The sequence below is a fragment of the Phacochoerus africanus genome, chromosome 10 (assembly GCF_016906955.1).
Source record: "Phacochoerus africanus isolate WHEZ1 chromosome 10, ROS_Pafr_v1, whole genome shotgun sequence".
NCBI lineage: Eukaryota > Metazoa > Chordata > Mammalia > Artiodactyla > Suidae > Phacochoerus > Phacochoerus africanus.
Window position 1 is genome coordinate 84,080,914 of NC_062553.1, and position 69,499 is coordinate 84,150,412.

At 41.6% G+C, this 69,499-nt stretch overlaps 1 protein-coding gene across 1 annotated transcript; it reads left to right on the plus strand.

The window, feature by feature from the left end:
* Positions 1-18,444: 18,444 nt before the first annotated feature.
* Positions 18,445-60,616, plus strand: FREM3 (FRAS1 related extracellular matrix 3). The gene is given in 8 exon segments (XM_047798133.1): positions 18,445-21,223; positions 21,226-23,730; positions 26,410-26,499; positions 46,807-46,953; positions 50,758-50,988; positions 52,907-53,032; positions 60,277-60,528; positions 60,591-60,616. Coding segments are annotated over 8 exon segments (6,018 nt in total). The 5' UTR covers positions 18,445-18,582.
* Positions 60,617-69,499: the final 8,883 nt, after the last annotated feature.

Sequence of the window (69,499 nt, forward strand, 5' to 3'; positions counted from 1 at the left end):
TTTTTAACTGAACCGGTAGATTTCAAAATTTTCTCTCAGGTTATATTTTGTTTATCTTTCCATCTCTCCCTTCTGCAATTTGATTCCCAAATCCCTGTGTCCCATAGTAAGTCAATGACATTACAACCAATAAACAGCTAGACTCTCACCATGGCTCTTGTTTTGATCAATTCTAATGTGAAAGTAAAAGAAATTATGCACAAAGTAAGCACACAGAATTTTCCAACCAATTTTAGTCAATATCATCAACTTCTACTAGCACCTGAATAAAAGCGTTTTTTAAAGTACTAAGTGGAAAGATTTTCACATTGTGTACTGTGAAACTCTGATTGCAATTTGCTTCTGGTAGTGAATCGAAAGCTAAAGTGTAAGTGGGGAGCCAAGGGCATGAATAATCAGCTGCTGAATCGTACATACAAGCTTCTTTTTTCCAGGAAAACTCAATAAATAAAAGATAGAGAAACATAACAATACATCTGTTCTGTTCTCTTCCCTGTGAATCATAAAATTTGTTTTCAGGAAGCCAGATTGTATAACTATAATCACACCCTTTAGACTTAGAGACCTGTGAGGACACAGAAAAGTAGTTCAGCAGTTCTGGAGAAAAAATCCAGAAGTCTGGGGCTCTGTTCCCCACCCAGGAAGCTGGCAAACGTCATGCAAAAAAAAGGCAGCAAATGGCCAAAAGCAATTCTGCTTTTCTAAAATCTGTGCTTGAGCGGACCCTGCTTCATATCTCCCCTGCACCTCTGTCCACTCTGTGTTTAATCCCAGCTTCTTATTGAATCCTGCTGTTTATTTTAGCTTGGAAATCTCCAGCATTGATTTCTTGGTTGGCCTGCTTCTCCATTCTTCAGTCCATGACTTTGCCTTTTAGCTCATGGTCATTCTTTTAAGAAGTGCTCTATTATTTCAAACAATGGAGGTCCAATGAAAAAGAGAATGGTCTACCTGGGAAGGTAGACACTGAATAATTACAGTACAGGGTAATGAGTATGATGAAAAGGAAATTACGGAGGTCTTCTGGGTTGAACGGTTCCCTCAAAAACAATACATTGAAGTTCTCACCCCAGTACCCGTGAATACCACCTTATTTGGCAATAGCCCTTGCAGATGTAATCAAGTTAGGCTGAGGTCATTGAGGTGGGCTCTGATCCAATATGATTAGTGTCCTTATAAGAAAAGGAAAATACTATATGAACCCGGAGCCACAGAGAGAAGGTCTGTGATGACAGAGGCAGAGACTGGAATGATTCGACTTCCAGCCAAAGAATGTCAATGATGTGGGCACTTCTAGAAACTAGGACGAAGCCAGGAAGGATTCTACTCAGGGTCTCAGAGAGAACGTGGCTCTGCTGATACCTTGATTTTGGACTTCTGGTCTCCAGAACTGTGAGAAAATAAAGTTCTGCTGTTTTAACTCACCTAGTTTATGATACATTGTTATGGAAGCTCTAGGAAATCAATACAGGGGGTTACAGAAGCATCGAGCAGTGAGGGGGAACCTAATCTGAAATTCAGGCAAAATTCCCAAAGAATTTGTTTTTAAGCTGACATCTGAAGGATGAGTGAGAATCTACTAGAAGAGGAGAGGAGGGAGAAACACTTCACACAAGATAATGGTGTGTGGAAAGGCCTGCAGGCAAAAAAAAACAAGATCTCGTTCAACAACTGAAAAAATTCAGCATGGCTAGCAGCCAACTGTGGCTGGAAGGATGCACAAAGATGAGTGAGAAATATGCACCAGACCCAAGTCAGGGAAGGATCTGAATGACACATTCAGGAGGGAATTTTCACTCTATCCTGAAGAAGATGGAAAATTGTAGAAAATACTTGAGTAGAGAAGCAGTATCCTCCGGAATCATGTTTGATTTAATAAAAACACCCCAGCTGGAGATGGAAAATGGACTCGATGGAAGCAAGACTACAGGAGAGGAGGACAGTCTGAGAGCTACTGCAGTAGCTTATGTGAGATGGTGGTAGCTACAGGCTAGAAACAAATGGACAAGCTGAAAGAATGGAGATGTTGAGAGGAGTTGACGTCAATGGGCATTGATGACTGACTGGATAGGCAATGAAGAAAAGGGAAGAGGACATATTGGTGAGTTCAAACTTCCCACTTGGTAAAATGAGATCATGGTGCCATTTACAGAGAGGGAAGGAAAGAACACAAAGGGCGTGATGGGGATAATGTCCTTACTGACTTTGATGTGGCCATAGGCATTTAGGAAAGAGGGTTAGGATGGAAATATAGATTTGGGACTCATTAACATATAGCTAAGAACTGAAGCTATGAAAAAGGATCAAGTTGACTAGAGAGAAGATACCAAATGAGAAGAAAAGAAAGAATAGACACAGGAAACACCACCTTTTAATGTCATGCAAATAAAGACAAAACTGTGAAAAAATAACTAATAGTGGGTAGTCACAGGGTAAGGAGAGAAGAGGTTAAAAAGTGATGTCCTAGAAGACAAAGGAGCATTTCTAGAATGATTCACGGTGTCAGATAAGTAAGATCAAGATCATCAAAGTCACTAAGATGGTCCACATGGAGGCAGCGAGTTTCCAGAGGCAGAGTGGAGGCTAAAATGTCAGTGGATTAAAGAAAGAATCAGGAAGGAAATGTGAAATGCACTAATTATTTTAAAAGACTTGGGTGGAAAAAGAAGGCTACAGATGGAGCTCAGCTCACAAGAGGTGCAGGATTGATACGCCTTTTTAATACAAAAGAGACTGTAGAATCTCTGCGGGTAGGAAAGAGAGAACAATACTGAGGGAGCATTGGTGATGTAGAAGTAGAAGACAGAAGTGATGTTTGCGGGGGAAAGTTTCAGAAGAGAGAGTTCAGAATTTCGGCCAATACAGGAGAATGATCTCAACCTCTGAGGTGAGAGAAAAGGAGATGAGAGAGGGAAGGGAGGTTTTAGGTGAGGGTTCCCTGTTTACTATATATAATCAAAGGTATCAGAAGGGATGAGCATTAAGTCAGATGTTAGCCACCCCAGAGGGTTTTCATAAATGAGCTGGTTCTTAGACACAAAGCTCATGGAATGAGCTGTTGGATCCTCTTGAGGAAGGACTCGGCAATAGCACAGCAAATGTGTAGAGGAGTAGTTCCCCAGTCTTTCCTATGGCCACTTACCCAATGACTGGGCACTAGATATTTTGAGGGTAGTTGGATACAGTTTCTGAACTGACACTGATACCGAGGGACCTAAGCTGTCATCATGACCCTCTTGTCATTATATATAGTAAGTAACACCCTTTTCAGATGTCCCTGTGAATATAATGATCTATTAGTCATTAATATGCATCTCCACAGGTCCCTCGCTGCTATTCTGACACTGCCACCCACTACTTATCTCCACTTTGCCTCTGATGATTCAGTTCCATCTCCTGACCTCTTTTGTTCTAAAATCCTATCATTTCCATTACACTAGCAAGTCACAGTCCATCATAGAAGTCTTACCAAAAGCCATCAGTCCAACAACAATCATTACTGAGTTTCTAAATAAGGCCAGTCATCTAAATGATACCCACACATTTCTTAACAACTTGGTGAAGGGAGCATCCTCTGGACCTGCCTAAAGAACACCATCATCTGGAGATTCTCAGATGGGATCTTACAGAATAGATCTATTCAAAAGGCCTATTTCTCTGAGACTTTGACTCTTTTCTCAACACTCTACCAAGGCAACTGTGGCATTTCCACCTGATTTAATGTGGGTTGTTGTTTCCTCCAAGCTCAGGACCCATCCTAGCAGTATAGGAATGGCTCTGGGAGCCCTTGCCAGAGCATTATTATATAAGTCATTAGAGCATAACATGTAGCTATAAATTCATCCTTAGCCAGCCTTCCATATCCCAGTCCAGCCCGTCACTATCCATTTCCACACATTTGCCTAGGGATGACTGTTCTCCAGCATGCCTACACTGGGGTTTCTGTCCCAAGTCTCAGAGTCCCATCACTTCCCCATCAGTGTCTGGCTTTGGCTCAGGAGACTCATCAAAGCTAAATTCAGTTCTTCCTTTCTGATATTCTCACTTCCTTTTTGATATTCAGGTCCCAGGTAGAGTTTATTAAGAGATTTGTGAGAACTAAGAACCAAATTCAATGAGTAGTTCTCCATGGGATTCTGAGGGAAACACTTGTAAAAGACATTTTGGAAACATTAGAAAAATATAAATAAGGGGTGTGCATTATACAGTGTATATTATGGAGTTCTTGGGGGCGGGGGTTGTCTGGTGTGCTGATGGCAGTGGTGGTCTGATTGTGCAAGGAGTCTTTTTCTTTTGTGTAAGATCCCATATGAGAATCTCCAGAGGATGGTGTTCTTTAGGAGGGTCCAAAGGACTCTCCCTTCAAAACAAAGAGGTAGAGCGTCATAATGTATGTGATTTTCTTTGAAATAGGTCATTAAGGAGTTCCTGTTGTGGCAAAGCAGAAACAAATCTGACTAGGAACCATGAGCTTGCGGGTTTGATCTCTGGCCTTGCTCAGTGGGTTAAGGATCCGGCGTTGCCATGAGCTGTGGTGAAGCTTGCATACTTGGCTTGGATCTGGTGTTGCTGTGGCAGCTGTATCTCCAATTAGACCCCTAGCCTGGGAACCTCCATATGCTGTGGGTATGGCCCTAAAAAGACAAAAGACAAAAGAAAAGAAATGAAGAGAAGAGAAAAGAAATACATTATTAAAAAACAATGAAGCAAGTAGGGCAGAACATTAATAATTGTTATATTTAAGTGTTGTAAATTTGGGTGTTCATTATGGTATTCTCTCCACTTTTCTGCATGTTTGAAATTTTTATAATAATAACTAGTAAAAGGTATTTATAGAGGAAGGAAAGGTTTAGATAGGTATGAGAAATCAAGATGAGGAAACAACCAGGAATCTAACAGAAGAAACCTTAGGATGGAATGGTCCAAGAATTCCAGAGAGGCTAAATGATGCTAAAACTGTCTCTCGGGTTCTTGGAGAATGAAATACTGGACAGCCTGCAAAGGGATCACTTCAATTACGTGCAAAAGGAGGAACAATTCCCTACGAGAGTCAATGCTCTAAAACTCTGTTTCAAAAGGAAATCAAGCAAAATTTTAAAAAATTATATATCTGCTTCTAAAATATAACACTTGCTCTTTGCCCTCCCCCCAAATTATTTCATCTTAAATGAGCCATTAACTCTACAAACTACCAAATACCACACATTCTTTCTATAACTGTGCCTCATATCTTAGAATGCCTTTAATCCTTGGAATGAATCCAAAGAGAATTGCTTTAAACTAAACTCAATTTTAGTATTGTGATACTGCCATAGAGAGAAAAAAACATTGCTCACACAGCTCTTAAGAAACATAATTTTCTGGGAGTTCCTGTTGTGCCTCAGTGGTTAACGAATCCGACTAGGAACCATGAGGTTGCAGGTTCGATCCCTGGCCTCGCTCAGTGGGTTAAGGATCTGGTGTTACCGTGAGCTGTGGTGTAGGTCACAGACACGGCTCAGATCCCGTGTTGCTGTGGCTCTGGCTTAGGCCAGTGTCTATAGCTCCAATTAGACCTCTAGCCTGGGAACCTCCATATGCCACAGGTGCGGCCCTAGAAAAAAAGAAAAGAAACATAATTTTCCCAGCAATCCCACTTTGGGTATATTTTCAAAGGAAAAAAAATCATTATCCTGAAGAGATGTCTGTACTTCAGGTTGACTCCAGGCAGCACTATAAGTCAAAGAATGGAAACAACCTAAATGTCCGTCGATAGGCAGAAAATGCAATAGATAGATAGATAGATAGATAGATAGATAGATAGATAGATAGATAGATAGATAGATAGATAGAGATATATAGCATAGTGTGTGTGTATATGTGTGTATACATATATATATAATAAAATATTTTTCAGCCTTTAAAAAAGGAATGAAATCCTGTTATTTGTGACAGCATGGAATAACCTGGAGGGGATTATGCTAAAGGAAATAAGCCAAACTGAGAAAGACAAATACTGTATGTTATCACTTATATGTGGAATCTAGGGGGAAAAAAAAGGAAAGAAAAAAATCGAACTCATAGAAACAGAGTAGAAGGCTGGCTACCAGGGGCTTGGGGGTGAGGGGTGAAAAAGGGAGAGGCTGGTAAACGGGTACAAACATTCAGGTATAAGATGAATAAGGTCGGAAGATCTAATATGTAACTTAGCGACTATAGTTGTTAATAGTGTGTTGTGTAATGGAAATTTGTTAAGAGCATGGAACTTAAAAGTTCCTGTCCACCCCAAGGCAAATATGTGAGGTGAGGCATTTGTTAATTACCTCCGTGGTGGGAAACCTTTCACCATGTACACATATCAAATCATCATGTAGTACACTTTAAATATATTCCCATTTTATTTGTAAATGTTATCTCAGTAAAGCTGGAGGGAAAAAAAGGAACACTGTTGATCAGATTAAATCAATCGGGTAGATTATCTTTCCTTCCACAAATTACCTTTCTTTGAACTTGAGACTTTCGGAGACTCCGATTCTACTTCTAGCTGCACCTTAATTACTGCAAGTGGATTTCCAGGGGCTTAGACCATAAAGTCACAGAATTCCTAAAATATTGGGTGGTGATCTGTCTGATGTGACGTATGCTTAGCATCTTCATCTTATAACAGTTTAAGCATCCATGTGAATATTCTATATTCTCCATCATTTCTCATCTCACAGTGAATAAGCCCATTTAAGCATACTTGGGATTTATTCATTCGTTCTCTCAGTGAAGTGTTGGAGCCTGCGTTTCACAATTTCAGTCAGTAGGTAAGATCCTGTTGTGCATGCACTGTGTGCAGCCGGACTCTGTACTTGACACCAGAAGTCCCGTGTACACAAAGCATAGCAGGTCCCTGTCCTCAGGACGCTTAGCTGTGCAGAGAAAAGAAAGATTAAACTAGACCTGCAAAATTATTAATAAAATCATTACAAAGGTCTCAAAGTGTTTAAAAAGAAAACAAGAAACAAGGAATGTCCTGCATGTAAACTACAGAGATAATAGTATCTCTGTGGTATTTTCAAGGTGAATATATCAGCAAGTCAAACATGGCTGGGAAGAAAAAGAAATTGCACGTTTTGGGCAAAACGTAGGTTGTGAAAGCCATGGGGAAATGCTTTAAAAGATAAAGAAACCATAAAACCCTTCCCACCAATAGCCAAATGGAGGTTTAACTAATACGGCATATGATAGTAAAAAGCAGACATTTTCTTCAGTACATTTTGTCTGTGATGTTTGCCAAGCTAACTGGTGTTACTCTGGTGAAATTATTCCATTTTTATCAGTAAACCTACATCACATAAAATAATGCTTCACAAATACACTGAAGATTACATTACTCACAAATGTAACACATATTATCAAATACCACGTAAAAGGTCTACTGACAACTACAAATACCTTAATTTTGTTCCATAGTTCCATGTCTTCTTGCAGAAAGATCAAAGATAGTCTTTCTACCTGCTCCCAAAATTTAAACCATTTTCCACAGCACACTGAGGAAATAATCATGACACAATTGCTCACCCAGCAAATGCTTAACATACCATTTCTCTCACTTGCTTCAGATTTTGGAAAACGTAGTTTTCTTTCTTTTTAAGAAATAAGTACAAGGCTCCTCTCCAAACAAACAGTGAAAAATTTAACTCATTTCTATTTTTTCAAATATAGGAACTGAGGCAAAGACCTTACCACCTTCTTAAGTATTAAAACTATCATTACCTTTAAATGAACTGAAATTCTTTAGCTCCACTGAAGAATCAGAAATTTTCAGTTGCTTAAAAAAAGAAAAGTTTATGAATTTAAAAATCAGATAGGATGGACTTTCTGGAGCTGGGTAAAATTTCAGTGCCAGACTGTGGTGACCCAGAGACAAATAAATTCTCCTTAAATTCCACGTTCAGAGGCTAATACACATTAAACTGGATCTTCTGTTTTCTCTGAAAGGGTAAAGAAGGCAATACAGTAAGGGCAACTTTCATAGTCTCATCTCTGGAATATAACACATCTCATGCCAAAAATCCACACTCAACATTAAAAACCTAGCACAGATGTTATCTGTTGGGGAGAGGGGTAGGGGTGGGGCCAGGGTGTCGGGAGGAGTCAGAACCCAAGGGCACCAAGGGTAAGAGAAATTCCCAACAGCCAGATCAAGTCAAAGGACAGAGGACAGACCCAGAGGGCAGGGGACAGTGAGCGACGGAGAGCATGGGAAGGGTTGCAGAAAACAGAATTCCAGATCTGGTTGTTATTTACGCCAGAGACGACTTCATGTATTAGAAAGAGCTTTCACATAGATGACTTTATTCAGACCTCAATGTGTGGAGACAGGCATTATTAACCACAAACTGTGGTCAGTAGGATAGAGACTCAGAAGGGGACTGTGAGCTGTGGCACTTGCCTCAGAGAACATCCCTAATAAGCGGAGTCCAAACCTTTCCACCACAAGCCCAGGGCTCTTACAGAAGCTCAGATTGGCCTCCACTGTCCTAACCAGAGGCTACACTTTAGGGTTGACAACTCCTCTTACTCTAGATGTATCATCAGCCTAGGATCCCCTTTGTTTCTTTATTCTGCTTGGAAGGAAATCTTATTCAAACAGATACACAGTTGTAAATGAGAACAGTTTCTGAATAGCTCCACTTGTAATTTCGGGAAAACTCCGATTAAACAAAGAGAGCAGGGAAAGCACTTTTCCAATAACTGCACAAAAATGAGACAAGTTGGCTGCACAATAATAGCTTTGATTGTCTCCAATAGTGATGGTACAGAATTCAATTTAATGTACTTGTTGGATTTTTAAATTTTTTCATTATAGTTGATTTACAATGTTGTGCGAATTTCTGCTGTACAGCAAAGTGACCCAGTCATACATATATATGCATTATTTTTATAGTGTTTTACATCATGCTCTATCCCAGGAGACTGGATATATTTTGCTGTGCTGTACAGTGGGACCTCAGTGCCTATCCATTCTAAATTTAAGTGTTTTCATCTGCTAACCCCAAACTCGAGTCCATTCCATCCCTTCCCCTCCCCTTTCCCCCTTGGCAACCATAAGTCTGCTCTCTATGTCTGTGAGTCAGTTTGTTTTGTAGATAGGTTCATTTGAGCCATATTTTAGATTTCACATATTACTGATACCATATGGTATCTGTCTTTCTCCCCTGGCTTACTTAGTATGAAAATCGCTATTTGCATGCTTGTTTCTGCAATGGCATTATTTCATTCTTTTATGGCTGAGTAATATTCCATTGTATACATATACCACACTTTCTTAATCCAGTCATCTTTCAATGGACATTTAGGTTTTTTCCAAGTCTTGGCAATTGTGAATAGTGCTGCAATGAACATAAGGGGTGCATGTATATTTTTGAATTATAGTTTTGTCTAGATATACACCCAGGAGTGGGGTTGCTGGATCATATGGTAGTTCTATTGTAAGTTTTCTGAGGAACCGCCATACTGTTTTCCATAGTGGTTGTACTAATTTACATTCCTACCAACAGTGTAGGAAGGTCCCCTTTTCTCCCCACCCTCTCCAGCACTCTTTATTTGTAGGCTTATTAATGATGACCATTCTGACCAGTGTGAGGTGGTACCTCATTGTAGTTTTGATTTGCATTTCTCTAATAATTAGTGACATTGAGCATCTTTTTGTGGCCATCTGTATGTCTAGTTTGGAGAAATGTCTATTTAGGTCTTCTCCCCATTTTTCTTTTTTTTTTTTGTCTTTTGTCTTTTTTTTTTTCTCTTTTGTCTTTTTGTTGTTGTTGTTGTTGTTGCTATTTCTTGGGGCCGCTCCCGCGGCATACGGAGGTTCCCAGGCTAGGGGTTGAATCGGAGCTGTAGCCACCGGCCTACGCCAGAGCCACAGCAACGCGGGATCCGAGCCGCGGCCGCAACCTACACCACAGCTCACGGCAACGCCGGATCGTTAACCCACTGAGCAAGGGCAGGGACCGAACCCGCAACCTCATGGTTCCTAGTCGGATTCGTTAACCACTGCGCCACGACGGGAACTCCTTCTCCCCATTTTTCAATTGGGTTGTTTTTTGTTGTTGAGTTGTATGTGTTGTTTGCATATTTTGGAGATTAAGCTCTTGTTGGTTGCATTATTTGCAACTATTTTCTCCCATTCCATAGGTGGTCTTTTTGGGTTTTTTTATGGTTTCCTTTTCGGGGCAAAAGCTTCTAAGTTTGATTAGGTCCCATTTGCTTATTTTTGTTTTTATTTCTATTGTTTTGGGAGACTGACTTATGAAAATATTTGTGGGAGTTCCCGTCGTGGCACAGTGGTTAACGAATCCGACTAGGAACCATGAGGTTGCGGGTTCGGTCCCTGCCCTTGCTCAGTGGGTTAACGATCCGGCATTGCCGTGAGCTGTGGTGTAGGCTACGGACGCAGCTCGGATCCCGCGTTGCTGTGGCTCTGGCGTTGGCCGGCAGCTATGGCTCCGATTCGACCCCTAGCCTGGGAACCTCCATATGCTGCGGAAGCGGCCCAAAGAAATAGCAAAAAGACAAAAAAAAAAAAAGAAAGAAAAAGAAAATATTTGTACCATTTATGTCAGAGAATGTTTTATCTATGTTCTCTTCTAGGAGTTTCATGGTGTCACGTCTTATGTTTAAATTTTTAAGACATTTTGAGTTTATTTTTGTGGCATGGTGTGAGAGTGTGTTTTTTAGTTTCATTGATTTACATGCAGCTGTCCAGTTTTCCCAGGACCACTTGGCTGAAAAGATTTTTTTTTTTTTTTTTTTGGCCACATAGAGGGCATATTGAAGTTCCCAGGCCAGGGATCAAATCCACACCACAGCAGCAACCCAAACTGCTGCAGTGATAATGCCAGGGTCCTTAACTCACTGAGCCACCGGAGAACTCCAATGTACCTGTTGTTTTATAACATGGTTTAAATAGTCTCTGTGTGTACACATACACACTACTGATGCACACACACATATGTACATGCATTTATATAGAGAGAGAAACATAGATATACATAGACATACATATATATAATGATGATATTAGAATCAAATATTTGGAAAACAAGGTATTATGCTATGTTTATGCCACCAAAGTTTGCTCAGCGTCTTTGAAGAAACAAAAGAGGGAATAACCAGATGACTTTATCAGCATAAATTAATCGGATTATACAAAAAGGCTATTATAGAAGCTTACAATGCTATACAATTGACTTTAGATAATTATATTCCTGTCTGTGCTTTTATGAACAAATAAATAAACACATGAGTTATTTTCATCTTTATTTGAAGCAATCGGTCTATAACTATTTATTGAGTAACTATGGCTTGCAAAAAAGCACAGTGCTATGAACCCTAGGGGGTATAAAGACACCATTTAAATAGAAGTTAAGAATGAAGTAGGAACAGGAGCAGATAAGCCACCTTACAGAGAAGTGAATGATTTGTACCTCAAGAGCAGTCTGAACCATCAGTTCATAATCAAGGAGTTTAGAAGAGGGAGAGATCACTTCCATTCTGGGGGTCAGGAAAAGCTTTGCCATAGTGGGGGTGAAACTTGATAGGTAACTGGATTGAAACAGGACTCACACTGAAAAAATGGAAGAAAGGTCTTGCAGGCAAAGGATATATCCCAACTACTTAATAGGATAAAAAAATGAATAACTTTTTTAAAAGGCAAGCTATAAGCCTTCTGTGGGAGGTGCCATCTTATAGAGCTAGAGTTTGAACTTCATCTGAGAGGTAAGAGGGAGTCACAGTTAAGTTTTAAGGGAAGAGAGAAGTAGGATTATAGTGCTATTTTGGAAAGACGATTAGAGGCTCAAAAAATTATGTAATACTTCAGACATAGCATGCCAAACTGTGAAAGAGGGTGGGTACAGGGCAAAAGGAAAAGCAAGCCAAGATGTGAGAGGGAATGAAGGAATAACTAGCCAGAACTCTGAGTAAACCCTACGCCCCCTAGAGGACAGGGATTATATTGTATTCACCGAACTGCCTGACACTTAGCAAGCTCTGGATATTTGCAGAGTTAAGAAAGTAAGGATTTTTTATTTCTGTAAAATATATTTTATTTTACTTTAACATTTTTTGAAGTAAAGTATAGTTGATCATACAATGTTCTGCAAATTTCTGCTGTATACCAAAGTGACCTAGTCATACATATATACACATTCTTTTTCTCATACTATGTTCCATCACATTCTATCGCAAGAGATTGGATATATGGAAGGATTTTTATGACTGCATTGTTGAACGTGGGCCACTAAGAGAAAGATGGCACAGTTTATTAAAATGGTAAGATCAAGAAACAGTTTTCTTGGGAGTTCCCGTCACGGCACAGTGGAAATGAATCCGACTAGGAACCATGAGGTTGCGGGTTCGATCCCTGGCCTTGCTCAGTGGGTTAAGGATCAGGCATTGCTGTGAGCTGTGGGGTAGGTCAGATGTGGCTCAGATCTGGCATTGCTGTGGCTCCAGCATAGGCTGGCGGCAACAGCTCCGATTCAACCCCTAGCCTGGGAACCTCCACATGCCATGGTTGTGGCCCCCAAAAAGACAAAAAACAAAAACAAAAGCAAAAAAAGACAAGAAACAGTTTTCTCAGCATTATCTGAGAGTCTGTCTCCAAGGGCTTGAAGTCCTAAGAATGTATGCCAAATAAAATATAACTTCCCCCCAAAATAATAATAACAATAATAATAAAATGGGAAGATGGGTGGTGAGAAAAATCCGATTAAAAAAAAAAAAACTATAATGAGTAGTTCCTGTTGTGGCTCACTGGTACTGAACTTACTAATATCCATCCATGAGGATGTGGGTTCAAAACCTGGCCCTGCTCAGTGGGTTAAGGATCTGGTATTGCTGTGAGCTGTGGTGTAGGTCGCAGACACGGCTCAGATCTGGCATTGCTGTGGCTGTGGCATAGACCAGCAGCTATAGCTCCGATTTGACCCCTAGCCTAGGAACTTCCATATGGCATAGGATATGAAAAAAAACTATAATAAAAAAAACTATAATGAAACTTGGTGATGATACAGACTTGGAGATTTCTGCTATCTTATCCCCCCTTAAACATGCATAATCTGTAATTCACCTACAAAATTATTATAAGGTCCTGCTAGCATTTCTGCAAAAATGAGTCATTCCTTTCTTTGTGATCACTGTCTTCTTTCCTAAGTTCCTAACACCCATTAAAAACTCCTGGGATTCTATTAAGTCATTAAGAAGATGAAGGGAAAAAAGTACTAATGGTACTCTTGCCTGAAACTACAAAATCAAAATAGCCCAAAAGGTGGAAGTGCCAACTGGCCATGCTAACCATCCAAGGAGATAAAAGACAACCCTGGCAGAGGTTTGACAGACCTCAGATTTCAAGGACCTGCAATTATGCCAAGCATGAAATAATTGCCTGGCATGCCTTGGACTGCACCACAGGTACAGAGAATTGGTTAAACTGTTACTGAGTCCTACTCATGGATTTAGCTCTTTGAAAAGCAAAACATGATTTTTTATTCCAAAGAAAAACAGATTATTTGGTTGGAATCATTCTCTCAGCTGTTCATCCTTTTTTATTAATGCTTCTGTGGGCCTTTTTATATAAAAGGACATTCTCTATTTCTGCCAAGTCTGAAAATGTTATCCAACTCTTTCTTATAAAGACCACAGTTTGCAACTTAGCTTACAAATTCAAAGAACTATGTAATTACCAACCACAGTTTTAATTCAGAGCATCTGACTTTATAAGGCACACAAGTGAAAGTAATGGTATTGAACACCGTAAATGTCTTAAGAACAAATACACCAATAAAAGCATTACTCAAGATAATGTGCACAGTACGAAAACTCGTAGAGAATTTATATGCATGGTCCAAGTATCTATTCAAAGTTTGCTTTTACAATCACTTTAAATGAATAATAAACATGCTATGTTACTAGAAATAAACCCATTCTACAACAGTAAGGACAGAAGCTGGTATGGTGCACGCCACTTGCAGGGCAGCTGCTTTGTATCATTAAAATTTTACCTTTTGCAACTTATGCGAAAGCAATCTAGACTTTTTAAAATGCTAAATTCATCTGGACTACTTTAACAATTTTCCCTCATAACTCAAAAATATAACTTTTTAGGCTCGAAAACAACTATTTTAATTGCCATATTGCAATGTCAGTGTGTTCAAATATATGAAATGGGTATGGTCAAAACTTAGTAAACTTCATATACTATCTCTTTTCTGCTTAATAAACTTCATACGCTATCTCTTTTCTGACTTTTGTTTCAAGAAGTCCTAAAGAGGAAAAGAGACACAATCTTCAAAATATAAACCACATTTATCCTTCTGCATTTTATATAGAGAAGAAAGCCACGCCTAGAGAAATCTGTACATAAAATACCACATAATTATGTGAACTATGACAGCTGAACATAAACCTTGGAATGATTCTATTTTTAAAGATCTTATTGAAATCAGTATGTCATGCATCTGTAACATAATATTGCACATCAATTATACTTTGGTTTCAAAAATCCAAAAAAAATCATTTTATTGGACTCATTACATGTTGGTCCCAGCAAACATACATAAATGGAACGCCACTTCTTGCTCCCAAATGGAAGGAATGAGCAAGGAAGCCAAGATGTTGGGAGTCCTGGATGCCTAGATGCCAGGCAGTTTCCATATGTCATTTAATTCAAGTCTCACTCTGGATTGTTTGTCCTGATGCCTTTTTTCTTTCTCTCCCCATGAGTCTTCTCTACTTCTGTTGTGTCTTCCCCTAAAATTATGCATCTCTCTTTTCCTTCTCCCTAAAACATCCTAATTTCCTCCCTATATATCCTCCAGAATAGAATGAGGCACAGGATGGTTATTGGTTGAAACAGACGGTCTGTATACAAAATTAAAGATCAACCCAGAGTGTACCACCACCCCAGAGCCCACTCCTAGCTTCAACATGCCTGCTGCATCACAGCCCACCAAGGTCAATACCTGGGCCCATGGAGGAACTTCTTTGCCATCCCTGCTACAGGGTCAAAGGACACAATGGGGTACTATTCAGCCATAAAAAAATCATGAAATACTGCCATTTGCAGCAACAAGAATGAACCTAGATATTGTCACACTAAGTAAGTCAGAGAGAAAAAGACAAAAATCCTATGATGTCATTTATATGTGGAATCTAAATGAACTTACAAAACAGAAAGAGACTCACAGACATAGAAAACAAACTTAAGGTTATGAAAGGGGAAAGGGGGGCATGAGTTAGGAATTTGGGATTAACAGATACACACTACTATATATAAAATTGATAAGTCCTACTGTATAGCACAGGGAACTATATTCAATATCCTGCAGTAACCATAATGGAAAAGAAGATAGGTAGATGAGAGATAGATAGATAGCTCTGAATTACTTTGCTATACACCAGAAATTAATACAATGTTGTAAATCAACTATACTCCAATTACAATTTTTAAAATATAAAACAAAAATTCTTTTGATATGCCAATTATAAATTCATCTTTAACAAATGACTAAGTTGATTTCCTTTGGAATCTCTAATAGAAAATGTCTAATAAACCTCGTTCAAGCTTAGTGAATGTATTGGAAGTATCCTTAAAAGTCAAAAATAAATAAATTCATCACCTTAGAATATTCTGAATATCATAACTAAAACGTCCTTGCAGTTATTCTGAATATTTCAAAACCAACAGGTCAATCAGAGAAGCAACATTCACGTGAAGCCCTCTCCATTGTCATCCATGGGTCGGTTTAAATGGGAACGTCTCACTAGTTTTTAGTCCAGCCTGAGGAAAATACACATTGCTATAACCTGAGGATTTTCCATATGTCAGTTTGGTGTTGCTTAAAAATTTGGCTCTGTGGAAAAAGAAATTACGATGAGAATGAGCCTGGCTACATCCTGTATTATTAACCATTTTTACCGCTATTATTTCAGGGAAAAAAAACTAATAATAAGGTGATGATTTGCTCTCATATATAAGGATTTCCAGAACTGATTTCCTATCTCACCATCCACATCTGAATTTACCCTGAGCATGGCCTTAATTCAAAAAGATGAACAAGTTGTCTCCTATGAATCAGGGAAAATTCAGATTACGTTGTTTTCCCTCCTTCAACATGCCTGGAAAGCCTTTTTCTACCATGCTAGCATTCTTTAGAGGTCACAACTATTCCAAAATATTGCTATTGCTCTTGCTCTGGGCCATAATCACTAGGTATCAGGAGTGAGCACCACACACTCCCTGTTCTCATGGAACTTAAGTCTGGTGGAGAAAGCAGACCTTAATCAAGTGGCCCATGAACATATAATTGCGGAGATTTAATACAGCTGAGGAAGCACAGGAAGAAGGCTTTCTGATGAAGTAGGACTTGAATTGAAAAGAAAGAGGAAAACCAGAAAAGTTTGGAAAATGGACAATACCAAACATAGAGGAGTTTTCCACTTAGAGATTACTCACCGCCTTAGCAAGAGTTTTGTTGGAGGGTCTAAAATGGAAGCCAGGCAGGAGTGTTGGAAGAGGGAGTTGGTGGGAGGTTAAGAAATAGAGACAGAAAGCAGAAACAAAGTACAAGAACACAAAATAGCACTTTCAAAAAGCTTCATAATGAAGAAGAAGAAGAAAGGGAATGTTAGCTGGCGGGACAGGGAAGAAAACAAAAACATAAACATAATTTAGCTTTCTGTTATCTCAGCTGCCCACCCCATCTCTGCCTACAATGAAAATAGCACATCTCCAAGATAGTTGCCCAGAGTGAACGATGCTTGGACGGAAACCAAAATTACACTCAACATGAGACTAACCACTTTGTAAAATTTAATATATGCAAACCAATAAAAGTTTTATCATTAAATATCCTTTGGACAAGACAGGGGTATTATGGAATAGAATGCCTCTTTCATTCAGATAAAATGGAATTTTACCTGTTTCAATTAAAAGTAATTTTTCATAGTACTTCTCAGACACACCAGAGTAGCACTGTCTAACTAGGCTAAACATATATTGTTTCAAATTTACTATCTCAATATTCTGTTATATGAACAAATCTGTGTGACAAGGAAGTGTACTCGTATTCTACTTTAGTAGATAACATAGACCCCTAGCATTTCACTGGCAGGTTAAATTAAATATTTAGGGAGAAAATTAATTCTTTCAAGCCGCTAGCAGACAGTTCCTGCTCCGGGAGTCAGTTGCTGCTGCTGAAGTGAATAAAACAGGCGTCTGCAACACTATAAAAATTCAAAGATAATTTAAGGATGACATTTTATAGCTTAATATTGCCCTTGGAGATATTTTTGGATGCACTATTTTTACTGTCATCAATAAGTCCCTCATTCACATTAATTGCGTAAGACAGAACATTAGCATTTTATTTATGAAAAAAGATTGCTTTGCACTGTGGCTAAATGGACACCTCTAGTACTTAAAAATGAGTAGGAGGCTAAGAACCTAACACCACAAGGAGGAGGGCAGTCATGCTCATCCCAAAGCTAATTCCATTCCTAGTGTTAATTACATTAATTCACGGAAATTAATCCAAGTATCTGTGGTATATATTTTCTCTGCTACTGTTTCTCCTGACAGCCTCCCCTCTGGTTAAGACATATTTTTCTACAAAACAATTAGGAAAGAGCATATCTAATAAACTCCCAGGCAGTTCCCCCATTGCACAGATATGGAAACCACATTCTAAGAAAATAAAAAGGAAACCAATCTGCCTGTCCGGTTGTGTGGTATGTGAGATCCACTGACTAGAACCAAATTCAAAGCTATTTAAGTTTGCCAGTTAGTGTTTTCCCCAAAAACTGAGCAGAAGAGAAATGTCAGGGTAGTTTTGGAAGCACCAAATTACAGGACTCAAACAAGCTGCTTAATCAGGCAGACCGCTAGAAAATCCTATTTGCAAAATAGCTCCCACTAGCTTCTTTTATGTCCGAAGTAAGACCAAATATTGGCTGGAAAATGCACTCTTGTCAGCGGTAAGGAAGAGGAATGGTGTTTCTAGCCCTTTCAGAAGCACTATCGCCTGGATGAATGGACCGCCGGGAGCACAGTGTCTCACGCGCAGAGCTCACCCCGGGTACAGTCACAGTCTCCCAGCCCTGAGGGACAATCCCGTTGAGCTGCCCGGGTAGGGGGGTATCCATACCAACTGATCCCCAGGTAGGCAGCCCAGGGCAGCGCAGTGGCCGGCCCACCCCTCCAGGCGCAAAGGTCAGTAAGAGAGCCAGGCTAGAGGCACCAAGGAGGCAAGGGGAGAGCTCCTGCACCTCCCAGTCTCCGAGTACTGGGACATATCTGAGCGGTCCCTGCCTCCTGCAGAAGAGAGACTTGGGAGGGGGAAGGGCAGAAGGTGGCTGGGCCCGTTCCTCACCACCCCCATTCTCCCCCGCGCGGCTCCCCGCAACTCCCCTGCTTTTACCTGTCGCAGCCGAAGCGCAGCTACCGGGTCTTGTTGAGTCCTCTCTTCTGCTCCAGAGTGGACAGCAGCCACCTCCTCAGCGGCTGCACAGGTCTGAAGACAGGGTACCTAGGCATCCCAGCGCCGAGGTCCCATGGCTGGAATATCTGTGCGCCCTGCTGGGATGCCCCCGCAGCTCGTCACGACGGTCGCCTACCTGCTACTGAGCTGCCATGCCCTACAGGGACAGGTACCCTCGCCTGGAGCTGAGCCCCACCCTGCGCTCTACCTGCCCATCTGGGGCGCCCTCGGCAGCAGCGTCCTGATCGCCAACCCCGGGCTCCAGGTGCCCGAGGGCCGCTCGCGTTGGCTCGACCCGCTCCGGGACCTGGTGATTCGAGTGCAGCCGGGGGACCGGTGCGAGGTGACGGTGCTAGACGCCCTGCCGCCGCGCCACGGCGTGCTCTCCCCGCGCCGCTTCCCCTGCGCCTTCCGGCCCCACCAGGTCCGGTACACTCACTTCGGCGCCCGCAGCCCCGGACGCGCCCGAGTGCGGCTGCAGCTACGCTACGACGCCCCGACTTCCACTCTGGTTCTGCCTCTCACCCTGGCGGTGGACGTGGTCTTCCCCCAGCTGCAGCTGGTGACGCGCAACACGCCTCTGACGGTAGAGAAGCTGCGCGGCTGGAGCCACACCATCGACAGAAGAGTGCTGGACTTCACCTTCCCCAAGTCTCCGGCCGCGGCCCCTCGCAGGTGCTGGCTCACCCCTCTTCCGCCCGAGGGCGGCCCACTGCCCAGGTATGGGCGTTTGGTGGACTCCGTGGGGGCCCCTCTCCCCAGGGCCAAGGGCTTAGACTGTGAGGCTTTTGTCCAGGCCGGGGTGCGTTACCAGCACACCGCCACCACCTCGTCGCCCAGCCGGGACTATGTGCCCATGGTGGCGGAGCTGCTAGAGCCAGGGTCCCGAGGCTCCGCTGGGTCAGGGGAGGTGCTGCTCCGAGAGCACTTCCAGCTGCTGGTGAGGATCCGCGAGGGAGCCGAGAACATGGCGCCCAGGCCCAGCTTCCGGGCCCTGATGATGATGGAGGTCCGTCAGTTCGCACTGACAGCCCTGACGCTGGATGCACTGGCTGCCGAGGACATGGAGTCTGATGCTGATGACCTAGTCTTCAACATTCTCAATGCCCCCACCTCCACGCCAGGCCACCAGGGCTATGTGGTCAGCACTGACGACCCCCTGGGCTTTACAGTCTCCTACTTCACTCAGCGGGAGCTTCGGGAACTGAAAATTGCCTATCAGCCCCCGACAGAGAAATTGGATGGGGAGCGTGTCTTCCAGTTGGAGCTGGAGGTGGTCGACGAAGATGGCGCCGCCTCAGACCCCTTTGCCTTCCTGGTAGTAGTGAAGCCCATGAACACTTTGGCTCCAATGGCGAGCTGTAACCGGGGACTGCTGCTTTTTGAAGGTCAGTCAAGGCCCCTGTCCAGTGCCCACAGCCTTCAGATCAGTGACAAGGATGACCTGGGAGAGGTGAAAATAGCTGCAGTCAGGGGCTTGAAACACGGGCAGCTGGTGGTGCTTGGGGGACCTGCTGGGTACAAGCATTTCACACAAGTGGACCTGGCAGCAGGAGGAGTGGTGTACCAGCATGATGGCAGCAACACCTACAGTGACAACATCATCTTCCGGATGGAGGATGGGCACCATCAGGTGGAATTTCTCTTCCCTGTCATCATCATACCTGTTGATGATGAACCACCACTGATCACTGCCAACAGTGGGCTCTCAGTGACTGAAGGGCAGGTGGTCCAGATCTCCCCCTTTGTCCTGAGTGCTACAGATATTGACTCTGAGGACTCAACCATCCACTTCGTACTGGAAGACCAACCTCTGGAAGGAAAAGAGGAAGAAGAAAGGTGGGACCTGGTCCCTGGTGCCTCCCATTCAAGTCAGCATCTAGGGGAGATGCTGCTGCAGCAGGCTGAAGCACCTCTGTCCCCTGAAGATGAAGATTGGTATTACGTGGAAAAGGAAGGACTTTATGAGAAGGTGGTGACTGAGTGGCTTCAGCGAGACATAATGGAAGGGAGACTCTTCTTCCACCATCTTGGACCCCTTGGCCCTCAATCTGTAATAATCCAGATGACTTTCCATGTGCACGATGATCATGACCCACCCAATCTATCCAACCAGCACTTCTTGACCATTAAGATCCAACCAGTGGATCTGCAGAGTCCAATGCTATTTCCAGGAACTACCCTAGAAATGACTGTGAAACAGTACCAACTCACTCACTTCCAGAAGAAATTCCTCCGATACATTGACCAAGACTCAGATGACCAGCACCTGTGGTACACCTTACTGATGCCCCCAACTGACACAGATGGCAACCACCAAATCCGAGCTGGAGGAATTGTACTCACTGATTCACCAGACACACCCATTGTACACTTCACCCAGGCTCAAGTAAATCACCACAGAGTTGCCTACCAGCCCCCACAGAAGCTGGGTATTGTACCTCGGGTTGTGCAGTTCACCTACCAGGTGGAGGATTCCGCAGGCAATAGTGTACCTGGTATCTTCACATTATTCCTAAAGCCTATAGACAACCAGCCTCCCCAAGTCACCAACAGAGGCTTTACTGTCTTAGAGGGAGAGAGCTTCATCCTCAGCAGTAATGAACTGGATATTACTGACCCTGACACAGACATTGACCAGATTGTCTTCATTTTAGTTTGGGGTCCCCAACATGGATGTTTGTAGTACTTAAAAAAATGTATGGTCCCAGGGGAATTTTTATGCAAGCTGATATTGTTAATGGGAGTATCTCTTACCAGCACAGCAAAGACCAGACCACCAGTGACACCTTTCATCTGGAGGTAAGTGACAGGATTCATCACATACCCATCACTGTCCAGATTTCTGTGCATCCCACTACAGCCGACAAAACTCCCAGGATCTCTGTTATAGGTAGTTCATTATTAAAAGTTTCCATAGATGTGCTAGAGAATAAAGCCACTGAGATCACCATGGGCATCATCCATGGCCAAAAGGATTCTGGTGACTTGATGCTGTCTTTCATTGTGGAGGACAGCCCCAAACTGGGCACTATTCTGTTGAATGGTTTACCCTCAGAACGATTCACCCAAGAGGACCTCATCAGCAGGGCAATAGTCTATGTCCACACAGGAGGTGAAATTGGATTCCAGAAACAGCATGATGCCTTTAGCCTTGCCCTCTCCAAGGATTCTTATCAGTGGCCAGTGGGGGGCAGCATAGTGGAGAGAGTGCAGGTGCACGTGGCTGTGCTGCCTGTGGACAATGCTGCCCCCAAAGTGTTGGTGGGGAAGTCCTACATTGTCCATGAAGGTGGGAAGAGCCCCTTGACCTTACAACATCTCAGTATTGAAGATGTGGACACTCCCCAAGACAAAATTCTATGCACACTGACAGGTCAGCCAGCTTCCGGCTACCTGGAAAACATTGCACCAGCTCCTGGCTCAGAAAAGTCACAGGCCGGTAGCCCCATCAGTGCTTTCTCCACCAGAGATGTCCAGGTAAGACATATCAATTATGTACAGAGTATCCACAAGGGGATAGAGCCACAAAAAGATCAATTCACCTTTTATTGCTCTGATGGCATCAACTTTTCCCCACAAGTCTTCTTCCCTGTAGTGATCTTACCCACCAATGATGAGCAGCCTGAACTTTTTTCCTGTGAGTTGGTGGTGTTAGAGGGGATGAGCCTGGTCATAGATACCCCACTGCTCAATGGAGCTGATGCTGATCTGCCACCAAATGAGCTTCACTTTCAGCTCACAGCCCTCCCTCGGCATGGGCGAATTATATGGCAGCTGGCCACGGGCAGCCAGCCCATCCACAGCTTCACCTTACAGGAGATCCAGGAGGCCTCCACCATTGTGTATGAGCATGATGACTCTGAGACCACAGAGGACAGTTTTGAGGTCTGGCTGAGTGATGGCAAGCACACCACCCACAGGAAGGTATCCATTGTGGTGATTCTGGTGGATGATGAAATCCCTCTGCTGACCATCAACAGTGGGCTGGAATTAGAGAGTGGACATACCAAGGTCATCACAAATCAGGTCCTCAAGGCCACAGATGTTGACTCAGATGACAAGAGCCTTGGTTATGTCCTCCGTTCTGAGCCTCAACAAGGGCTTCTACAGCGACTGAGTAACCCCAGAGGGGAGGTGAGAAATAACCTTACCCTGGGAATGAACTTCACCCAGGATGAGATTGACAGAGGTCTCATCTGTTACACCCACACAGGCCAAGGACTTCCTGACTTTATCAAGTTTGATGTGACTGATGGTATTAACCCTTTGCTAGACCAATACTTCTATGTCACCATTGGCAGGGTAATCCCCGAGGTGGTTAGCAGAAGGGTCACTTTGACAAAAGTTGGCAGAGTGACCCTCACCACAGATCTGCTTAGCACCAGTAACAACAGTAGCCCTGATGAAGAGCTTCACTTCAACATCACACGGGCTCCTAGACTGGGGCACTTGGAAATCTCTGACCATCCCGGGGAGCCCATTGCCTCTTTCACTCAGCGTCAGTTGGCTGGCAGCAAGATATTCTATGTCCGCACTTCAAATGCTGAGATAAAGATGGACAGCTTTGAGCTTCGTGGGACTGATGGACACCATCCCATGTTCAGAAACTTCTGGATCTTCATCACGGACATGGACAATAAGAAACCCATCATGATCCTCCATCAACTGATATTGCAGGAAGGGGAAAGCAAATGGATCACTCCCTTTGATTTGACCGTGGAAGACGAGGATACCCCAGATGTTGGTCTCCTCTTTACCATCACCCAGGGCCCCCTTCATGGCAGGATTTTGTATAATGGCAGCCAGCTTGTGTCTACCTTCACTCAGCAGGACCTGAAGGAGAACCTGATTAGCTACCAGCATGATGGCAGCAAGACGACCAAAGACAGTTTCTCCTTGACTGTGGCAGATGGCACACACGCTGATTTCTATGTCTTCCCAGACACTGCCCTGGAGACACACAGACCTCAGGTAATGAGGATCCACATAAGCTCCCTAGTCAACAGGCTCCCCCAGATTGCCTTTAACAGAGGCGCCCTGGCCTTGAAGCACCTTCCCTCTGGACACTTGGGCTTCCTGATTACCAGTGGGGCTCTGAAGATGGAGAATCGGGGCAGTTCCCAACAGCTCCTGAAGTATACCGTGACCAGAAGACCCATGCATGGCTTCCTCATCAACACGGACCTTGGAAACGAGAGCATTCGAGTGTTTACACAAGGTTAGTATACAATGTCCCCTGGTGTCTTTGTCCCTCTCCTTGAGTAGATCAGGTCTCTCAGTTCAGTATGAGATTGTCCTGACCTCAGCCCATTAGCAGAAAAATCCTAATTCTAATGATTTACAATGGAATGCAAAATTAACAAACCAAAAAAGGCAACAAGTCCATTTTCAGCTATTTCATCAGCACTTCCTTTTAACAGGAACCCTTAGACATTTAATAAGGCTTGTGGTTATCCCTTAAGACTGAAAAACAGGGAGTTTCCACCATGATGCAGCGGAAACGAATCTGACTAGGAACCATGAGGTTGCAGGTTCGATCCCCGGGCTCCCTCAGTGGGTTAAGGATCCAGCATTGCTGTGAGCTGTGGTGTAGGTCTCAGGCGCAGCTCAGATCTAGTGTTGCTGTGGCTGTGGCATAGGCCAGTGGCTACAGCTCCGATTCCACCCCTAGCCTGGGAACCTCCATATGCCACAGGTGCGGTGCTAAGAGGACAGGAAGACAAAACAAAACAAAACAGAAAAACACAAGCAGATTCTGAAATATTATAAGATTACATTGATTTTGAAAATAGTTTAAGTTTGAATGTTAAGTGAAGAATGATATATGTAGGAATCACTTGCATAGTTAGTTTAGTAAGTCTAGATTTCTGAAAATACAGTTTGGTATCTAGATTTTAGGTATAAACATTATACTGGACATTTTATTGTACTATTCAAATGCAATTTCAACATCTGAAAAACTGAATAAAACTAAGTTTGCCTAAGTGTCTGGGGGGATTTTTTTTTTTTTTGGTCTTTTTAGGGCCACACCCATGGCATCTAGAGTTTCCTAGGCTAGAGGTCGAGTTGGAGCTGTAGCTGCCAGCCTACAACACAGCCACTGCAATGTGGGATCTGAGCCACATATGCAACCTACACCACAGCTCACGGCAATGCTGGATCCTTAACCCTCTGAACAAGGCCAGGAATCGAACCTGTGTCCTCATGGATCCTAGTGGGGGTTTGTTGACCACTGATCCATGATGGGAAAATCTGAGGAATATGTTTAATGATCATTTTTCTTTGATATATGTTGTCACTACTAATAGTGAACTAGAGACAGGTCCCTCTGCTTTTCCTGGTGATGTGACACTTGGTGTCTTTGGCTGCTTTTCATGTAGTCATAGATGAAACTTGTCCATGTAGCTCTATGTATGAGATGTGAAGAGAGAAATGAAATTTTACACATCCAATACATATAAAGCTAGATGCAATCTTAGAGTAAAACTTCTGAAGGTTGTTTTTAAAAAGTGGTTTATTTACATTTTCAGAGTTGTTTCTAAGGCAAATGAAACCCTATGAGTTTCTATTCTATAAGATTATTCTTATGAATTAATTCCCCCAAATGCCAATTGTCTTTAAAATACAAGACAATTCAAGTGAAAAAATCAAGTATCCAAAAGGAGAATGAGCAGTCGAAAAAGTCATAATTTTATTCTCATTTCATTTGTCTTAGGATGCAGTTTCAATTAATTTCAACGACTGGTTAGTGAGTATCCACCCTTATCCAAACTCCACACTTGTACAGAAGACCCAACATCAGGTGGACTCAGCTGTCTGTAGAGGGCCAGGATATTGTGAAGCAGCCATAGCTGGAATGTACTCTTTCTTGGATGTCATCCCAAAGTTCATACACATATTAGCACAGCAACAGAATGTTAATACTATAAAGTTCTATTTTTTTTTTACTATTGTAACTTTAAGAAAAAGTTAGATTCTTATTCATATCATTATTTTTTAAAAGTTAGATTCATGTTCATTTCATCGCTTGTAAATTTATTTTAGTATTTTCATGCCCTATGAAAAACATTGAGGTTCTTTAACACACTCATTTTCCGTTTTGCCAATGTGATGTGTGATGCTTGCTCTTTTGGTTGCTGGTCTCTTAATTTCAAATGCATTTTCAATGTTCTGCATTTGTCCTTCTCTTCTCATGCTTGCTGGTTTTGATATCATATTTGTCAATGGAGGATTTTCTATCTTTATTTTGTCCTTGCCTTTACCAGTGAGTTTTCTCATTTGTGACTTTCTTGTTTCTAGTTGTGACTTTTTCTTATCTGCCTAGAGAAGTTCCTTTAGTAGTGGTAGAGCTGGTTTGGTGGTGCTTAGCTTTTGCTTTTCTGAAAAGCTTTTGATCTTCTGTCAAATGTGAATGAGAGCTTTGCTGGGTAGAGTATTTTTGGTTCTAGGTTCCTTCCCTTTCTCACCTTAAATATGTCTTGCCACTACCTTCTAGCTTGCAGAGTTTCTGCTGAAAAATTAGCTGTTATCCTTGTTGGGGGGGGGGGATTCCCTTGTACGTTATCTGTTGCTTTTCCCTTGTGGCTTTTAATATTTTTTCTTTGTATTTAATTTTTCTCAGTTCGATCAGTATGCGTCTCACTGTATTCTCCCTGGGTTTATCCTGTATGGGATTCTCTGCTTCTTCAACTTGAGGGGGTGTTTCCTTTCCCATATTATGGAAGTTTTCAGCTATAATCTCTTAATTATTATTATTTTTTTTTGCCCTTTCTCTCTCCATTCTCCTTCTGGACCCTCTATGATGTGACTGTTGATACATTTAATGTTGTCCCAGAGGCCTCTTAGACTCTCCTCAGTTCTTTTCACTCTGTTTTCTTAATGCTTGCTCTCTTACCAGCTGATGTGGTTGAGATGAGGATCTACTACATCTTGAAGGAAGGCAGCAAGGCAACAAAGGATATCGTCTGTTTCTCTGTTGAGGACGATGGTTAAGTCAATATTGAAACCATAAAAAGGAGTCTTGGTTAATGAAAATCAATATGAAATTGAAAGGAATTAAATAATTGACATAGTAATCATAATCAGTAATGTCTTTTTGTTTTCTTTGTGCTCATATGCCAAATGAGCCCTGACAGATCACTTTTTAGGAAGGGAAAGCAATGCAGAATTTCAGTAGTGAGGTAGGAAGTATTTTATCTGATTGGATTGCATGTGCCATCCTATAGGCAAGTAAATCTCCTCTTTGGGAGGATCTGAGAATCTAGCTGGTAATCTCTCTCTCTCTCTCTCTTTTTTTTTTTTACAGCCACACCTGTGGCATATAGAAGTTCCTCGGCTAGGGGTCAGATCAGAAGTGCAGCTCTGGCCTACATACAGCACAGCCACAGCAACACCAGATCCGAGCCGCATCTGAGACCTTTGCCACAGCTCATGGCAATGTCAGATCCTTAACCCACTGAACAAGGCCAGGGATCAAACCCACATCTTCAGAGAGACAGCATCATGTTCTTAACCTACTGAGCCATGACAGGAACTCCTAGCTGAAAATTTCTATCACTCTGAAACAAATCTAAAAATCTAGTGTTATATTTTGTTAGGATTTTTAGCTCCAGAACCAAATCTAGTGGCTCCTTGATCTTAGAATTGTAGTCTTCCTAGATGGGGTGAAAAATATATTGACTGGCACAGAAGAAAGCTTGCTAAAAAAAAGAATGCCTATTTATGCTACACTCTGTGTGTTCATGGTGTTTTCAAAGTGGTATACTGCGCGGCAACTAGTTAACAGAAGGCATTTTCTTCACACAGCCAGGGACATGCTGATCATGCGGTCAAAGAAAAATCATTTTGCAGGATGACAGAATAATAGCAGAAATTATGTCCATGTACTTACTGTCTGCCACTCCATAACCTCTTTCAGTACAAATCATTACTCATTATCAGTAAGTACCATGCATTTTCCGTCTAAATATGCGATCAGCCAGGACTGTATTACTGAAAAACAGTCCTATATGAGAGGCAATGTGGTATACTGAGTTTGACTCCCAGCTTGTCCATATGACCTTGAGCAAGGTACTTTGTCTTCTTTGTGATTAATTTCCCCCACCTATAAAATGATGATCTTCATATTTAATTCAGAGGGTCACTAAGAGAATTAAATGAGATAATATATGCAAAGCACTTGGCTCATGGCAGGTGTTCAGTAGGAGTTACCTTCTTTCTGCTGTGACTAAATACAGTGTAACCATTGATCCCTCCTCCCCATCTTCTCACTTTAACAGATCTTTTCTTCTTTCCCCATTTTCTAAAGAATAAAAGTTACTAGAAAGATGCAGATGAATTTAAGCCTTCTGAACTGATTCACTAATGGAAAGCACATGTAAGACTCAAGTGATTTAGAGTGGCTCTTTGTCTTTCTGTTTTCGAGGATGATACCCTAAAAGGTGTACATCTGACTTGGACACTGTATTTTCTAGGCAACATCAGGAATAAGTCAGTCTGTGCTGATAAATAATGTGGATTTTATATAGCTACCATTTTTAAAATAATATCATAATTATGGATTATTTGGAAGGAGACTTTTTGTAAATAAATAAATGTATTGTGGACTTTAAAATCCACAATCAAGGGATTCAAAGGTAACGAGTTTTGCTCTCTTTACCTGTGAAAATTGCATGAAAGCATTTTTGTTCAAAGTTTTTCCCAGTAAAATAAGACACAAGTTTATTTTTTCACCATTACTTTTTTTTTTTTTTTTGTCTTTTGTTGTTGTTGTTGTTGCTATTTCTTGGGCCGCTCCTGCGGCATATGGAGGTTCCCAGGCTAGGGGTTGAATCGGAGCTGTAGCCACCGGCCTACGCCAGAGCCACAGCAACGCGGGATCCGAGCCGCGTCTGCAACCTACACCACAGCTCACGGCAACGCCGGATCCTTAACCCACTGAGCAAGGCTAGAGATGGAACCCGCAACCTCATGGTTCCTAGTCGGATTCGTTAACCACTGTGCCACGACGGGAACTCCAACCATTACTTATTTTTTTAAGCTGTGCAATTCCATGTATAAAAATAGAAAGCCAGTTTGAGCATGCAGTAACCTAAGAGGGTTCTGGTACAAGAAAATAATCACACTTCACAAAGATGATTAATAAAAGGAAAAAATATTTTTGAAAGAAAAGAAATTCTATGAAAGGTGTTCTTTTAATGTTCTCTATGGTAAATCAGTACGTACTATACTCAGGGAGTGTGTCATTCAGATCACATTGTGTATCCCTGGCTTTTTGTTTTCCGGTGGCCGAATATCCTGATTTCCACACATCAATTTAAGCAACATATTATTGCTTGAAGAGAGAAGGTATTGCTTGAAAGAGTCAAAGCTGTTCTTGTCTTGCATTATGTAAGCAAGCTCTTAAACAATCACTTTAGGAATAAACATAAACCAAAACTTTATGGGAGTTCTCATCGGGTTAAGGATCCAGTGTTGTCACTGCATTGGCTTGGGTAGCTGCTGTGGCGCAGGTTCAATCCCTGGCCTTGAGACTTCCACCTGCCACGAGCACAGCCAAAAAAATACAAATAAAAATGAAAAAACTTTACAACCTCAGATTAAATCTTAACCTTCCATGTGTGCCTAATAAATAGATAATTAAAATAAACAAATACTTATGTGTGTCAACACACACACTAGCATGTGAGGTATGTACATACCTGTAGAGCTCTATAAAAAGAGAAATATATTTTTATTAATTTGGAAATGGCTAGTTACCATGTATCTATCTTCTTAATGCTGAGATAAAATACTTCAGTTTCAAATTCAGGTTCTGCACTTATTGAAATCTCTTGTCCTGGATATCAGGCTAGACTTTTAAATACCTTACTTGTCATTTCACCTCCGCAATAACACCATGATTAGTTACTATTCCCCATTTTATGGATAAAGAAGGTAGACTTTGATATTGATTGAAATGGTTATTATTACTGAAGGTATTAGCACCTAAACATTCTAGGGAGTCACATGGAAAGATAAGAAAACCATAAAATCCTAATCCTTCTTAAAATCAAGTCTCTATTAAAGTTAAATGTATTGATCTATTGTTTGCTCCAAAATTACAGGTTTCTCTGGAAGACATTTAATTTATAAGAAAAATTACAGGCTAATGTCTGGAGGCTGATGTTTATATACAATACATGCATAAAACAGATCCATTAGTGAGAGAGCAGCAGAGAGCATGAATGCCTGAATGTTGTCATTGCCACTTTTGGGAACCAGAAATCAGAATGTCACCTTGGGTTGAATGACCCATCTACAGTCTTGAATAACTGGAGCCACTGAGGACAGTATTTTTAATAGAAACATTATCTAAAGATTACCTTCTCTCTGAGCTTCACATTAATCAAGCTGGAGTTCCCATCGTGGCTCAGTTGTTAGCGAACCCAACTGACATCCATGAGGACAAGGGTTCGACCCCTGCCCTTGCTTAGTGGGTTAAGGATCCAGTGTTGCTGTGAGCTGTGGTGTAGGTCACAGACATGGCTCGGATCCCGCAATGCTGTGGCTCTGGCGTAGGCCGGTGGCTTCAGCTCTGATTCGACCTCTAGCATGGGAACCTCTATATGCCACTGGTACGACCCTAAAAAGACAAAAGAAAAAAAAATTAATCAAGCTACTGGGTCTTTTGTTTGTCACTCTTCATCAGGACCCAGACATACTGTGTTGTCTCCATGTACGACGATGACTCAGGCTTTTCTAAAGTGAATTCTAAGAAGTAGGAATGAATATGTGTATATCCATCTGCACAGTTTCTCAGCCTAAATTGATGAGAAACTGGCAGAGGAATAAAACATATGTAAGAAGCACAGAATGGATATCAAACCCTGGCTTCCTTGACAGGAGGCCATATTGTAAAATATGCGAAATAGACCTGGGGCTTAACCTGGTTAAGTTTCCAGAGGCCAGCACCCTAGCAATAACACAAAACTAGAAAGTCAAGGGCCACATGACTACGGCTCGAGCCAGCATTAAGGGCAAGAGATAACTGAATAAGTGATGGAGCATCACAGTGTTTTGACATTCAGTGTGTTACTAGAAGTAGGACCTTCGAGTAGAAAGTTCTGCTTTTGCTTTTATTTCTTGACAATCGTGTGAGAAAGTGAATACAGGAAGTCATCCTTACGCAGTGTGGCATAAGCAGAGGGAGCCTTGGGGCTCCAGATCACTGACACCATCGGCATCCCGGTTCGTGGCTTTTACTTTCTCCTGTTTTCTACCTCTCCTTCTGTTCTCTGTTCTCATTTCCTCCCTCATCTGCTTTTACTTTCTTCAGCCCAGCCCGTGGAATGAGCTCTGGATGTGCATCACATTCATTCTGTGTCCTGGTTCTGGGTCCTCTTTCCAGGCCCACCTGTGCTCTACCTGTGACTTTGTTTACCTTACTCCATCCTACCTATGCCTGGTTTTTCCATTGGGCAAAATAGTTTTTAGGAAATATAACATTCTTTGGTGTATTTGTTTAGAAGTGTTGGGGAGTTCCCAGGTGGCCTAGCAGTTAAGGATCCAGCATTGTCACTGCTGTGGGGTGGGTTCAGTCCCTGGCCCAGGAACCTCTGCATGCTGCGGGCACAGCCTAAATAAATAAATATGTTGGTATAAAGCTAACCATTCTATTATTAAAGGAATTTGTACATCTTATAATAAGCAACTATCTGACCTTAGCCATAGCTAATGAATGTGCTGAGGAAAGGGTGCCATTTGTTCTTTTTAGAAGTAAAAAATTCTCTGAAACAGGAGTTCCTGTCATGGCTCAGCAGTTAACAAACCCAACTAGCATCCGTGAGGATGCGAGTTCGATCCCTGGCCTCGCTCAGCAGGTTAAGGATCCAGCGTTGTCATGAGCTGTGGTGCGGGTCAAAGATGTGGCTTGGATCCTGTGTTGCTGTGGCTGTGGTGTAGGCCAGTGGCTATAGCTCCGATTCAACCCCTATCCTGGGAACCTCCATATGCCACAGTGCAGCCCTAAAAGAGAAGAAAAAATATGCTCTGAAACAGAAACACGTTGTCATGAGGTTTATCCCCCAAAAGCCAAGAACAGTAGAAAACAGTGCTGGAACATATAGTCCTAGGAAAGAGAGGGAAATTGAATTCCCTTGGAGACTGATGTGTAAACGGTTTCCTTCACTGGCGCGGTGCTCCTCCAGGAGCTGGACACCCTCCAGTTAGGGACCAGGGAAGACACTGGGCTGCACTTGGGGCAGGGCCTCGGGGGAGCTGGCTGTATTGCAGCTGGAAGGCTCTCGGCTGGGGACAGCCCTCTGAGATACTCCATTGAAAAAGACTAAAAATGGCCTTTGGTCTCTGCTTCCTGTGATGAGAGAAAAATGGAATATGCACTAGTTGGCAAGGAAAGGGGGGAAAAGAAAATGGGTTTCTCGAGACAATGACTTTCTAGGTTGTTTTTTTTTTTTTTAATGACTGGAGGAAGACTTGTAACAGGCAATCCATTGCTATCCATCGTGTGTATATATGACATAGTCTATCCAACCCAGCGATGGATACTTGGGTTGTTGCCTCCTTGTAGCTGTTGTGAATCATGCTGAATGCAAGGAACACTGATATACAAATGTCTATTAAAATCCTTGCTTTCGATTCTTTGGGGGATGTACTTAAAAGTGAAATTGCTGCATCTCATATGCTTATTTTATGTTTCTCTTCTTTTTATTAACTGCCAAACTTAGCAGCTGCAGAAACTTCTCTTTTAATAGTCCGATAAATGTATGTATTTGCTTGTATAGACATTTCTCTAAAAAGAGGGCTAGAGGTTTTCCTAGACTGCCAAAGGGCTTCTAAGGCCAAAAAATGTCCAGAACCTAGGCACACCGTCTTCTCTTTCACCTAAGGCAAAATAATTTAAATCTATGCTATCCTGGCAGATGTTTGATGTCAGGGACCAAAATGAGTAATCATTACAAAAATAGTGATTTTGCAATATCTTGGAAGTTTAGGACAGATGAGCTAGACTAATAACATTTAAAAATGTTTTCAGAACCAAATTTTCCTGGTTGTAACAAAATAAGCATCTTTACCAGCAGACATATGCTGAGAAAACATAATATGCAGTTTAGTGGGGAAATATAAGTTCAGGTCTTTAATATACCAGAACATAAGAGCTAATTAGAAGAGAACACTTTGAAAAGCTAGAAGGTTCCTGAAATGGGGTTGATTTAATCAGTCAGTTCTATTGGAGTTCTGAAAAGAGAGCGAAAATCAACAATTTGCATCACCTGTGTAGAACTGTAGTTGATGTAAAATACTATATTCATTCATGGAGTTCCCATCGTGGCGCAGTGGTTAACGAATCCGACTAGGAACCATGAGGTTTCAGGTTCGGTCCCTGGCCTTGCTCAGTGAGTTGACGATCCGGCGTTGCCGTGAGCTGTGGTGTAGGTTGCAGACGCGGCTCGGATCCCGCGTTGCTGTGGCTCTGGCGTAGGCCGGTGGCTACAGCTCCGATTCAACCCCTAGCCTGGGAACCTCCATATGCCGCGGGAGCGGCCCAAGAAATAGCAACAACAACAACATCAACAACAACAAAAAAGACAAAAGACAAAAAAAAATACTATATTCATTCACAATGTGCAACCGTCACTCAGTAACCATTAAACAGTATCTTATTGTTAGCAATGCTGTATCATCTCTATAGGTTTCATCTGAAGTCTGTGTTTTGAATGAGAAAAATTCGTTAACCACTAGCTCAATTTCAGTGTTCACAATTCAGAATGTGATTGTTATCAAGTGTGGGAAGAAACACATAGCTAGAAGATGGACTCAAATTTCAGAAAAGACATGGTTCTGTTCTTACTTGACTGTAGTAGCATCCATTCAATTAACAAATATTTATTCGTTCCCACTGTGGTTAAACAAATGAAGAACCCAACTAGTATCCATGAAGATATGGGTTTAATCCCTGGGCTCGCTCAGTGGGTTAAGGATCCCTGTGTTGCCACAGGCTACAGTGTAGGTCACAGATGTGGCTCAGATCTGGCATTGATGTGCTTGTGGTGCAGGCCTGCACGCGTGGCTCCAATTCAACCCCTAGCCCAGGAACTTCATATGCCAGAAGAGCAGCCCTTAAAAAAAGAAAAAGTACTTTAAGTATAACCTTTAAAAATTGTGAATCACTTTAGTGTACACCTGTAACATAATATTGTAGAGCAATTATACTTCAATTTAGAATTTTTTTTTGAAAATTTTAAAATTTTTCAAAAGGAGTGATGCCCAGGTTTGTGGCATAGTTATCTGGGTGACATGGTGGCAAGAAATACTGAGTTCTTTTTGGAAAATGTTGAGTATGAAGTTCACATTCCAGACCCGGTTCTTGCCAGCCCTATGGCTTTGAGAAAATCCTATACCTTTTTTTTTGTCTTTTTTTTTGCGTTTCTTGAGCAGCTCCCACGGCATATGGAAATTCCCAGGCTAGGGGTCTAATCAGAGCTGTAGCCACTGGCGTATGCCAGAGCCACAGCATCACGGGGTCTGAGCCGCATCTGCGACCCACACCACAGCTCACGGCAACGCTGGATCGTCAACTCACTGAACAAGGCCAGGGATTGAACCCACAACCTTATGGTTCCTAGTCGGATTTGTTAACCACTGCGCCACGACAGGAACTCCAGCGCTTTTTGAATCTCATTCTAAATAGTGATGTTGGTTCCTGCCTAGTTCACAGGGTGGTGAGTCTCTAATAAAATTGTGTGGAAACGCTTTACAAACTGTCAACCAGTGTACACTGAAAAGTGTTACCATATTGGTGTTCTAGTAACCAATTAAAACTCGATATATTCTCATCATTACCAGGGTGAATTGTCTTTTGGAGTCAGGCTTAGTGGGAAAGTACAAGCCTAGAAATCAGGAGACCTGAGTTTGAATCCTGCTGTGCTGCCTGCTAGTTCTGTGTGGTGTAGGGCTGGTCCTCCCCTGATGTAAGACGAGCTTGAATATTTCATCTGCAAAGGCCCAAGAATGCTGTTGACTATTCTATCGAATTTTTGTAAATATTTAGCATGAGCCCACTAAGTCTAAGTGAATTTTTTTTTCGGCTGCACCTGCAGCATGCAGAAGTTCCTGGACCGGGAATTGAACCCATGCCACAGCAGTGACCCAAGCCACTTCAGTCACAACACTGGATACTTAATCTGCTGAGCCACACAGGAAGTCCCTAAGTGGAATAATTTTATAAAAACATTTCCAGAAGAATTTTCAATCACCATAAACCTACTTTATGGAGAAAAGGCTTAGACTGTTGAAGAAACCATTGTTATACAACAAGTGCAAATGAGATTAATGTGTCATTTGGTACATGCAAGTGTATTGCTGAAACAGTATAATCAAGTACGACTAAGGGATGGTAAAATGTGATTCATTTGCTGCAATGAACAGTCAAGAAAGGTATGAAATATTCTAGCATCTGTTGTTGAATTTCATTTGGTGGGTGTGAATACATAAGGCTTGATTTTTCCTTGCACTTTCAATTGCAAATAGCCGAAAGTTTGTAAAGCCTTACACAGTTCTCTTCTAGATTATTTTATTTTCTCTATTGTGGAATATAAACAATCAGCCACTCCTGGGGCTTTGCTTTCCCCTTACTTTTTTTTTGTTTGTTTGTCTTTTACAAAATCTATTTATTTACAATTACAAGCACAATTGCATGTAATGTGTAAAATGGAATGTATGAAAATACACACTATTTTAAATACTATTATATTGAATTATTAATAGCTTATATATTAAATATATAATTATATATAACTTATAAGTATTTTATAGACTATTATATAGAAAACAATAATAATAGAATAGAATAAGGTATAATAATAAAACTAATTTATTAGTAGTATTATAGTGTATAGTTATAATAAATATGATTTATATAATTAAAAAATATATACACTTCAGTGGTTTTTAGTATATTCACAGTATGTACAACCATCACCACAATCTGTTTTTAGAACATTTTCATCTCCCCGCAAGAAACTCATACCTGTTAGCAGTCACTCTCGTTTCCCCTTACCTCACATCCCTCACTCTAGGCCTGGGAAACCACTAATCTACTTTCTTTTTTAAAAAATTTTTTAAATTATGGTTGATTTCAGTGTTCTATCAATTTCTGCTATACGGCAAATGACCCGGACATATATATATATGTATATATTCTTTTTCTCACATTATCCTCCATCATGTTCCTTCACAAGTGATTTGCTATAGATCCCTGTGCTATACTGCAGGGTTTCATTACTGATTAAGATCCCTTCATATAAAAGGAATCACGTAATAGGTGGTCTTTTGTCTGGTTTCTGTCACTTAGCACAGTGTTTTCAAGGTTCATCCACATTGTAGCATGTGTCAGTATTTCATTCCCTTTAGGGATGAATAATATTCTATTGCATGGATATGCCTCATTTTATTTACCTACTTCTTAGTTGATGGACATTTGGATTGCCTCCACTTTGGGGCTATTATGAATAAAAAGTGTTAGAAACAGTCATGAAATGTGGATGTATGCTTTCATTTCTCCTGGGTCTACACCTAGGAGTGGAAGCCTTTCCCTGGGCTTTGAGGACCCAGGGCTTCTTGCTGTCTGCTCTCACTGATCTCTTGGGGAGCTCTTTTTATTCAGTAGGAAGAATAATAATGATCATCAACTGATAGGAAAGAAGTTGCATTCATTTGAAAACACCTTCGGCCTGGGCATTTTCTGAGTGTGCACAGATCAGTTATTTTCAAGAAGTGCAAAATTTGTCATGTGATGAAATGTATAGATGCATTAAGGAGGTTCAGTCACCTAAGAGTATGATGTTTTTCCTAAGATAACGTTATAGCTTGCATAACACTTGTTGCAAGTGATATTGGTCATTAATACAAGGGTTGTGTCTGTGGGGGCGGGGGGGGGGGAGACTCAGTAAATTTGGCACAGATCTGCTGAGCAGAGTTTTTTTTTAATACAGGTGCCTATAGTGTGAAGCAAAATACCAAATTCATAGGGAATTGTTAAAGATATCTCTGAGACTTCAAAGCTTATAACCTGTAGCTATGCCCCAGGTCCTGTACTTGCTCCTCCTCAGGATAGGTTCACTCTCATATGCCCTGAGGGTTATCTTGGTTTTGATAGAATGAATGTATTTTCTCCAGGTGGTTTTGACATGTCCAAATAATTTAAATGTTATTTCCTGAATGGAGTCCTGTAGAACTAGTTGTTAAAACGGGGTGCATTAAAAAACAAAAAAACTCCAGCGTTTAAATAGCTTAAGAAATAATGGGTTTATCAAATAAATTGTTTAGTTAATTTAAAGTTTTCTGGAGTTCCCTTCGTGGCTCACTGGAAACGAATCTGACTAGTATCCATGAGGATGCAGATTCGATCCCTGGCCCGGCTCAGTGGTTTAAGGATCTGGTGTTGCCGTGAGCTGTGGTGTAGGTCAAGACGTGACTCAGATCCCACATGGCTGTGGCTGTGGCTGTGGTGTAAGCTGGCAGCTGCAGCTTCAATTCAACCCCTAGTCTGGGAACTTCCATATGCCTCAGATGTGGCTCTAAAAAAAAAAAGAAAAGAAAAAAGAAAGAAAAATGTTTTCTAATCTCTTAGTTCTTGCTGGAAACAAAAGATCTAGAACTACCTGGTATAACCTGGGAACTGTCAGTGGCCCACAAGCCTGTAGAGCATTTCACCAAAGCAACACCTTTGCCTTTTTTTTTTTTTTTTGGTTTTTCACATTATACATAACAGTATATAAGTTTTAAGAAGTGATTCATGGGAAATCACTCTTAGATGTAAAACACTCCAGTGTTTTGGACCTCTGAACACAGCTTTGTTTGTCTGCAATGTTTCTCTTCTCTCCTTTGTCATGTGTGACAGAGTTGGACTTGGCAATGCCCTTTCCTTTAACTGTTTCACCTGGGCTCTTTTCTGATAAAATGGCTTATTGCTGGAGGCACATTTTCTTTGACTCATTAGGCATGAAAGGGTGCTATTTTTCTACATAATTTCACCTTTCATACTTTAAATCGGTTTTTCTTTGAAGCTCCAATTTTTCTCTTCCATGAATTCATTTGTGAGAAAAAAATGAGTGTTAAGGGGGGAAGACTGCTGGTGCATAATGTAAGACGGGTGTCTGGAAGGGCTCTCTGACAGATTTCTACCGAGACTGTAGGTCCCACCACAGCCCTAAGGCCCCAGGACTCACTCACCTGCCTGAACCACCAGATGTGGAAATGGAGAGAACAGCTCCTCTACGACTCTTCTCTGGGCTGGCTCTGATTCCCTCCACATGTTACTACCCTTTAATTCTAAACCTGTTCCCTTACTCAGCCCAACATACTTGCTTGCTGCACAGTTCACTGCCAAGCAGCACAGCATCCTAGCAAGAACACAGGTTTCGAAATAGTATTTCCAGAGTTATTGTTTGGCAAGTTCAGGAAGGTTGGGTCTTCCTTTTCTTTGGGCAGGAGTGCCACCTTCCACCGGAAAATAGTCCGGTCCAGATGAGTGGATGGCGTTGCTTTATCCACAGCTGCTTAGGAAGAACCCGGTCTGGACATCATATGGCAAAATCTGTAAACCACTTTCAATGGGAAGGTAGCTAGAAGATCGAAAGGAATTGGATTCACTTAAATTTAGTGCTTTCTTTTATATTTACCAACAATCATTTTACTAGTTTTTCCATTACACTTGAAGTTCCTATTGTTAATTTATAGACAAAATTTGTTGTACTAAGTCTCTTTAAACCAGTAGCCCTCCTAAAGGAATAAGCCCAGCTGCTAGACATGGTTTAGCTTGTTTAAAAATTCCTCCTTTATGTACCTCCTACTGAAAAGAGCTTAATTTAAAAAAAAAAAACAAAAAAAAAACAAAAAAACTTGATGTTTCAGTCATTCTGGTAAGCAAAAGAACAAGGTCTGTCCCTTACTTCCAGGATTACTTAAAAGGCACGCATAATCCTTGTGACAATATTTGTTGTATAAATAAATTTCCTGGGAAGTTTTATTCAAGCTCAAGTCTGTTCCCAGCCCTCAAAATGCTCTGATTTAATTTGCCTGGGACAAATCCTGCACATCAATGTTTTTTAGTAACTCCCCAGACAATTCTAATGTGCAGTCAAGTTGGGAACTGTGGTAGGCCAAATTCTGAAATAGCCTTTGTGTATACATCCTGTACGACATTTTTCCCTTGATTGTAGGTGGGACCTGTGACTTGATTGTAATCAACAGAAATATCAAAGTTGATGGGATGTCATCTCTATGTTTAGGTTTACACACACACACACAATCTTCATCTTCCTAGCAGCTGCTAGAGAGATTCTCCATTGGCCTTGAAAAAGAAAACTGCCATGTTACAAGCAACCTACCTGCTGCAAGGTCCACATGGCAGCAAACTTTCAGAAGCCTCTAGGAACTGAAGGCAGCCTCCAGCCAATTGCCAAGAAGAAGCTCGGACCCTCAGTCTCAGCCACAAGAAAAGGCATTCTGCCAATAATATCTAGAGCTTGGTAGCAGATTCGTCCTAGTCAACCTCTTGGATGAGAATGCAGTCAGCTACCATTTTGACTGCTCTTTTGTGGGACCCTGAGTAGGGGACCCAGCTAAGCTGTGTCTGGACCCCTGACCCACTGAAGCTATGAGATAAGAAATATGTGTTTGATTGAACTCCTAGGTTTGTGGCAAATTTTACATGGTGGGGGAGAGCCAACCATGTGATGAGAGGGTTCGGACTTTCAGTGCTACCCTCCTGACTTCCAGGAAGGGAGAGGGGCTGAATCAATCATCAGTGGCCCGTGATGTCATTAATCCTGCCTGTGTAATGAAGCTTCTATAAAACCCTGAAAGGACTGGGTTTGGATAGCTTCTAGGTTAGTGAACACGTCGAGATGGGAGGAGAGTGGTGCCCAGAGAGCATGGAGCTCCTGCCCCTTCCTATTTACGTTGCCCTAAACATCTCTTCCATTTGGCTGGCCTGAGTTATATCCTCCTGTAATAAACTGGTAATCTAGTAAAATGTTTCTCTGAGTTCCGTGGGCTGCTCTAAGTTAATCGAAACTGAGGAAGGGAGTCCTTTGAAACCTTCCATCTATCATGGGTTGATCAGAAACACAGGTGACAACCTGGACTTGTGTTTGGCTTTTGAAGGTGGCGGCAGAGGTGGAGGCGAGGGGGGAAGAAGCAGTGTTGCAGAACTTGAGCCCTCAACATGAGGGATCTGATGCCATTTCCAGGTAGACAGTGTCAGAACTGAGTTGAATGGTTGGACACCCACCCAGGGTTGAAGAATTGTTTGGTGGCGTTGGGCTCACGTTGGAATTGGTGTCCAAGTCATTACAAGCATGCATGGTCTTTATGTCAATCTCTCCAACTCCCAAGCTCCAAAGGGACGCAATGGGCTTTATTTCTATATTCTATTTCATCTGCCGGCTTCATTTTCTATTGTTCATTATGGCCTTTGGAACCCTTATGTTTCATTCTTTTCTTCTGGCAGGAAAAAAACATTTTTGAGTGAATAGCTTAGCTATTTTAAAAATCATGTCTTAGGGCACACCAGAAAAACCAAATAAACAGGGAGGAAATTGGCAACATTTAAAAGTAAGCACAAAATGGTGAGATGCTATACACAGATGGGGACTTACACAGAAATGTAAACCACAGAAAAAATTTAGATTGTTTTTCCTCAGAGACTTAAAAAAAAAACACAACAGTAGCTCCAAGAGCTGGTCTATTGAAATGCACATATTAATACCATGAAATTACACAATTTCATTCAGCACACAACTGATTCTTCTGTATAAAAGCAACCAATGTTATCATTACTTCTCTCCCCTTTCATCCTTTAACAGATATAGAGAGCAATACTTTCTCACAGGTCAAAATATTTCCTTTTTTTTTTGTCTTTTTTTTCTTTAGGGCCGCAGTAGCAGCATATGGAGGTTCCCAGGCTAGGGATCTAATCAGAGCTGTAGCTGCCAGCCTACACCACAGCCACAGCAGCTCGGGATCTGAGCCATCCATATCTGTGACCTACACCACAGCTCACAGCAATGCTGGATCCTTAACCCACTGAGCGAGGCCAGGGATGGAACCTACATCCTCATGGATCCTAGTCAGAGTCGTTTCCACTGAGACACGATAGGAAGTCCCCAAAATATTTTCTGATGTTCTCCTTAGGTGCACATAGTTCTCATTAATGTAGATGCTAGGGCCTTTCTAGGGTCTGATCAACTCATTAGTAAAAGAAACAGATTTAAGCAACTTTATTTGGTTGCTTTACTAATCAGTGCCCAGTGAAATAAAAGCCAAATTATCCTCTGTTAGCAAGTGAATTCCCCCCTCCTCACCCCCTTGCTCCTCTCTGCCCCGCAAGCTGCAGCATCCTGTTCTGTGCTTCTGAGTTTCCACAACCCCCATCAGGGGCATTGGGGTTGCTTACCAGTGAAACTCTGGACCATTTTATCTGGAGTCACTGAGTATTTGAAAATTTGGTTGTGGGTCTTTTGTAATGTATTTCCACCCATCTTCCGAGCTCTTACTGAATTCATAGGAAATCAAAAGTCTTTATCTTGTTTGATTCGTGTGCAGCAAGCCAAATGCTTGAAAAGATTTAGTGAACAATAATTATAAACACTGTCTAATAGAAGAACATTAACTATTTGCTTGTAGAGTCTGGGACAAAGTAAAACTAGCAACAGTTTAAAAAAGGGGAATTAGATGTGTTTTAAAAACTACTCAAGGAATCCGTTGTTTCTTTCTTTCTCTTTTTTTTTTTTTTTTTTGTCTTTGCTATTTCTTCGGCCGCTCCCACAGCATATGGAGGTTCCCAGGCTAGGGGTTGAATCGGAGCTGTAGCCACCGGCCTACGCCAGAGCCACAGCAACTCGGGATCCAAGCCGCGTCTGCAACCTACACCACAGCTCACGGCAACGCTGGATGGTTAACCCACTGAGCAAGGGCAGGGACCGAACCCGCAACCTCATGGTTCCTAGTCAGATTCGTTAACCACTGCACCACGACAGGAACTCCAGGAATCCGTTGTTTCTTAAGTCCTGGTTTAACACCTTGCATCTAGCAAAAACCAGAGAGGATTATCTCCTATGTAAATAGTAATATAGAAGCATATTATTAAAGAAATGCTCAGACCACTGCAGCGATAGGAAAAAAAAAAAAAAAAAGCAATGAGTTTATTGACTTGCCAGGAAAGAAAATACACACCAGTGAAGAAATTTAGCGACTCAGACATAGAAAACAAATTTAGAGTCAGCAAACAGGAAAGGAGGGAGGAGGGATAAATTAGGAATTTGAGATTACCAGATACACACTGCTATATACAAGGTAGATAAACCACAAGGACACACTGTACAGCACAGGGAGGTATACCCAGAATTTTATAATAACCTGTAATGGAACAGAACCTGAAGAAGAATACATACATAACTGAGTCACTTTTCTGTACACCTGAAACATTGTAAATCAACTATATTTAATAAACATAAAATTGAAAAACAAAAGTCACCTGATGTAGGTGTTAATCACATTTATAAAATCACAGCAACATCTAGACTAGTGTTTGACCAAACAACTGGGTACCCCATGTTAGCCAAGTTGAAACAAAATTAACCATCACAGTGATGGTTCTGTCCAAAAGTTTCAACCATCTCTGAAGCAAATAGAAGTACCCTCACTTGGTGAAAAGACAATTAGGGCAAGTCAGCGTCTCTTGCTCAGGTTTAACTCTTAATGGGAGTTGAGAAGAGCTGGAATGCGGCTGCAGACACCACAGAGCTCTTCTTCACTTGGGGTGTCCTAGCAAGAGCCTTGTGCCTCTGCCCGTGATCTCTCCATCCTCCCAAAGCACTGAGTTTCCTTCCTCTTGAGGCAAACTACATATTCACTGTCAGCCCTTCTGAAATCTCAAGGCATCTTGAGAAAATCAACTTTATTAGGTCTCAAGAAGTATTTCTCCTCTTTTCTCCAATGATACTTATTCCCCGTTTGTCGTGTCACTCATTATTGATATGTAGAGAAAGGGCTAGTATCTGGGAAATTGTGAAAATAATAATTATAGGAAGGGTAGTCTTGACAGAAATGGAATATGGAAACACCATTCTGAGCAAAAGACCTTGGCTTAAGAGGCAGTCATATTTTTGTTCTGTAACTCAGACCATACAGTTAATACAATCCTAGTGGGGAAATGTTTTTCCTTACAAACTCCAAGAAGAACTTTTAAAAAAGAAGTTTCTGTGCTTTCAAGAATGAACTTTAATTTTGCTATTTTTAAGAAAAGCAAAATTATGGAAATTGTTATTGTTGTTGACATTATTATACTCACTTAGAATCATAGACCTAAAGACTAGAAACAACTTTGAAGGTCATGCCCATTTTTTTTTTCTTTGTTCAGTGAAAGATGTGGGAGATTTACCTTGAGATTTTATCACAATCAACAAGGAAACTCCTAGGTTTGAATCCAGTGGGAGGATAAAGGCCAATAATAAATTAAGAAAACTTTTGTAGATGCTGCTTATTAAATAATCATTCTTTATGTTTAAATTTTTTTAAAAAGAGTGTATGCAGATACTGACTAGTCTTCTAGAAGCTGGAAAGAGCGCACATATGCACGAAGATGAAGAAAACAGAAACACAGAGGGAGAAAGAGATACATGGGAGGGGGCAAGATGAAAGAAACAGAGGAGGAGGGGCTTTGGCAAAGGAAATGAGTTACAGAACAAAAATGTGACTGCCTCTTAAGCCACACACACACAGCAGGAAGCGAATAAAAGAAAAAGAAAGGAAAAGACAGGAAGCTTAGACTATTCTGTGTGTTTGGCCACTGTTAACGTTTCTTATCACTTTTTTCCTCCCTCCCTCCTTTCTTTCTTTCTTCCTCTTTCCTCTTTCTTTCTTTTCTTTCTCTTTCCACTTTAAACAGCCCCTGATCATATACGAGTATCCTGTGTAATTCATAAAATAATACACACAACCCAAAATCTTCAAAACAATTTTTGTTTTATTAAAATATATAATTAGTGATTTTTAAACTGAATGTTCCTTTACTGTTAATACAGGCATTGTCTGGCATTCAGTCCAAATTGAATGGCCTATTCTACCATTTTTTCTTCTTGCCAATCTACAGCATCATTCAATTTCCATTTTCCTTAATGGTCCGTAAAATTTATGGATTTGACATTTGATCGCTTTAGTGGAACCCACTGGGACCGTTTGTAGTTTGGGCTATGAAAAAGGCATTTTCCTTTCTAGGAAATGAGTATTCTACCCAAGAGTTTGTAAGTTGAATGGAAGCTTTTCATTTATCTAGCACTTGCTGAGTTGTGGTCTGGCAGAAAAGAATTGCTGACAAATGGAATGCTTCCCCTGGAAAGAAAAGCTCAGCTCATATTCTTTGCCGGATAAGTGCTTGCCAAGAACTAGACTAATGACGTCTGCTGGCTCTCTGGCTTGACCATTTTTGTAAAGCACTAACAATGGAAATGATTACTACAGAGTTGGGTTGTGGTTTATTTAACTCCCAATCTCTCCTTCCTAACTATTGTTTTGTCAAACCTCAAGAAGAATTGTCAATCAGAAGTCACCTTCCATTCATTTAGAGGTTTGTTGGATGGCTCCAAGTTTTGGCCCAATCCACTTAACAATATTTGTGTCAATATTTGACTCTAAAATCTGGCCTGTGATCAGTAGGCCTTTACTTTTATGCCTCCACAAGGCTTCCTTTCAATCTCCTTTTTTTTTTCCTGTGGACCTTCCTGTGGCTCCTCCTTTCTTAATATTTAAGAATCGAATTGCTCTTGGAATCATCTTTATGTCTCTGGAGCATACTACGTATATAAGCAGGGATGACACATGGCATTTCTCTTTCTTCTTGGAGACTAGGTGATTCTGGATGTTATGCCCACTATTTCAGAGCCACTTATCACTGACATTAGCATAGTCACACTGGGGGCTGTGCCTGTTGTTGGACATCTCTAAGGAACTTCAGGAGATTGGTTTGGAAAGGGATCACATCTTCCTAAGGCATACAGTGCATTAGAGGTTTTCAGGAATATTTCTTTTTTCCTTCCTTCCTTCTCTCCTTCCTTTTTTTTCTGTTAGGTTTACCACGGGAGGAAGGTACGAGGCCAAGTCTATAAAGAAAGACTTACTAAGGCATCCTAAATAGAAGGGCTGAGCTCAAGATGGTGCCATTGCTGACTGCTAGAAGATATTAGGGTTTATAAAGGACCTGTGGTGGGAGTTTATGGCAGGAACTTGTGGTGGGAACAATGAAGGAGGAGGTGAAGGTCAGGGGAGGCATAGGGGGTTGAATCCCAAGACAGAGGGCCTTTAATCTTTGTAGGTGTTAATCTATGCAAGCAGTTGTTTTCTATAGGCCATTGTTTTTTATGGCCCAACTTGAGCCTCCACATTCTGGGAGAGGCTGTAAATCTTGCACAGGGTGCTACCCATGTCCCCAGCAGGTGTCCAAGGTGAACAGCCACATTGGGGGAGGGGTGCCCTGTCTCCATTCTCCTGGGAACCTATCACTTTCCCTTTCTTTCTTTTTTGTCTTCCTTTTGTTCTTTCTTATGCTCTCATTTCTGTTGCCAGTCAAACACAAACTTCTATGATCTGTGTTATGGGATCAATTTCTAGAACATGAGAAGAATGCTGCACCTTGGGGGAAAAAAACCAAAGTAAAGCCTTGTGGGTTTTTTGTTTGTTTTTAATCATTAAAAATATATATATTTCTTTAGAGCAGGCCCTTCAAACCTCAAGATTGTTTCACAGCCTATACTAGTAGTATTTTGTAGAAGAAAAAGCTCTAAGATAAGTATCTAAAAGCCTGGCATAGAGGTCCTGGCTTTGCCTCTAACTAGAATTAAATTACAGCTGTGCTGCCCTCACTCAGTATCTGATGTCTACTGTATTGGCTTCAGTCTAAACAGTCTGCTATTCTGACAACATCATTTTACAAAAGGTTACTTGCAGCCACAACCACTCCCCAGTTGAGGGGCACCTGCTTTTTCTTCCAATCCATATACACCACCCATCCTCAATAAGGACGACCATAGTGTTAGAAACAGTGGGGAAGAAGGAGGCAGAGACTGAAGCAATGAGATGGAAAGCAGGTTTATCAACCAACAGAAGGGCGGAGAGCACTGAGCAGGGGGAACTCAGGCTCCCCCAAGCTTAGAGAGGAGTTAGTTACATAGGAAAAGGGGTAGTTTCTATTTTTAGCACAGGTTTGTGATGGAGTAAGAAACAGGGAAGATACAAGCTATGTTGTCACAATTTAACAGTTTCTCCGTCTATTTTTGTCTTGAAACTTTGTGTTGCATGGGGATATTTTTGTTCCAAGGCCATCTGGCTTTTGCCACATTTTAGCCCTTTTGCAATCTACAGTTACCACCTAACTCATAGCAGAGGCCTGGGACCTAGGGTGGATGAGAGGAAATCAGATAGATCCTGTTTACTGCCCTCTGCTGGTATAATTTTTAAACATTAAGCACCTGCATTTAAGACACCATACCAGTTCTTCAGAGCAATAAAATAATGAAATATAATGTGGGCACTGTCTTCAAGGAACTTCTTGACTAATGTGAGAGCAAATGGATACACAAATAATACAAAGGAGTAAATCAGAGAGCAGAGGAAAAAATCAAGGGGAGGAGGCAGGGAGAGAGGAAGCAAACAAAGGAGGCAGCAAGGAATGGATGGAGGTGTTGAATGAGTTGAACTTAAACCACCAAGCTTTGGCTCTTTGGATTTCTAGCGCTTTAGGCCTCTCAGAAGAAGGTCCACAGTAATAATCCCACATTAAGGGAGTTCTCATTCTGGCTCAATGGAAATGAATCCAACTTGTATCCATGAGGATGCTGGTTCGATCCCTGGCCTTGCTCAGTGGGTCAGGGATCCAGTGTTGCCATGCGCTGTGATGTAGGTTGCAGATGTGGCTTGGATCCAGAATTGCTGTGGCTGTAGCATAGGCAGTAGCTGTAGCTCCAATTTGACCCCTAGCCTGGGAAATTCCATATGCCGAGAGTGCAGCCCTACAAAGCAAATAATAATAATAATTCCACATTAAGCAGGGGGAACAGGGCTTTACATGGTGCTCATAGCATTCTAGAAAAGCGATAAAGCAATTTTCCTCTCTCTATAAAAAAAGGAGCACTTATTTTAAAAACTCATGGCTTCAGAAACAAAATGCAAACCTTGATCACTTTTTTTTTTTTTCCATCAAGTAGTCTGTCTAATGTCTGTTTACCCTTGTCAGTTACAGGAGGAAAGAAGCTAACAAATCAACCTCTCCATCTATTCTGGGCTTGGGTCGCTTTGGAGAAAGAGTATTATATAGTGGATGAAAAGTCTCCATTCTTGGAAGTGACCCTCACACGCAGAGGATATCTTGGTGAAACATCTTTCATCAGTAAGTAACTTTGGATTGGTCATTGGGGAAAGGTAACGGGAACATGAAATGTAGGCTTAAAAATAATTAGGGGAGAATGGATTGGGAGAGAATCATTAACATATTTGGGGGAACTTCTAAAATATATGTGTGAAATTATGCCATGGTTTTCACTCCATGTGAGTCACAGGCTTATATCCAGCAATTTTTTTTCTCCTTTTCCTATTTTCCCCTTTGTTTTCTTTTTCAACTTAAAGGACTCTGGGAGAATTGAGACATTTCATAGCTGTATACCACCATCCCCAAGTCACTCAGTTTCACTTAAAATTGTTTTTAAGCATGAAATGCATTATTATGCTTAGCTCTAGTTATTTCTTTTGAAAAATTATTTATGAGTGCATGTTGCATTATTGTGTTTGGTTATAGTTATTTCTTTTGAGTATGTATAATTGTTTTCACCTTGATAATAGTTTGTAAATTCCTCCGAGATATGTACAGTGTGAAATTCCTCTATGTTCTACAAAGAACATAGTCTTTAGGGTAAATAGCTATGTAGTACCTACCTAATACATCTCATTATCCTCATTAGTAATCAATAATAATTGCGCTAATATTACATTTTTAGAAGATCTTTATCTGCCAGAATTTTCAGAGATCATTTTGCCTTACTTTTCATCAGCTATTGTGAAGAAGATAGAGATGTTTTGTCTTCATTCTACCGATGGGCATTTTAAGTATCTCAAACATCTGGGGCCCAATCAGAGTCCTGCCAACATATCAAAACTGTTGGAGCGAAGCCGGGAAGGAGATGGCTGGGAACAGGCAATCAAGGAAAAGCAAGCTAGTCCCCCCAGTCTCCTTTCTAGGCTCCTCGGGCTTCTAAGTTAGGACTGTTCTCCTAGGGTAAAAGGTCAGCCAAAGAGTGCCCTGATTTCTGCGTGGCGCTCAGCCTCCATCTACCCCCAGGTCCTTTGTCACTGCATAGTGGAACTTGCTGCCAAGAACTTCAGCTGAAACGTGCCTCCTTTCTCTTGGGGGATTCTGTCCCTGCAATTCTTTCAAGAGATTCTGTCCCTGCAATTCTTTATCTTGGGAATTTCTCGTGGGCAAAGATTTGGGTTATTGTGTCAAGAAGTATTTTCATATCCTGCCTGGCTCAGGGAAGAAACCATTTGGATGTTTGTAGAGCTCACTCAGCTCCTCAGGGAGTGGCTGTAGCCTCCCCATCTGCACCAGCACCTCAGGGGCCCTATCCCCATGCCCTACTTTATTGTTCTTCATAACACTAATCATCCCTGACATGTGTCTCTGTCCATCTGTCTGCCGTGTGTATTCCTTGGCTGATTTCTAGCTCCATAAGGGTGGCAACTACATCTTAGCCTATGGCCAACCCCGCAAAACAGTGTGGGGCATATGATAACCCCAGATCTTCTGTTCAGTGAACTACAGTCAGCTCTGTCCTGTAAAATACCACTTAAAACCACCTCAGGAATTTCCAACTAGTATTGATGAGGATGCAGGTTCAATCCCTGGCCCTGCTCAACGGGCTAAGGATCACAGGTTACCTCAAGCTGTGCTGTAGGTCTGGTGATGCTATGGCTGTGGCGTAGGCCAGCAGCTGCAGTTCCAGTTTGACCCCAGCCTGGAAATTTCCATATGCTGCAAGAGCAGATCTAATAATAATAATAATGATAATTTTTAAAAACACCATAAACACATCAGCATCACAGAAGAGAATCTACAAAATACCTTACTTAGGGCTCCTATCCCCTCACCTTACTCCATGCTGGAGTTAATAGTCTAAGCACAGAATCTAGAAGAAAATAAGACAAAAACAACAACAACAACAAAAAAAAAAAACTTGTGAGGTTCGAATTCCTGCTAAGATATGTGCTCTTTTTTGTGACATGCTAACGACCTTCAATTTCCTTATCCATAAAGTCCCCATCTCAAGATTTGTTTGTGAATTAAATGTGATAATAAGTATAAATCAACCTAGCATGGTCCCCAGCACACATGAAGTACTCAATAAATGTTAACTACCATTATTCTTTCATGGCTCTCATGCAACAGAATTGAAATCACCTGTTTACCTCCCCCACAGACTTGTAAATCCCTCAAGGGCAGTGGTGGCTGGACCTAATTCAGCATCACATCCTTAGTAACTCGTCCAGAGCCAATATTCACCAAAAATTAATAGCCACATGAGTGCACAATTTACATAGCAGTGCCACCCAGCTGTTTAAATGTTGCCTGAGCACTATGGGAAACAGTATGGAGGTTTCTCAAAGAACTAAAAATGGAAATACTCTAGGACCCTGCAATCCCAGTCCTGGGTATGTTTATGGGGTAAAAACCACTAATTTAAGAAGATACATGCATCCCAATGTTCACAGCATTATTTTTACAGTTGCCAAGAAATAGATGCAACCTAAGTGCCATTAACAAAGGAATGGAGAAAGATGTGATACACACACACACACACACACACACACACACACACACACACCGGAATACTACTCAGCCATAAAAAAGAATGAACTTTTGCCATTCACAGCAACATGGATGGATTTAGAGAGTGTGGTGCTAAGTGAAATAAGTCAGACAGAGGAAGAAAAATACTGGTATCACTTATATGTGGAATCCAAAAAATACAACAAACTAGTGAATAGAACAGAAAAGAAGCAGACTCACAGGTATAGAGAAGGAACTAGTGGTTATCCATGGGGATAGGGAAGGAAGAAGGGGCCATAGAGGCACAAGGGGGTAAGAGGTATAAACTATGAGGTATGAGATAAACTACAAGAATATATTGTACAACACAGGGAATGTAGCCAATATTTTACAATAACTGTAACTGGATCATAACCTTTAAAAACTGTGAATCACAACCCAAGCACATCATAAAGTCAAGTAATTTTAGAAAATGTAAAAAATAAATAAATAGATAAAACAGTAAAAAAATAAATAAAACTAAAAACTGAATCACTATATTGTACACTTGTAACTTACATAATATTATACAGGAGCTATACTTCAATTAAAAAAATAAATAAATAAAAGAAACTGTGGCTGAGGACACACACCCCTCTCCTGTATTTTCTCCACTTCAGCAGGTGAGCAAGGGAGGCTCTTCAAAATTGGACATCCATTCTCAGTCACCAACTAGTGTTGACATGGGCTTTCTTCAACAGTTTTGAAAAGCTAACACTGGGTCTTCTTTCCTGGAAATTATTTTCACACACTTTAGAGGGTGTCTTCTACAGGACATCAGATTCTCTGAGAATGAGACAGAGCAAATGGCACAAGAGACTACAAATCTCATTTTGGATAAAGCTTTTTACAAGAGCTGGGGTCAGGTCATGATTTGATTTCACACATTCAAACAGCTGCCGAATCTAAACCTCACAATGAAAACTACAGTGATGAGACACGGGTATCTGTGCTCCATTAGGTATTCACTGGGATGTTAAATCTAAACCAACAGATACAAACTACTATATATAAAATAGAGAAGCGACAAGGATTTACTGTAGGACCCAGGGAACTACATTCAATATTTTGTAATAACCTCTAATGGAAATAATCTATGTGTGTGTATATATATGTATATATGTCTGAATCACTTTGCTGTACACGTGAAACTAACACAATATTGTAAATTAACTATCCTTCAATTTTAAAAAACCCAAAAGTATAGTTGGCAGGTGTCTTGTGGGAACATTAAAAGAACCAATTTCTGTGCTACGGCTTTTCAACCCACTGTGAAAGAACATCCTTTCAGTCACCTGGGTTTCTATTTATGAGTTCCTGATTTTTATTTAGGCGTTGTAACCGAAGAGGAGACTGCAGGAAAAGATAAAGATTTTAAAGGAAAGTCCTCAATACAGGTCCAGTTCAATCCTGGACAGACCACAGCTACATGGAGAGTGAGAATTCTACCTGACAATGAATATGAGGCTTCTGAGACCTTCCAGATCATTCTGACAAACCCTGTCATGGCTGCCCTGGAGTTTCCAGAAAGGGCAACTGTTGAAATTGTGGATCCTGAAGATGGTATGTGCTTCCTATTGGCATGGCCTATTCACCAGCGTGGCTCCCTGCGTCTGTTTCAGGCATGTATAGCTCTCCCAGGCTCCATAAGCCACTGGACATGTCCATACCATTTAGGATTTAAAATTAAGTAAATCATCTCAAGGCAGTGATTTTTCCTTTGTTCTCAGTATTTTTGAAAAATGATATAGGTGATCGAAATAAGACTTTACCAAACTTCCTTTAACCAGTGTCCAAGCCTTCATACTTAGTTCTCTGCACCCTCAATGTGACACAACTTTGTCTCCAAATGGCTAATCTTCAGGGCTCGTTCCAGCCCACCATCTTCTCACAATTTCCTGGGAGCTCCCCACCAGATTAGATGGGGACATCATAGAGCCCTTGCCCTAGATATGGCAACTGGGAGCCAGACAACTCATTCATTTTTGCATGTGTTTCACAAAGTTCTCTCTTATAACTGTATCACAGTCTTGAATTTATCAGTTCCTTCCCATTTATTGGTTTGTTCATTCAACAAGTATCTCCCCAGAGAAATTAAAAAGAAAAAACAACTAGGAGTTCCCACTGTGGCACAGTGGGTTAAGGATCTAACTGCAATGGTTCCAGTCACTGTAGAGGTGCATGTTCAATTTCCGGCCTGGGAAATTCTATATGCTGTGGGTGCAACCATAAAAAATAAAAAAGGAAAAAAAGAAAAGAAAAAAATTAGCCAGTGATTGTTCTGTTTGCTACCACTTTTTGTGAAAGTAGAAGAATAGTCCCTAAAGTATTTTAGTTTTCATATTTAAATGCTAATTAGGCACACTGATTATCATGAGAGTTGAAATAATTCCAGTATTGCCAAGAAGTGCATGACTGAACTCTTGAGGAAAAAGTCCTAGTTAAATGTCACAAGAATCAGAGTTCCCTGGTGGCTGAGCAGGTTAAGAATCCAGCATTGTCACTGCTATGACTCAGGTTGCTGCTGTGGCACAGGTTCGATTCCTGACCCAGGAACTTCCACATGCCCAGGGTGTGGACGAAAAATAAAATGAAATAAATGCCATTTTTCCTTCTTGGGTCCATCGCCAAGAGGAAGAATCTTTGTGAATATATGCCAAAGAGGAGAGATCTGATCTAAATGTGATTTGATCCAGTTACTTCAGTTTTCCATGACTCTGTGAGTAGGAACAGCCCACTTCAAATTTTAACTTTTTTAAACAAACACATATATTTTAAATATGCAACTCACGCTTAATGAAAAGGCTTGGAAAACATTGGAAAGCCCAAAGGAAAATAGTACACGTGATTCCATCGTATTTTAGTGACCGTTCTGATGATGCATATATGCGTATTTATATGTCTCAAACTGCATAACAGAGACCAGAAATATAACAGAAGTGCATGCAGACACAGCCAGCTCAGTAACTTTCAGTGGGAATATTTTAAGACTTAAGGCTAGGACGTGTAGCTAGTTGGGTTTTTTCTACATATTAAATGGCCAGCCCTGTGTCTTACACGTGGTATCTACTCAATAAAGGTTGAAGCAAATGATTGTTGAATAAAGCAAGAAAAGATTTTTTGCATTAATGAATTAGATTGCCAATTATTAAAAGCATTTAAAAAATAAGTAAACATGAGTAAAGCAAAGGGGAAAATCTGTGATCTTTATTTAGAAGACCTAAAATGTGACCGCAAAGAAAAGACCCCAAATTGCTGCAATTTTCCTTTCCATTTTTCTGTAGATCACATTTTAATCTTTTGAAAGGGGTCTCCTCAACTCAATGATAAATGTAGGAAATGTTCTTACTGTATTTCATACGCTTAATCATGTTGGAAAATGCAGGGGTCAAAGATTAGGTACATCTCCACTCAGGTTAAAATACCATCCGTATCACCAATCAAATTTAAGTCTTGGTGAAAACACTTCTATCTTTTCTAGAAGCAACAGTTTCTATTCCAGAGGCAGAGTACAGAATAGAGGAAGACATTGGGGAACTTTTGATTCCTGTAAGACGGTCTGGAGATGCAAGCCAGGAACTCACCGTTGTTTGCTCTACACATCAAGGTATGAGGCTTTGCCAGGACTGATAACCAGGAACAAGGTCCTTAGTACAGGACTGTGGTGATACTAGGGGTGGCTGGGTGGTGCTTGGGGAGGACAGGGGAGCCTGGACCCTTCATGGTGGCACCTGTGCAGCCTTCTGCAGGCGCCCTAACTCCTCTGAGCTGGTCTCCTCATCTGGAGAAAATGTTGTAGTCCAAACTGGGATAAAAACCCCTGTTGTGACTACCCACAAAATTTGAGGGTACAGACCTAGAAAACTAACTTACAGTTGCCAGAGGGGAGAGGGAGGAGGGATACATATGGACTCTGGGATTAACAGATGCATACTACTAAATGTAAAATAGATAAACAATAGGGACCTACTGTATAGCACAGGGAACTGTTTTCAATATCTTGTAATAACCTATAAGGGGGAAGAATCTGCAAAGGATTAGAGACACATATGTCTGTATAACTGAATCACTTTGCTGTACACTTGAAACTAACACAACATTGTAAATCAACTATACTTCAATTTTAAAAATATTTTTAATTCCTGAGGGTCAAATGAGACATCTTATATGAAATACTTTAATATGCTGGTAGACAATATAAATAAGTGTTCTCAATTTTAATAGTCATATGGCCTATAGTAAACAATGTGAAATAGTTCATATATACCACTCAGTCTCTCTTCTCCTCCCACCATCCCCCCAACAGCTAAAAATGCCCCCCAATCATGGGCCCAGGTGTCCTCACACCACAAAACAATGTCCCATTCTTTCTGACCTCACCACTTCTGTAGAGTCAATATTTAGCTATCCTGTGTCCTTTCCCTCAAGGCTGTATTTTCTAACTCATTAGAACTATGTAATAGACAAAAGATGATGGACCTACATGAAACCCATCCAAATGAGAATTTTTCTACACCCACAGCGACATTTCACTTCTTTTTTTATTTGTTTTGTTTTTGTTTTTTAACTGAATGAATTTTACTGCATCTATAGTTGTATAATGATCATCATAACGCAATTTTACAGCATTTCCGTCCCAAACCCCCAGCACATTTCGCTTCTGACAACAGATGTGTGCAGGCTTTTCTCCCACCAAGCAATTCTCCAATTTCTGCAGTCACCAACTGGGCCTCCTAAAATTCTCTTCAATCCTGACACTCTCTACCTGGAAACAATAGAGACTTCACAGGTTATGGGCTCTGGCCCCAAAGACTACACCCACTTCAGATGCCAATAGCAAATCCAGGTGGTCACCTGTTCTTCTGACCGACAGGGTAAGAATCAGAGGTTCTCCCCACCTCCTCTTTGGGTTTGATCATTTTCTACAACAGCTAACTCGGCTCTGGAAAATAGTTTACTTATTACATTAAGGTTTCTTACAAAGCGTACAACTCAGGAATGGCCAGATGGAAGCCATGCATAAGCTAATGAGGTAGTTGGGAAGGACACAGAATGTCCATTCTCCCTCTGGGCACATCAACCTCTCAGCATTTTGGCATGTGCAGAAAGCTGGAAGCTCTCCACACTCCTTCGGCTAGGGGTTTTTATGGAGGCCGTTGTGTAGGCCATTAGTAATTCACTTAACCTCTAGCCCCTTGCTCCTCCCTGGCAGTTAGGGGGTAGGACTGGAAGTTTCAACTGCCTAATCACCCAGTTGGTTGCTTTGACAACCAGTCCCCATCAGAGGCTCTGAGACTTTCTGGGAGCCCCAGCCACCAGCCATGTCATCAGCATACAAAAAGATACCCCTTCAAGACTCCAAGAGGTTTAGGAGCTGTGTGCCAGGGGACAGGAACAAAGACCAAATGCCCGTTACTTATTCTGTCACAGGCTCATTTATTCTGAGCTCACTGTAGGATAAAGGTCCGTCACCATCACCTGTGTTTGGCAGAGACTCAAAGGCAGGCAAAGAAGTGGCAGGCTTTCTGGTGGAAAAAAGAGAGAAGGCTTCAAAATATGCCCTGATTGGAGGCTCTTGGCTTGGGGAAGCTGGAGGCAGCCTATGCGATTGATGTATCTGTCTTTCTCAGGTCGAACCTAAACTGGAAGCTGGGACAAAAATTAGAGAAGCTGGAAGTTATTAAGTCCTGATCATTTGGGGCCAATTGTTAACAGAGGTTTTGGCTTGACTTCTTACACTTGTGCAGATTGTGAGTCAGAGTTCTGTTTTTAGATATGCTCTGACCATCCTCTTTCCCTATATCTGGTCTGTCAAAATCTATGCTCACACTTGGTGAACTTCTGACAGTGCACATTGTAGCCCCTGCCGTATAGAATTATCTATCCAAGACATCAGTAGTACCAAGGTTGAGACAAGGAATAAGAATAAATTCCCTTTGGCCCTAGAGGACAGAGGGGTTGGCACTAAACAAGCAATTTATTTGGAGATATTCAGAACCAGCTACAGGCTTCAAGATCTTCATGTATGTGTTTGGCTGTGTGTTTAGAGTTGTCTATGGTCCGTCCTTTGACTAAGGCTCCCCTTTGGAAGGCACCAGTTGCCAGCTATGTGTAACACTGGCAATGCTTCCGTTTTACCTGAGTGCCCATATGGGAAAAGCAGCAAGAGGAAATAACAAGATGAGGTAGTCCTTGAGGTCGTCTTTGCCACTTGTTCCCTGGGAGGATGTGCGCTCTCTCTCTTCCAAGTCTATGCGGGGCTCCAGTTGGAGTCTTACAAGGAACGAGGGTCTAGGCATGCAGGGGAGTGGCTGCAGGTGGGCAGAGCAGCTGATGGAGAAAATGCCCTCATCCTCTGCCCTAGGCTTCCAGCTGGGCTACTTCTGGTACTAGCGCCACACTCCCTGTCCACAAGCAGAGGGTCTGGAAGATGATGATTCTGTGAATGGTAGAAATGAAGTGATAAACGGCCCAGTGTGGAAGATGATGTGTAATTGCTAAAATGGAAGGGACCATCCCTCTGCCTCTGGAAGAGCTACACTGTGGAAGGACAAACCAGAAGGAACCAGAAAACTCAGAGAGTGTCTGGCAGTGAACCAGCCAGAATACAAGGATGCCTCCTCCTCAGGTGGGAGAAGCTACCCCCCAACGGGCCTGCCCTAAGGTCTTCAGGTTCAAGAGCTGGTGCACAGCTCAGAGTGCTTGGCACCTGAGCTTTTACCTTTGATTCCTCACAAATGATTCTTCTCAAGCTTGTTTATCACAACACGCAGTCCTGAAACTCTAAAGTGATAGTTATTTCCCAGCATTTTGTAGTTATTATTCCATTGTCCTCCAGCTTGAAGCCCAATTGCTAAAGCACCTTTATGACAACAACCTGCAAATCCCACCTCAATACACCTTGGAGACCCTTCACTATTAAACAAGGGATTTGCACAGATCATCACCTAAGATCTCAGCTTGTATCTCAAGTTATATTTGATGTTTTCGGAACAGAATTTTCTAACTTGTAGGGATCCTTGCTTTCATTAAAATCAAGCTTTTTTCATATACCATGTTCTTTTTTTTTGTCTTTTGTATTTTGAGGGCCGCCCCTGCAGATATGGAGGTTCCCAGGCTAGGGGTCTTATCGGAGCTGTAGCCACTGACCTATGCCACAGCCACAGCAACGCCAGATCCAAGCTGCATCTGCAGCCTACACCACAGCTCACGGCAATGCCAGATCCTTAACCTGCTGAGTGAGGCCAGGGATCAAACCCACAACCTCATGGTTCCTAGTCAGATTCATTTCCACTGTGCCACGACAGGAGTTCCACATATACCTTGTCCTTGATTGTTGCATGTAACTTACCAAATGATTTCCCAAAGTAAAATTTCCAAAATCCTAGGAGTTCCTTTGGTTAATAGGTTAAGAATCTGACTGCAGCAGCTCAGGTCACTGCAGATATGTGGGTTTGATCCCCTGCCTGGTGCAGTGGGTTAAAGTATCCAGCATTGCCACATCTGCAGTGCTGAGACTCAGATTCAGTTCCTAGCCTGTGAACTTCCATATGCCATAAGTGCATCCATTAAAAAATTTTTTTTGAATCCTAGGAGAAATGAGCCATTTAAGTAAACTGAATTTTTTGATTGAGATGTAATTAAACTTTTTCCCCCATCTATTCTCATTGTTAATAAAAGCCTGCTAAAAATACATTGTTTTACTTTGTTTTAGTAGAGTTCCAGAGCCAAATGATTTTCAGAAAGAGTTACAGTTCAGTCTTTTATTTAACCCAGAAATCTCCCTATTTAAATGCGTGTCTATTTCAAATAGTGGATCAGTCAGCTGAAAAAAAAACAGAAAAAGGGAAAATACCAATCACTTTTGTTTCATGAACTGTGATAAATCAGTTTGACTATTTACTAGATGACATATATTGAGAAAGATAGTTAATAACTACTTAATAAAGATAGTATTAGATATTTACTATGCACATCTAGTGTGTATCTGCTTTTGTATTTATTCTGAGGGGTTAAATATGCAGTTTCTGATAAGGATTTTTTTTTTTAACACTGCCTGTCCTACCAGTATTCTGCATTCTAGATGTAGGGGAATATTAAAAAGTGTATTCTCCGATGTATACTTCTTTTTTAACTTCAGGTTCTTTTTTTTTTTAATCATTCATTCCAATGCTTGTTAATTAATCAAAATTTTTGCAAGAATTTATGACTTTTTTTCCTTTGTGTCTGGATATCCTGGAGCATAAAAGTTCTTGCTGACAGTTTCTTTTCTCTTCTGTGGGCTTTCTAGATGGCTAGTCATCTAACCTCATTTAGTTGGGCACTGCCTGTCTCTAGCCCTTGGTGGCTCTTGACTCGGACATCCTAAGAATCAGCCTCTCCTTCCTGACTTTCAAGCTTTCCGGGGTGGGGGTGGGGATGTCATGGACGCACAGGCTGGCACTGGAACGTGGCTGGCTTCCCCAGCAAGTGATAGTCCCTCTTATAGCCTGTCCATTTCTAGCGGTTTCTGCTTTCTTCCCTAGTCAACAGCTTTTATACTCATCAATTTCTCCAGCTCTAACCTTTTCCAGGTTCCCTGAATAACGAAACAGTCCATTTGCTGTTCCCTAATAATTCCAACACTGTTCTATTGAAAAATCATCCTGAAACATTTTGTGAGTCGGGGCCTTTCTGAGCAAATCCTCTGAAGTCAATTTGGAAACAACGCTCATTTTTCAGCAAGTTATATTAATAGATGCTGCACACACGCATAGACGTCAATTTGTGTTTATGACGCGATTAGGAAGAAGGTGGACGTTGGTGTCTCCGTGCGTGTATGTACATGCCTTAGGTATAAGCAGGAGGGACCTTTGCTGGACCTAGAGTGTGTCCTGTCCAGAAGCTCATTGTCATATCCCCAGTGCTCCTTACTAAGGAAAAGTGTGCTGGGAAATACTCACCCTTTACAAAAATTACATATCTGGTGTATAGAGTTATATATTTTTTATGTCGTCTTTGTCTCCTAAAACTGGTCTTGGTCATTTCATACTGTGAATACCTTTTACTCTTTTAGCTCTAAACCTGCACGCTGCTATATTTTTAAAACTGCCCCTCCCCCAAATCACCTGAATTGCATTGTTGGTGGGATTGTGAGATGGTACAACCATATGGAAGACGGTATGGAGGCTCCTAAAAGATTTAAAATAGAACTACCGCATGGTCCAGCCATCTCACCTCTGGGTATATCTCTGAAAGAATTGAAAGCAAGGTCTTTTTTTTTCTCTCTTTAAATGATTTTTATTTTTTCCATTATAGTTGGTTGACAGTGTTCTGTCGGTTTTCTACCGTACAGCAAAGTGACCCAGTCACACACACACACACACATATACCTTCCCTCTCTCATACCGTCCTATGTCATTCTCCATCATCAGTGACTAGATACAGTTCTCAGTGCCGTACAGCAGGATAAAGAGATATTTGCACACCCATATGCATAGCAACACTATTCACATTAGCAATGAAACAACCAGAGTATCTGTGGCTGGATGAATGGAGAAACAAAATGTTGTATATCCATACAATGAAATATTATTCAGCCTTAAGAAAGAAGGAAATTCTGACAGGCTACAACGTGGATGGAACTTAAGGACATTATGCTTAGTGAAGTAAGCCCATCACAAAAAGACAAATACTGTACAGTTCCACTTACACAAAGTACCTGGAGTAGTCAGATTCACAGAGACAGAAAGTAAAATGGTGGTTGTTGGGGGCTGGCATTGGTGGGGGGTGGGTGGCAGGGAGGAAATAGGAAGTTGTTTAATGGATGCAGAGTTTGTTTTGCAATATGGAGAATTTCTGGAGATTTCTTTTATGATGTGAATAGACAATTCTAGTTAACTACATACACTTAACTGTATAGTTAAGATGATAAATTTTAGGTTATGTTTATATTACCACAATAAAAACAGTGCACTAGATCTCAGAAACCCCAATCCTAAGTATTTATTCACGACAAAAAATTATATGCCAACTCAAAGATCTGTACTTGAGTGTTCATAGCAGCATTATTCAAAATAGCTAAAAACTGGAAATAACCCACATTATTAATTGGTACGTGGAAAAACAAACTGGTGCCGCCAACACAATGGGGAACACTATTCAGAAATGACAAGGAGTAAAATCCTGGAGTTCCTGTTGTGTCTCAGTGGGTTAAAATCCAACTAGTATCCTTGAGGATGTGGGTTAGATCCCAGGCCTCGCTCAGTGGGTTAAGAATCCCGAGGTGCCGTGAGCTGTGGCCTAGGCTGGCAGTTGCAGCTCCAATTTGACCCCTAGCCTGGGAGCTTCCACATGCCACAGGCGCAGCCCTAGAAAGAAAAGAAAGGAATAAGATCCTGATACACTGATGAATCTCCAACATACTGTCCTAAATGAAAGAAATCAGACACAGTGGATCATGTCAGAGCACCAGGTTGGTTTTATTTTTTTGTTTTGTTTCTTTGTTTTGTCCCAGGCTAGGGGTCAAATCGGAGCTACAGCTGCCAGCCACAGCCACACCAGATCCGAGCCTCGTCTATAGCCTACACCACAGCTCACAGCAATGCTGGATCCTTAACCCACTGACCGAGGCCAGGGATTGAACCTGCATCCTCATGGATGCTAGTCAGATTCTTTTCCGCTGAGCAACAACGGGAACCTCCCCAGGGTCAGTTTTAAAATCCTTCTAATGAGAGTATTAACATTTGTGATGGTAAGAGATAACCATGCTTCATAATTCAAATAGCATCATCTAAAAAGGGTTTGAAACAGATTTCCTGTTCAGAAGCCTAGTCCTTCTCACCGTCTCGGTTCCTTCTCCTGTTGCTGTAGGCTCTGCCACAGGCACCGTTTCTTCCACAGTGTTATCTTTCTCTGACTACATCTCACGTCCTAAAGACCACACCAGTCTCCTCCACTTTGACAAGCATGAGGCTGAGAACACCTGCCGGGTCCTCATCATCAACGACTCCCTTTCTGAAGAGGAAGAATCTTTCAGCGTTTCACTGAGCCTGCCCACGGGAGGGCAACTGGGGGCTGAAGTCCCCACCACCAGGGTGATTATCCTGCCGGATCGTCATGACAGTGAGTCCCATTGCCTGCTTTCCACTCTTGGAAATCAGTCTTCTGTTATTTTCTCTTGCCAGTTGAAAGACAAATCGAGCTTAAATGAGCTACTAAAGGAATTTTTGATGTTGCTCCTTTTCCAAAGGCTCTGAGTGGCTTTCAAATACAAAGTTACCACCAACACCAAAGACAGTGCAGCAGTGCACAAAAATTAAATATTTGTATATGAGTTTATTAAAACTTAAAAAAAGCACATCCCAAGGGAGTTCTCTGTGTCGTGGGTTAAGGATCTTGAGTTGCTGCAGCTGCAGCCTAGGTCACAGCTGGAGCTCGGATTCAATCCTTGGCCCAGGAACTTCCATATGCCTCAGGGGCAGTAGACAAAGAAAAGAAGGAGGAGGAAAAAAAGCACATCCTAGGGAAGTGACCTAAGATTTATAAGGAAGCAAGAAGAGGACCTAGATTAAGTATCTGATCACCCAACCAAGACTGCCCATAAGGACACTCAGCAGCCCTAACAACAAGTATGTAAGTCTTCAAGTGGTCCAAGTACCACGGAGCCATGGGCAGACCACTCTTCCTAGCCCCACCTGGCCGGGAGTTTGGCTTCAGTCCCTACTGAAACTCACAGCCAGAGAAGAAGAGGGGGCCCCTCACCCCTCAAACCAAACCCTCCCACCCCCAGACCTCTCCCTAAGTACCAAGCCCGGTGTTACTTTCTTAGGTCTCAATTTCCCTTTCTACAGGAGGCACTTTTAAGAGAAAATGTTGATAAAGACGGAGCCAGGATCAGATTATTTTATGGGGTCTCCAGTGACGTTGAGCATGTCATCTTTCAAACATGTCTCTACCAGGGAGAGCCTGCTGTGGCGCAACAGGCCCGGTGGCATCTCTGCAGCACCAGGCCGCAGATTCAATCCCTGGCACAGTGGGTTAAAGGATCCAGTGTTGCCACAGCTGCAGAATAGGTCACAACTGCAGCTGGGATCTGATCCCTAGCCCAGGAACTCTATATGCTGTGGGGCAGCCAAAAAAGAAAAAAAAGCAAAACAAAACAAAACATGTCTCTGTCGGGATTTGAGAGGCTGTGAGTTGCTGTGTTCAGATATGGGCAGGATTAGACTGGGCTGCTATTACACACCCACAATGCGTGTGAATTTATACATACAGAACAGCTCTTCCATGAAACTGAGCTATGTCGAGAGAGAAACCAGATGAAGCCGAGGTTGTGAGAGTGTGTATACTCTCTTCTAGGGATGGCAAATTGATCATGTATTATATTGTTCTAGAAAATACAAAGGAAAATATGAGTGAGGTTAAAGTTGGTTTGCTTTTTGTCAAGTTAGTTAGCTTGTTCTCCTCAGTGGGTTTGCCTGTTAATATCACACCTTGTGGACAAGATGTCAGAATGGTACAATAGACCAGTTTTGCTCCACTAAAAACAAACAAACAAATCATCAAGGATTAAATTCAGCTCCCAAATATATTTTTATAAGTATCAAGGGCTAAGAATAAGTATAGACCTGAAGTCTAGGCATTTTTCATTGTGTACTTTCTTTTCAAAAATCACCCCGTTGGAATTAAGATTACAATTGTTTTTCTTAAAATGATGTGCATGAAATTTCAGTATGCGCCATTGAAGTTTAGAATTTGTATTATATTCTCAGTTAAACCAAAGAAATAGTAGGGAGTGTCTACTAACAATCTTACCTAATTTTTTTGGAAAGAAAAAGGTTTACAGTATAATCTTGGTTGGTTGGTTGGTTTTGGCCTCATCCACAGCATATGGAATTCCCCAGGCTAGGATTGAATTCAAGCTGCTGCTGAGACCTATGCCATCGCTGCAGCAATGCTGGATCCTTAGCCCACTGCACCACAGCAGGAACTCCGTCACAGTCTTATATATAAATTATGTTGTTTTCCCCACAGAAGAGGAGGATCTGAGTAAATTTAGCTGTTTGAGATTGTGAAAAATCACTGCATTGTCTAGTCTGTTGAATAAACATGAGAAGCAAATAGAGGAATAGAAACACTGAAAGGAAGAGTTCCTGTTGTGGCGCAGTGGTTAACGAATCCGACCAGGAACCATAAGGCTGCGGGTTCTGTCCCTGGCCTTGCTCAGTGGGTTAAGGATCCAGCGTTGCCGTGACCTGTGGTGTAGGTTGCAGACGTGGCTGGGATCCCGAGTTGCTGTGGCTCTGGCGTAGGCCGGTGGCTACAGTTCCGATTAGACCCCTATCCTGGGAATCTCCATGTGCTGCGGGAGCAGCGCAAGAAACGGCAAAAAGACAAAAGAAAAAAGAAAAAAAAAAGAAACACTGAAAGGAAAGGAGGACAACATGGGGTTACGTAGTTTTTAAAGCCTAATTGAGGAGTTCCCTGACGCCTAGCGTTTAAGGATCCAGCATCACTGTGGCTCAGGTCACTCCTGTGGCCCAGGTTTGATCCCTGGCCTGGGAACCTCTGCATGCTGCGAGTGCAGCCCCCAAATGAGTCTAATTGAAAGATCTTTTTTAAATACCAGAGTTATAATTAGGATTATAGCTAGAGCACCTGTCTCTTTCTGAGCAAGGCTAGGAAAGGTTTGCCTGGACCAAATTCTAGATAGAAATCAAGAGGTTGTTAACCAGACAAAATGGAAAGAGAAAGAAGCAAAGTTAAGGAGGCAGGGATATTTTTTACATTATTCTACATGCTCTTCCTCATAATGACTCTTTCCCTTTATGACCAATTCTCAGTTTTCTATGGTGATGAGGAGTTAACATGAAAAAAGTTGAAATCTGTATATAGTTTGAAATCCCTTTCCCCTTCACTGCCTTACTTTTCCTAAAGCCCAAGAGTGATGCCACTGTAATATCCCTTCTCATTCTCTGCTGGACCTAGTTATTGGTCCAAGTACACAAAGGAAAAAATGGGGGAGAAAAGGAGGAGAAGAGGAAAGGGGAATGATCGCGTGAGCACAGCCTGGACACCCTCGCCTCCCCAGGTAACTGTGGGCAGGCAGAGCTATTGGGCTCAGTTTCCCAATCCATAAAATGAGGAGGTTAAAAGCCAGGAACACCTAAAGTGCGTTCTGCCAGGGATATAGCACTCTATGAACTACAAAGTCATGTGAACAGCAAAGTAAGATGGGATAAACTGAACTCACCTGCAGAAATAGCTAAAGGCAGGAATGTACAGAAATAAATGGAAGTCTTTTGGGGAGCCACGCCCATGGCATGCAGAAGTTCCTGAGCCAGGGATCAAACCGCAACTGTAACCAGAGCCACAGCAGTGACAATGCCAGATCCTTAACCACCTGCACTCCAAGGGAACTCCTAAATAAAAGTTTTAATGTCTGTTCTTGAGGACATATTTTCTCCTTGAGCCCTTTTTTTTTTTTTTTAACTTTAAAACCTTAATTGTTTTAGGAGTTCCTGCTGTGGCACACTGGGCTGAAAAACCTGACTTCCATGGCTCAGGTCACTACAGAGGCACGGGTTCCGTCCCCAGCCTAGCTGCAGTGGGTTAAAGGATCTAGTGTTGCTGCATGCATGGGTTGAACCTGTGGCTTGGTTTCAGTCCCTGGCCCAGGAACTTCGATTTAAAAAAATAAAAAATAAAATACACCTTAGTGTTAAATATTTTCTTACTCAGAAATTGTTAAAATTTCCGGTGTCATATATAAAATGAAGGAAAACAATACAGCCAATAAAGGAGGAAAATTAACACTAAATTCAGTACACAGAATTTTTTGCTTCCAATATTGTTTTAAATGGTTTTAGTAGATTCTTATCAAGTAATTAATTCTTTCAAGAAACATTCATAGTGGCCTGCCTTGTGCTTAGTATAGGACCCAAAAGTCAAATAAGCTCTTTCCCTTGCCTTCTATTTTATTTGACTTGATCTTTAATTAATTATTCTCAAATTCATGAAGGCTTTTTGTTTTTTAGGGCCTCATGTGCAGCATGTGAAAGTTCCCAGGCTAGGTTGAATCAGAGCTGCAGCTGCTGGTGTATGCCACAGCCACAGCAAAGCCAGATCTGAGACCCACTGAGCAAGGCCAGGGATCGAACCCAAATGCTCATGGATACTAGTCAGATTCATTTCTGCTGCACCGCAATGGGAACTCCCATGAAGACTTTTTAAAAGAAAAAAATCACATACAGAAATAGTGATAGAAGAGTCTTTGTTCAGTGCAAACTGGCTTATTAATTGCCACATGCATTTCTGAGCAAGTCACTGATGGTAGTTATTGGATCCAGGGAATTTGCATTCAGAGTCTGTAACATTTATTGAGGATCTAGTACTTTTCTAAGCTTTGAAAGAAAAAAACAAAAAAAATCCAAAAAACATCATGCTCTGGTTGTTATCCTCGCCTTAAAGGAGAGTCCACAAGGACTTCGACTTCATAACCAGGATATTATTTGATGAGCGTGGGACCCTAGCAGCACTATCAAGCTAATAGAACCACCTGTATCTTGAGGGTCCTAGGCCCCCAAGGTCCATAGTCAAAAGAGTCTTTTTCTTTTTTTCTTTTCATAAAGCTTTTATTTCGGTCTTTTTTTTTTTTTTTTGCTATTTCTTGGGCCGCTCCCACGGCATATGGAGGTTACCAGGCTAGGGGTCAAATCGGAGCTGTAGCCACCGGCCTATGCCAGAGCCACAGCAACTCGGGATCCGAGCTGAGTCTGCAACCTACACCACAGCTCACGGCAACACCGGATCGTTAACCCACTGAGCAAGGGCAGGGACCGAACCCGCAACCTCATGGTTCCTAGTCGGATTCGTTAACCACTGCACCACGACGGGAACTCCAGACTTAACCTATTCTTAAGCCAACATAGTACATGATAGAAACCATTTCAAAAAAAAAAAAAAAAATTTCTCCTGGTAACACCTCACGCTAGTCAGAATGACCATCATTAAAAAGTCTATAAAGACAACTAGAGAGATTCTCACACTAAGTCAGAAGGACAAAGACAAATACCATATGATATCACTTATTTGTGGAATGTAAACATGGTAGAGGGAGTTGCCCTCGTGTCTCGGCGGAAACAAACCTATTATCCATGAAAACACAGTTTTGATCCCTGGCCTCACTCAGTGGGTTAAGGATCTGGCATTGCCGTGAGCTGTGGTGTAAGTGGCAGATGTGGCTCGAATCCCACATGGCTGTGGCTGTGGCGTAGGCCAGCAGCTACAGATCTGATTTGACCCCTAGACTGGGAACATCCATGTGGTGTTGGTGCGGCCCTAAAAAGCAAAAAAAAATAAAAGGCACAGATAAACCTATCCAGAGAAACACACTCACAGACATGGACAACAGACTTGTGCTTGCCGAGAAGGGAGGAAGGAGGGAGTGGGATGTGTTGGGAGTTTGTGGTTAGTGGATGCCAACTCCTTCATGTGGAATGGATGGGTAGTGGGGTCTGACTGTACAGCACAGGGAACTGTGTATGATTGGGTCACTTTGCTGTACAACAGAAATTGAAGAAATATTGTAAATAAACTATAATATTTTTAAAAAGTCTACAAATAAGAAATGCTCGAGAGGGTGTGGAGAAAAGGGGACCCTCCTACACTATTGGTGGGAATACAGGTTGGTGCAGTTACTATGGAAAACAGTATTGTGGTTCCTCAAAAAAACTAAAATAGTTACCGTATGATCCTGCAGTCACACTCTTGGGCATATATCCAGAAAAAACTCTTAATTTGAAAAGATGCACGAACCCTAATATTCATAGCTTCACTATTTGCAATAGCCAAGACATGGAAGCAACCTAAATGTCCATCAACAGATGAATGGATGAAGAAGATGTAGCACATATTAAAATGGAACACTACTCAGCCATAAAAAATAATGAAATGATGCATTTACGGCAACATGGGTGAAACTAGAGATTACCATAAGTACAAAGACAAATAAGTTACACCACTTATATGTGGGATCTCAAATATGACACAAATAACCTCATTTGTGAAACAGAAACAGACTCATAGACATAGAGAACAGACTTATGATTGTCAAGGGGGAGAGGGTTATTTGGGATGAATTGGGAATTTGGGGTTAGCAGATGCAAACTATTATATATAAAATGGATAAACAATGAGGTCCTACTGTATAGCACAGGGAACTATCTATAAATTTGAAGAGAAAAAAGCAAGTCATGGAATTCCCACTGTGGCTCAGCAGAAACAAATCTGACTAGAAATCCATGAGGGAACAGGTTTGATCCCTGGCCTCACTCAGTGGGTTAAGGATCCAGTGTTGCTGTGGCTGTGGTGTAGGCCAGTGGCTACAGCTTCAATTTGACCCCTAGCCTGGGAACCTCCATATGCCATGGGTGTGGCCCTAAAAAGACAAAAAAAAAGTCACAATCGAAAGTTATGTAACATTTATTCTGTTTAAAGGAAAGGGATACAATAACTAACAGGTATAGTGAGAAGTACTAATACACTGCATCTTCAGTAAGAGTCACCTGGGAAGCCTAAGTAAGACTTAAACTGCCAGCCATCGATTCTGTTTTGGTAGAATGGCTTATCATCAGAGCATTTGTAACTTTAACAAGCTCCCAGGTGCTGCCACTGCTGCTGTTCCTTGGACCACACACATGCCATTCCAACATAATCGAGAGGTAGTGACTTAAATGCTAGTATCATACAACTCACAGAGAAACCCCTGCTAAAACTATCTGCATATCCAAAAGTCACCTTAAAAGCAATTTCTCTGAAATAGTATTGATCTTCTTCATCTGAACTAAAAAATCTGTTTCCCTGATGTTATGGTAACAGGAAGGTATGTGTTAAACAATTAAGGTCTCATTTTGCTTTGGGAAAACATGTTTAAAGCAATGCTTGTCAAATTTTCCTGCACATTATTAAACACCTTTGAAAGTTTTATTAAACATAACAGAGGAGTTCTCTAGTGGCTCAGTGGGTTAAGGACCTGGCATTTTCACTGCTGTGGTATGGGTTCCATCTCTGACCCTACACGCCGCAAGAGCAGTCAAAAAAAATCAATCAAAATAAAGATTCTAATTCAGCAGGTCTGGCATGAGACTGGAGATTCTACATTTCTAACAAGCTCCCAGATAAAGGTTTTAGAGCACATCACTTTAAATTCAACAATTACCAAGATCTCAATTTTCAAAACACATTAAACTCAGGGTGACCCTTTTATTCAGGTGAAACTTGCAGTGCTGAGTAATGCCCAAGACATTAAGCAGAAAAGCGGTCTGAGAGAGGTGTACATGGTGAGAACATTGGAATGCTATCCCGGCTGCCTCTGCTGTCAAGGTCCACAGTGTTCATCGAGTTACCACCTAAATGTACGCAGTAATCCTAAAACTTGGCTGCACAAATCTGAGTATGAGACCTAAACACTAGCATTCTGGCTCCAGATACACTGAAGTAAGTTGCACTATTACTTTTACAAAGAGCTGCTCCTCCCTTTAAAGTGGTTACTGGGGAGAAGGCTTGCTGAGCACAGGGCCCTGCCACAGCTCCCAGTGGGGTTTGGTGTGAACCCTGTGAGCTCCAGACAACACGGGAGATTGGCTTCAGGGCGTCTACTGTTTTACCAGAATTTTCTCCAGAATGACCTCTGGAGAAAATTAACCCTCAGTTTGGGACTCTTTGCTGCAGGGGTTTGGCTTTGGCTGGCTGGGAATTTGAGTGACACTGAGCTATGGTACATCAGCCAGTGATGTAGCCATAAAGACACATGGAACCCTGTGCTATAGTTGAAACTTCCAAAAACAGAGCCTCCTATCCGTGACCATCACAAGACTTGTTCTGATGACAGTTGACATCACAAGACTTGACTCAGATGGGCACTTTTCCTTCCCTGCCTGATTTCCTTTTCCTTGTTGATTGCACTCAGAATACCCTTCTCTGGTTGGCAGGCAGGCTTCAGCTAAAGTTTTGTCCTCTGTTCTCTAAGTTCTGTACGTCGTTCGTAAGTTTCTGCGGAAGATGATCTTTGCCCTTGTCCTGAGGAATAATCTAATGGTATTTTAACAAATAATAGCTGAAGTAAAGGCTGTAGACACACACACACACATACACACACACACAAATTGTTACTGGAATCGGGGCCAACTGTGTTCTATGCCTAAAATACGTGCAATTTTGCACTTGATTCAACCTCTTCACACTTTTTCAACTTGAGCCGGCAGAGAAACACTAAAAGGAAACAAACGTTCAATGTTAAGGGCTGGTGGCTTCTCAGAAATGGAAAAACATAAGGCTTTTTTATTTTTATAAATGTTCCTTAAAATGTTACTACACCTGAACTTACCTACCATACTTAAGGATGTATAGATTTTTTTAAAATAGTAAAAATATTTTAAAAATATGTGAACACAATCAAATCTTATAAAGCATAATCCTATTTGAGAAAAATAGTTGAAACCACTAACAAATTGGTAAATTGGCTGAAATGTTAACATATTGAATTGACCCATTTTTACTATCTATAATGTATCTGTCACTTAGCTAGACACTGACTATCCTATAAAGACCAACACTTAGAGGCCCATACATGCCACTACTCTGAGAGCTCTTTAGTTCAGATATCCTAAGTAAATGAATACACTTGAACATATTATAATGAGCATATGAAGACTGCTACAAAATTAAGCACACACTTTTTGTTTGTTTGTTTTTGTTGTTGTTGTTGTTGCTATTTCTTGGGCCGCTCCCACAGCATATGGAGGTTCCCAGGCTAGGGGTTGAATCGGAGCTGTAGCCACCGGCCTACGCCAGAGCCACAGCAACGCGGGATCCGAGCCGTGTCTGCAACCTACACCACAGCTCACGGCAACGCCGGATCGTTAACCCACTGAGCAAGGGCAGGGACCGAACCCGCAACCTCATGGTTCCTAGTCGGATTCGTTAACCAGTGCGCCACAACGGGAACTCCAGCACACACTTTTAAGACTACAGAATTGTTTTTAAAGCTTGCTATTGGAAATATTTCCATTATCTTTTTTCTCCAAGGTTACAT